Below are 67903 nucleotides of genomic sequence, written 5' to 3' on the forward strand. Positions count from 1 at the left end.
TTGCTTCGTCTTCGATCTTTAGCCTAGTCCTATCATCTCGGCAAACCAGAGTATACCCTATCGCCATGGTCAACACAACTTCCTCTATCGGAATCAACCTCGACGGTTGTTCATCTGGCCCGTGAGTTCAATCCTCCCCAGTAACGCTAGCAATCTCACCACTAACTCTAAACTCTCTTAGGCATGGACCGATCACCGGATCTCCTCAGGAGAGAGATAGCATGCGGGACCAACGTCTCGCCATGGCACAGCAACCAGGAACAGACAGCTTTACCGAACGCCACCTCAGCGGTAGAGCTGGTTCTCACGACCACAAAGCAACTATGAAAGAAAAGCTTGCGGACCTAACAACCCGACTCCCTTCGACTTCGACCACGACGAAGGGATCGATCAACGGCAGTGGCAGTTCCACGTAGCCACCTTTATGCTGCAATGCTACAATACAACTTGACGACTATTATGTACAATACCGCTCATCTGGCAGACGCGTGCCAGAAGCGGATGTGATACCATTTACTACTGCATGAATACTTGGGCGGCAAGGAGTGATTGACTGGTTATCCCTTATAATGTATTCTCTTTACTTACCTAGGCTTTAATTACTAGAGGTGGAGTGGAGGTCTCTTATCTATCTCTTTACTTTTCTACTCGCGAACGAAGGATTTCGGGTTTCTTGTTAGCAAGCAGGGTGGTGGGGTTTAAACGACTTCATGTACAACACGAAAAATTCCCTTTATAATGTACACCTGGGAGGTAGATTTCGAGCATGGGATATTCCACGTCTTGGCTTTTTTTTAATTTATCTTTTTTATTTTCTATGTAACATATACCCCTTTATCTTATTTCCTAGACACCATGTACTAGTAGGATGTTCTAGTAGGATGTCGTGTTTTCCTATTCCAGAAGATTCATCAAAAGAATTCATCAATAAAAGTTTTGCTTTTTGTCCCTTTTCTACGGATTATCTAGTGCAACATAACGCAAGGTGCAGTATATGGCGCAGTCATCGGTCCACATGTTGTAACAACAGTATTGTACCATGGCACTGCCCTGAGAATCGTCCCCATAAGTGTAATCCTTAGACCCTGTCTCCCACGTGCGGCAATAAATAAAGTTAATCTACCTTTCTCCCCATACATAGATCAGCGATCCGCGGTCCTGCCCTGAAGCTCAGGTCAGGGGTTTGCGGCTCAACCCCGACTTGGCAGTACCCAGTTGTACAATACACATGTACATACACATACACATGGTATCGTCCAATCGGGCAGTCCGTCGACCGGTACAACGGCAAGCAGGCTAGCTTGGGTACCTCTTAGGAGGTAACTAGGTACAATACCTGTTAATCTACCAGAAGCTTAGCTCTCTGTTATTATTGATACACAGCTTCATAACGTCTTTAGAGGTGCACGACTTCACTTATGCTATTAACTAATTAAAGGATAGTAAAGACAGACATGTTTCCTGCGAAACTCAACCCGAGGGTTAAAAATACTGCCGTCGCTACTACTACCACTACCACTCTAGCTATTCGCTTTGGATTACGAATAACTATCCTATGAATTCTTGTATAGTCCTAATTATTATAAATGTTACCTAGGGAACCAAGAGATGGCATTTGTCGACCTTCCTATTTTGTCCTGTTCTGTAAGTACCTATGTATAGTGGTTGGTATAGTGGTTGCTGTTTCATCGCGCACACATCACTGCCGCGTCCGAGTTGAGCTGTTTTATGAAGTACATTCTCTACGTCTATTGGACTAGACCAAGGGAGCTGGGGAGTTTCAGCGCACTTCGGTTGCGCAATAAGTGCTACCCTACAACACGACGGTGCCTGGCTACCATGTGTTAACCACACCAACCGCCTCTTTGCCAAGTCTCATGTCCCTGGCAGCTTTGAGATGTGACGGATTGGCAACCTGCCAGATGGGACCTCCCCCTGCTACCTTGCATCATTCCGGCACGTTTATGCACGACTTACTGGGATATTTGACTGGGTTTAGCACGTGGCTTAGAAGATCGTCTAGGGTGTGTCAGGTACATATAGGGTGTGCCAATGGTGGTGCGTTATTCGAGTTTCTCTTAAATCCCATCCTATGTAGAGCTGATACAACCCACACCGCACCTCTGTTACATTATCTAGGTACCTACATACCTCCTACAGGTATATACACTACATACACATACGTAGCATGGCCACGCGCCCACCCCTCGTGCAGCAGCGATCAATCCCATTCTTTTTTCAGAAGCATTCAAGGCGTGTCGTAATACAGGTAACTATCGAATTTATACTGTCTTCTTTTTCCAGAAGGTGTCACCAAGGCCAACCAACCCCTCGGCGCCTAACTGTGCCTTTAATACCTACCTACATAAAGAACAGTCTGAACAGGGGTTCGTCTGACAGGAACGTGTCACTGTATAACACGCTCATGTCTTCCCGGGCCACCGTAAGGCCAGCTCCAATTGCCGTACGGAAGGCATCCTTGCTAATGTACAATACCTAGTGCTGGTATGCCGAAAGGTAATCTGGCAATATACGGTGCGTGTTATTCAAACCAAACTAAGCAGCATACTAGAAATAGTATTTATAATACCCCACGATTGTTATTCGTATAACTATGGGTATTACGTTTTCGACACCGGGGTCTCGCATTAACCACCCGCTCATTTTCATTAGGTACGTATTTCATATTTATACCCACGTTTTTTTTTATAGATCCGAGTCCCGATTAACGGCCAGGTCCCAGGGGGCCTGGCCATGTACCCAATGTATTCGATCCCTGCGCCACGTGGTGACGGTGAAAACATCCGAACTGATAACATGGAACAAGGATAGCCTAGTTCATCGCGTCGCCCTACGAGATAGAGGCATATATGCGGTTCAATATTTACACGCATACGACAATGCACGGTTATCAAGCGAGTCCAAGACATTTACATACATATGATTAGCCAATATTTCACGGCTTATTACGAAATACCAAGAAGTTTCGAAATATCTTGATCTTGACTGGTGGCATACATATTATCAGCGTCGGCACAACATATGGCCAGGCCACTTGCTTGCATAATTGGAATATTCCAACGCTCGCAATAGACACCGCCTCCCCCACCAACCTATGAAATACCACGCACCCCAAGACTTTGCCGTTTTCGATACCGATGCCGATAAAGGATGATTACGGTATTACCTGCAGGTTGCTCCTGCCGCCCGGTGGCGCTGAATCTTTTATTCTACTTACATCCCGTACCTTCCCCGGCCCCATCCATTTCCCCGGCCGCTTATCGGAGCCCCGGGGAAGACGAAGATGACTACCTGTTAAACAAATCTAAACCAAATTTATGTATTCCTTTCCCTTCTTCTTTTCTCTCTTTCCATCAACTTCTTGCATCCCCATTTAAATCTCTTCGGCTGTCTACCTATCCATCGGCACGTCCGGCCCAGAAAGATGTTGAACTCGGATCCTGGAATGCATACCTACCAGGTACCTACATATGCATTACATTAGGTACCTAATCTAATGCATGGAGCCATGGCAACCTGCTGCATCACAAACCGTAGCGCCATATTATCTATCTTACATACATATCACCCAAGTTACTTAAGGACGCCCCTCCCGTGCGGCCCATGTCCTTAACGTTACATACCGAGATGCTTACCACCGCATCTCCTCGCAACTTTCGTAACTTACGTATGTTTCCAGAATAGCGTATTATCCCCCACAATACATACGTACCCTGCCGCAAGCATCCTCCGTTCCCATCACAGCGGGCAGCTTAATACATAATCCTACGCGGCATTGCGCACGGGGAAACCTAGGTAGTAGCCCCTGAAGATACCAAAGTACCAGTGGGTCCTGGCGCTGACTATTTTCCTGGAGCACCTGGAGTAAGACTTGTCTCTCCGGAGCCGCGTCAGTCTTACGGCCTCTCGGGGTTACTCATCCCGCTACTTCACGGGATGTACCGAGCGTGTTCACATCGCGGGGATGGGGAGGGGGGAGGGGGGTTCGACTATGAATAACGGCTAAATTTACGACTGGCCATATAATACGAACGGATAGACTAAGCACCTTCTTGATATGTCCAAACTCTTGTCCCGAGACAACCTAACCTAGCCGTCTTACCATAGACTTAGAGAACGTTTATGAGGTGAGAAGTAAGACGTTTATAGTGTGGACTCGACGATATTTACTCGAGTAGATAAGTTGAGTACCTAATGACTAGATCTAGTCCGAAGACGATGGAAGCATACTTTAAGATTCCAATCAACGTTACAATACATTATCGTATCTCTGATGGAATAATATACTATATTCGGTACGTACTCGTCCGATCTATTCCGAAATATAGACGAACCAAGTCTTGATTACTAGCTACCTAAGCATGCCATGTAACTTGTAGGACTTATGATAGCAAGTAAGCCCATAGAAGAAACCCAAAAACGCCTAACGCCTATCGCCTACTATAAGCAGGGGCACTGTGTCACGATCATTCTCTATTCGCATTTATCGATTTGTTACTAGGTACCTAGCCTATATAGGTTACCTCGATTCTACCAAAGGACTCGGGCATATATCTCCTATATTTGCTGGTCATGGCTCCTTTTTTAGCAATACGGTAGTATATTGAATATTAAGATTAGATATCGACTTTTAATCACTGGTATCTTTACATGAAACTATCACATTTAGGCCATAGCTCTTTAGGTATAATATATATCTAGCTCGGGGTATACCACTTTCATTTTACGAAAATATGTATGTAGTAAAGCTACGGGGTTCCCCTTATTCGAAAGCCAAACAGGATATCTAATATCTAAGCCTTGTAATTATGATAATAACGAGACTTATCAGACACTTCTAGCTGAGAGATAGTTAATTCGGTCGTTACACGGTGTTTTCAACATACGTTTTTTTTTAAAACTTCATAGGTAACCACCTGACTTCAGCCACTCATCACTTGGCGATGCATCGAAGAAAGTAAGAAATTTACCTAGTTCGTACCATAATAATCATCCAGGCACCACCTTTAGAGTAGGTATAGAAGAGCCTCAGCTTATCAATCCCCCGCACCACGGCCATATTTAGTTTCTTAAACCTCTACCCAATAACTAAATTCGCAGCGTTGATCATACGTTTTAATATACTGCGAACTAGTCATAGGTATTAATACGAGCCTCACAAAGTGAATTCCTCGAAATAGAAAAAGGGCTCCCTTGAAGAATATGTACCTAATGTATTGTATATTTACCGGGTTTTAATTGGTTAATATTCTAGACTCTTGCGTCGGGAGTCTCGTTACCGTACCTATTATATCTAACCTATATCAGGGCTCCCTATACCTAACCCAATCTACCCGAGACACCAATCAGTATATCTAGGTAGGTACCAATCTCACCCGGTCCTGAAACCACCTGTCTGGATCGCAGATTACCATGCCAGTACCCATTCCCGTACCCTGCTTCCTACCTTACTATACCGAGGTATCTAACTCATAAGGCTGAGTGCAAGATATAATTAGGTCCGTGTTCGTAAGCTGCTACGGCATGCATGTATGTAAGTCATGTAGGTCATGTAAGTCATATAAGTCAAGCATGTATATACGTTAGGTATGTACCTGCATACGAGTCTAGAAGGCCACATAGATCAGATTGATATAGCCCTATGCACACCAGCCGCACGACAATTCCGACGGAATTATTCCGTTGCCTTAGGTATCTGCCACTTACGTACCTAAGCTAGATATCTTAAGAATGCAACTGCAGCCGGAACCCTCGATGTGCCGACATGCCAATACTACCATAGCGGACCGTATATGCCGTGCGCCACGCCACGCTTCTACTTACATACCCACGGGAACGGGTTCGGGAGCGGGTGGGATATAGTTTCATGTTATCTACCTACCAGCTGACCTATTCTTATCCCTACCTACATGCAGAAATGTATAATTGTATGATTCCCCAGGCTTGCCTACCTTAAACCTACCTAACCCTTTGACAAGAGGCGCGGCGGAATTGTTCGCATGAGGGTTACGCTGCGCTGCTACGTTGCTCGGTTAGATAGGTACCTACATACTCGTCCATGCACATCCCCTTCTTCTCTTCCCGCTTCTATTTTACGCCTACATATGAATAGGTACCTAGGCACATAGTAGAACACACTACGGTGGACTGAGTTGCATCTACAGTCCACCGTACACACCCCTCCCCCCCATCCCCTCCTCCAATCACCACAATCGAACATCTCACCTCACTTTACCTCACCTCACATAAGACGTATAACTAGGTACCTACTTACAGTAGCACCGTCCCTCGCGGAGAAACGCAACATAGGTACCTAACTTATACTCTGCGCCCCAATTATCTACCACCTTACCATCCACCTCACCCGACCAAAACGGGGCCGCCGTTAGACCGACCACATAGAAATCTAGGTATTTAGCTTCCGCAATAAATGTGAAACGGCCCCAGCCCTATTTCCTTTCCTTTCCTTCTCGGCTTTTTCTCCGAGCCGCGGCCGCGCCCGGGGCCGACATTTCTATCTATAAGCGAGCAAGCCCCTCCGACTACGCAGAGGTTTATAATATTATAGGTATTCTATAGTATCTATCCACCTCTTATTATAGCATACCGATATATGTGTCCGCGCATATTCTCTGAGAATTGCTCCAAATCATGTCGGGGGTTGTTTCGTAACTGACTGGCCCCCGTATTTAACCCTGTCTACTTCGACGATCAGTTATTTTCTGTCTATTTCACGGAAGCTAAGAGAGATATGGAACTTGAGTGATTGCCAACCCAGTATGCTTGGTGGCTATTAACTACCGTATCTATGTATATACCCTTGCTCGAGGTAGATGGCTGTCTCCTCCCAGATAAAAAGACAGATCTATGTCTAAACGCGGCGCATTTAGACCCCGATGAGGGTTGTCTACCTATGCTCTAAGATTAACGAGGTCATCTGAAGACCGTTACCCAACTCGTCCGGAACTTCCGGAACGTCGAGCCGCCTGCTTTTCTATGCTCTCTTTCTGAAGCTATTCTGCGTGGGAGTGAAAGAGGCGTGCTTTATTTCAAATGTACGAACGAACCCTTCTAGCCTGAGCCAACAACCCAGCGCCACGCTTTTCTACGCCCCCCTACTATTTCTAATATAATCACAACTTCGATCTGCCGAGTCATTCAGGTACTCGGCCCTCGAGTCCGGCAACAGTAGCAAGGTTGACTTGGCTTAGTTGCTCGTGCGCCTCGCCACTCAGTCCGACTCCGGCGAGGAGAGCTATCGACTCTACGACATCCTCCGGCTGCAGCATGTGCCACTTAGCCAATGTGACCTTTGTACTAGCACCGACGGTAACGGTAAAAACGTGGCTCCTATCGACTTGTGTACCGCTGAGACCGTTCAAAGCCCTGAACATGTCTTCGTCGGTGAAATCGTCACCCATACACAAGACGAATTCTAGCTTTCCGTCTTTGCCCTTGTCGATTTGCTGCCCAGAGGCTATGTGTGCAATATCGGAATTATAGTCATTAACCAGGCGTTTAGCGATCTCGCCTTTGTTGATGAAAGTGGGTCGTACTTCAAGGTTAGCCTTGCCTTTCATTACATCGACGTCCCACTTCTGGACCACGGTCGACTCGAGTTCCTTGTGTAGTGCTAGAGACGCATGGACGCCCTGTTCGGGATCAGCCTGGCGATAATGCCAAGTCAACGCGCATCGTTTACGCTCGATGAATGAGCCTAGAAATTATTAGTTAGTGGGATTTATAAACAACGGTCGTACGGAGAGAGCTTACCGGGCACGCGGTCGGTGTACTTTTGGAAGAGTTCGACCACGTCTGCTTGCCAGCCCATGTCCAACTTCTCTGCTAGGTTCTCCCAAGATTTGCTGCCGGGATGTCTGATAAAGCTTCCATGCTCCGCACTGAAACCTAATTCTGAAATATGACCTAGATGCTGCTGCAAGAAATCCTGGTCTCTGCCTGAAATAATCCAGACAGCGTTGCGGTGATCTGCTGCAAGGGCCTTCAAAGTTTGGATAACGCGCTCTGAAGGAACAGCAGACTGGGGATCCCTAACAATTGGAGTCAGCGTACCATCGTAGTCGAACATAAATAGACGCCTATTGGCCTGGCGGTACTGCTTCAGCATTAGTGTGCGGTCCAATAACGGCGTAACATTCTGGTTCTTAGTTGACGCCAGTGTGCCGACGAGCTTGCGTAGGAATTTTGTGATCCAAACTTGAACATTCTGAGTCTTGACGTGCTGGTAAAGGCTCGACTGCATTGCCATGCGCTTTTCGGCGGACATGGTGAGAGCGTGATGAATTTGGTGGGCAACATCGGTAAGATCCCAAGGATTGATATGTATGGCGTCGCGCAGGCTACCTGCAGTACCGCTAAACTCCGATAGTATTAACGGACCATGCGTATCGCGCTGGCAAACGACATATTCCAAACTGGTAGTGTTCATGCCATCCCGGACCGACGTAATCAGGCCGATGTCTGCTGCTCTCATCAACGCGAAATATTCCTCCGGCGACAAGTATTGTGGATAATGTTGCACCGGGGAAAATCCCAGGCTTCCATAAGTGCCGTTGATCCTCATGACCAGCTCGTTGACTCTGCTGGCTATCTTATTCTCCGGCTCCTCTCCTCCCTCCTCGATTGTGTTTGGGGACGTAACCTGGACTAGGACCACCTTCTCTCTCCAATCAGGATAAAGTTCAAGGAATCTTTCGAATGCCATAAGCTTTTGGGCCACACCACGGACACTATCCAGTCGATCACGTCCCACGATGATTTGTTTGTCCTTATAGAGATCCTTTAGAGCTTTGTACATATCCGAAACTTCCTTAGACCACGCCAACTGCTCTACCTTGGTTACGTCGATGCCAATCGGGAAGACGCCGACCTCAACCCTGGACCCGTAAGCATCCACGCCAACAGAATCCGAAGGGAAGTCAAGGATCCGGGTACAACAGCTCGCAAAGTGGCGCGAGTAGCTGTACGACTGGAAACCGACTAGATTGGCACCAAGCATACCTTCGAGAACCTCCTTTCTCCGCGGCAGGCATCTCAAAAACTCGCTACTAGGAAACGGGCAGTGAAGGAAGAATGAGATGTACATGTTCGGTATTCTTTGCCGCAACATGCTAGGAAGCAATAGTAGATAATAGTCATGAATAACGACGATATCCCCGGGTTTATAGGCCTCAATGATCTTATCAGCGAATTTCAAGTTAGTACGGAAGTAGTCGGCCCATTCGATTCGTTCCGAGCGGCCATCGTTAGGTTCGTGTTGCTTGTAGTGAAATAAGGGGTATAGCGTGTGTTCAGCATACCGCCGCCATCGTCCCTGGTTATTTAATGTAATGCCCTCGTCGCTCGTCTCGTTATCATCAGCAAGCCACACGGGAATTGCTTTGATGCGCCTGTCATGGGATAATTGCTGTTCTAGCTTCAATTGGCTTTCGCGCGTAATCCATAAGCCGTCAACCTCGGGGGGTGTTTGTGGCGGCGTTTCTCCATCCAATGGTATAGGAGCAGAAAGATGGCTTATACCCGGAATATTAGCAGTCGTATCGGGGATGGCGTCCGATGTAGACAAGGATTCGGGAGGTGATTCAATCTCGCCCGTCCATGCAACTACGGTATGGTTCCAAGGCGCTTCGTCGGACGACAGATAAGAGAAGGAGTCGAAAAGGGCAGATTGGCCGCGACGATGATCCAATTCCTATCTAGCTGTTAGCTTCGGGACGTGCTTATATTTCGTGGCATATCAAACTAACCCATTCGCCATTCTTACGGTACTTAAGAGAGTAAGGCGTTGTAAAAGTAACCGAGATGATGTTACCACTGAGAGCTAAGTCAGGGGCAGCAGCTCGAATTTCCGAAATAGACTCTCTTCGCCCCTTAGTTGAAATACTCATCCGCCGTAAGACTTCTTCGTCCGAGGTAGCACCTTTTACTAAATTCGTCGGAGAAGACCCGTCTGAATGGGGTTCTGTCGGAGGTGGTTGTGACACATCGCTGCTCTGGTTGGCAGGATCCCGTGTAAAGTAACCTTGGCTCGCGGCCTTGACGGAATCGGTGCTTGTTTTGGCTAAATAGGTCGAGGATTGAATACCTGGGGTTACAGGAACCCTCGTAATAGAATCTCGAAGGTGAGGCGGTAGATCAGGCGATTCTTGTTGAGAACTGCCGCCAGTGAGCGACTCGCGGGGGGAAAGGGACATTTGTTCAGCCTCCGTTATGATGTTGTTGGTAGCAGCGGTCTCAGTTTCTTGCGTACGTTCTGCCATGATTGTTCAGCTTTGTTTTTCTTGAGGAATTAGATGGTAGAGTAACGTCGCGATTCCGAAGTTCTAGTAAACAAAGAAATGTAGCGGTGACGCGAGATAGGGGGGGAGGCACAGGGCTATAGCAAAAATTGATAGATTAGAGGGGTTGTTGGTAGTGAGGGAGAATGTAAGCGGTGGCTGTTATTACTAGACAGACAAAGTACCACACCGACAGGGCAGTCAAGGCTAGAAAGAAGGACGTAGAAAAGAGGATCAGGTAGGCATTGGCAAATTCAAGTTCTAATATGAGTAAGGTAAAGTAGGGGGAAGTAGTGGAAGAACAGAATCTAGAAGGCTAGAAGGCCAGAACGGCATGGACTCATAGCGGGGCAGTCATCGTCGTCGTGATAATTGGTTTATTCTAACTTTAGGTACGATAGTGGGGCAATAGAAGCAAAGTGATGATACCTGATAGTGATTATTGATAGGCGGGAGGTGTGGTAGATGTAACCGGGAGGTTTTGCTCCTAGTGTAGGCGATGTGGGCTGTGGGCTACTTGAAGACTTGGAAGTTTTGAAGTGTGTCAAACAACGCAACCCACTTACACTCAGACTTAGGTACAGCGAGCAAGGCCAGCCTCGAAGTGATCTGATCTCGGTCTTTCTTCGTCCCCAGATTCAAATTTGGCGGTTCTCAGTTCTGCGTAGTGTACGGGGCTCAAAGTGGGCAGATTAAAAATGTAGGTGTATACATCCAAAATACAAAAAAGCATGTGCTTATTACCTATGATAAACCAACCGTAGAGGACTCAATTAAACGAGGAGGATGGTAGAAGAAGTCGAATAAGAGGCACGTTCCACGGGCAATTAGATGGGCTTAACCTATTACAGGTTGCAGAACTCCCCAGACGAGGTAATTTGCGGTGATTGCAGATAATTGCAGATGTATGGTATTTCTATGTATGTGTTCGGTAGTGGGGTAAGACTTTGTGAGCCTGTGACGCTGGCACATGCTGAAAGACAGGTTGGGAAGAATTTGTGGAAGACATCATCATGGACAAGGAAAAAATGGAAAAGCATGGAAAAGCATTGGCCAGCGGGGGGACCCCGGACTAGCTGGCTAGCTAACTCGGGATTGATACGTACCACAGAACAATGACGTATTGGACATGTAACACCTTAGCAAAAAATAGCCTAAATGTAACTTCAAGAAGGAAAGCACCGAGGCTGGACGAGGGTACCTTTTATACTAGGTAGTTGGAAGTTATTCTATGGGGAAGAACGAACACCACTAACACCACTAACGCCAATAGCTACACCAGAAGAAAAAAAAAAAAAGGAGTTATCGGCCATCGGTCGAACGGGTTTATATGAAATAGTTCCACAGCCTAGTTACTAGTTATCTACCTCATATAGGACCTACATAAAGTGCCATAAGCACTATCGAATCGATCACGATTGGACCTTTTCAACCCCTACCTAACATACCTACATATTCAAAACGCAATCATCTCCACAGCAGCAAATAACTCACATGTCACCATAATACAACTTCTCCAGGCAAACCTTTCTTGCTGGTACCGTTCATATGCCTCTATTGGTGCATCCAATATATATATAATCCAAACACCCTGAAAAAGAATACATAACTACCTACCTACCGTAGTATAATGTCGGCTTGCGTGTTCGAGACCGGCCTATGTCTCTAACTGACTGCAGTGAAACGGCCCGTCTTTGGGCCTCTTATTACATAGAGTGTGACCAAGCCGTTAGGCCATCAACTTCAACATAATCTAGGTACCTAGGTTAGTTGTTGTGTAAGTCAACCCGTGAGACCACGATATTGAGAACCCGATAAACTCCGCCGAAAGAAACTCTCTAAGAACAAGCACATTTAACTGATATATAGGTAAATAGGTATTATGTGGCCTTGACTTAATATACATCGTATCGACTCGGCTAGATCAAGCACTGAGCGATTTTGATTTGCGGGATTAGATGCTGTTATTGCTATATGAGGGCATTCACGGCCCGGTTATCCCCGCGATGCTGCCGATATGGAGTGCTTTCAATCCTGCACTCTACATATGGCTCTAATGATCTTAGCCAATATATAACTCAATTTTTTGGATTTTACTATAGAAGATTTGGTAAGGCCATGCGTTAGATTTTGACATTGCCGACCGACATATGTATACCCTTTACAAGGGTGGTGAAGCCTGTTGTTAGGTATTCCCCTGAAAAAAGGGGGTTCGCATCAATAGTTACTTCAGAGGGTCTGTTTATACTAGCGATCCATAATTCTAGTACCGCTCCACGGGGTAGGCGCTTGGACTATGTGTTCCGTACATATTGGTGTCATCTGCCAAGATTTCCAACGACACTACTAACCATCACCGCTACTTCGCGATCCCAACTGCCACTCTTTTCGGTATCTCCTTTAGGGGTCTTCCCCTTGGCAGCCACAACGGTGCTAGGAGGCTGACTGCCTCGGATAACGCATTCTCTGATGGCCTCTCCTACGCTGTTACGATTCGACTTCAACGTACGAGCTGAAACGCCCCCGCGGTTTACAATCTCTTGAACTCGCGTTGCCAAGCTGCTCGCCATAGTCCGCCAAAAGTAAGATGCAAGCGAACCGGTCTCTAAATATGCCAGCAGAGGCTGTAGAAGATTGTGTTTATCTAACGCATGCTTGTGCGCCGGTAAGAGTGGATGCGCGGGCGCACTTGTTGAAGCGAGGATGATCTCTAAGGCGATTATGTTTTGGCATCGCGCAGAAATTTCCGCCAAAGTCCGGTCAAGAGACGGTAGTGTCGCAAGTGACCTAGCTAGCGATGCGACGGAGCTTTGTAATGCGTTGCGCAAATATACTTCGAGGATTTGTAGGAGTAGCTGAGGAGTCCATTTATCAGGCTTCGTGCCGGTGATGGGCGATATGAGGTACAGAGAAATAACGGCTGATATCGTTCGGGCTTTGACCTCCTCGCTCTGTGCGAAGGTGGCTGTCCCTGAAGCGGATCCAATGCTGAATTCCCTTATAATTTGTTCAGAGGTGTTCTTAACAGATCTTTCGATCGGGCCCACGACATTTTCTTGTAAACTCTTGATTGCGTTGACTTTATCGAGCCCATAGCCTTCCTCTCCTAATGCCTTCTTATCGAGTATTTCCCGCAAGGATAAAATAGTATGTGCGCAGCGTACTAGTGCTCTATGATCTTCTTTTTTGCTACTGCTAGTTGTTGTAGTAGCAGACGCTGAACTAGATATTTCGGCATGTTGGATTTCAAGCTGCCGACCCAACTGAAGACAGCGACCAACAGACCTTCCCAGCTTCAGAGTTTCCCATAACCGGGCAGCAACTTGGCGTACTTCGTCGGCTTCGGCATGCTTTTGTATAACCTCCTTTTCCAATTGCTTATAGCTTTCGTTTAAGCTCTTAACCTGATTATCGATTTCGGATATTATCTTCCCACTCGCTTCTGTCTGCTCTTTGGTATACGTTAAAAGAGGGATCGCGGATCGGGTAGTAAGAAGGTCAATATGAGAGTCGACCTCTTGGGCATCGAAAAGCACTTTAGACAACGGTGTTGAGAGGTCTAGGGGAGTATCGTTGGGGTTATTTGTAGCGAGGACGAGGCTGTTAGCAAAAGAAGAGGGGCTAAAATCCGGGTCGAGAAAGGCGTCGTAGTCGACATACGACGCATCTTCATCCTCGTTGGTTGCCATATGAGGCAATTGGCGCGATTGGGACACGTCGAACGGCCCAATTGCTGCTCAATTATGAAGTTGATGTCTAATGTATTATTATCCGAAGCACATGTAAGTTCGCGAATTAGGTACATATTAGGTACCAACGTGTTAGTAACCCCCACTAATCGATAACCAGGTTTGTTAAGTTTAGGTACACTAGGCAGGTTACCTAAGGTAAGTTTTGGGGGACTTCACACAGGACAGTCAAGCCACGGAAAAGCTCCACGTACAACACAATACAGCCACGGGAGCCACAACTATCACCCCTTTTACCTATCACCAAATGGCACAACGCAGTCAAGTTTCTAACCAAGAAAATATTTAAAACGCCAATCCAGTATTATAAGCATCTTCGCTATTCAAGATAACTAGTACCTAGTTATATCTTTAAGTTAAATTTGAGATTTAAAATGTCGTTTTATTAAACGTCCGATATTTCTCTCAAGCCAAAATCCGATTTCCAGGTCTTAGGTTCATCAAATACTCGTTCATCATATCCCATTATGCGCCAACTCTCTCGCCTTTCTAGATGCCGTAACTCTTAAATGCACTGTTGTCGTTCTTCTTAGCGGCTCCGCCCGCGCCGGTGGCACCGCCAACGGTGTTCCCGACAGAGTTTGTCACGCCGCCTACAGTATTGCCAACGCCTTCGGTGGTCTGACCCACGGCGCTTCCAACTCCCCTAGTGGTCGAGTTCAGGCCCTTGCCGAGTCCTTCCGTCGTGTTGCCGACGGCGCCGCCGAGGCCTCCGAGTAGACCGCCTTGTCCGTTAGCCTTCTCACCCCCTGTAAGGACATTGTCGACTCCACCGACTAGACCACCGAGGAGTCCACCGTTCTGGTTGTTAGACATTGTGGGTTGTGTAGTTTGAGGTTTGAGGTTTGTAGGTTGTGATTTGCTAATCAAGTGAAACAAGCGATCGGAGTTTTGGAAGTTTTTAGATCGATTAAGATTATAAATTGAACATAATGAATACTTGTTGAAATAGGTCGGAACTTGCTTCAATTTATATTCTCAAGAGGGCCGTTCCTATTCCTATATTTTCACGAGCCACACTATACGATATGATGTAATGCCTCTAGTAAGATAGTAGTGTATGCTTACCTTGGAAGAAACGCCACATGAACGCATACTTTATGTGGCTTGCGTCAGAGCTATGGGTTGGTGTGGGTAGAAACTTGTTCTCTTTGGCTTGTCAAACCCCAGAACCAGGATCCGAATTCCTCATGAGCCATCCGTAACCTGGTAGGCTAACTTGCGGCTCGGATACTACGTAATCTCAACAATAGGTTGATTTGCTGATCTAGATCTGCAGGTCTCCCGTGACGCTAATAGCCTTAGCGACCGAAAGTCGGGACTGGGTGACGACTGGCGTCATCAGCAGAGAGATCGTCGATGATCGATGGATCGAATGATTTTACCAAGACGAAGATGTCGAACGGATTAACCGCATAGTGAAGAGTACCGTACTTCAGTTTGAAAATTTTACTGTTTTAGTCATAAGTTGCTACTTGGTCAAGTTGCGTCTTTTGCCTAAATTCGTCATGCTTAGAGGACTTAGTAGTAAGTAGGCACCCAGACACCACTATCCTTTGAACTGCAAATTAGGAGACAGGTTGTCACTCCCAACGATGGGAAGCTTAAAATGAAGCAACTTACGGGTAATTTAGCTGTGTATTCCCTGGCTGGCAAGTCAAATACGAAGAGTTAAATGCTTTGGTTATACGAGTCATATACGTTGTGGTCATGAAAGGTTCTAGCAAAATGGAGTGTCCAAGAAACTAATCATACAACCTATTAAGAATAGTCGCCATTAGGAATAGATAAAATAGTAGAGAGTCATGGCTCTAGAGCACCATTGCACCTTGAAATACCCTAAACTCAAAACAAGGCGCATCTGTGCTTCAAATACAACGCATCTAGCTAGTACCCTACGATTAATAATATTTGATTCTTGTCATAGTATAAGTGGATTTATATAGCATCAAAATAAGACTCTGTAGAACACACTTGTTGATATAGTATGACTACAATAGGCTTGAGGTAGACGGTTATTTACACGCGAGCTTAGAGATTTTACGAGTTTAACAACATGGCCAACCGATTCAAAATCTTGAAGATCTACGAGAAGAAAACGACTGCCTGCGTATAATAAATAATTCTGGCGGTAGTCTTAGTAGCTCTATAAGCTTCGTTACACCTATTAGTAGTACAGTACAAGCAAGAAACAGAAATTTAACTATTTTTACGCGAATGTGCTAGGTAGTTACCTTATATAATATTTCCTCGATTTCACCCGGGACATAATAGAACTATTAAACTTGAGTGTACTTTTATTCTGAATAACTATTCGGAATATCATAAAAGCTTTTTCAAGAAAATACTAAAATACCCCAGGCCCTTAGAAGACAAAGACGAACTCCTCATTCTGGAGGTCAGTTAAGTTCTCAAATGCTCTCTCACCGGGCCTTTCCACATCCTCATTAGAAGCGGCAGCGACATCACCTTCCTCGGCGTTCCTAGTGTTCTTATCCACATCATCGCCAGTTTGTTGCGCCGCTGCCACCTCTGCAGAGTCTAGGCTGGTATCAACGATAACAGCACTCTTACCCATAGCAACCCGTCTCTTAGCATGTGCCGCATTCAGAACCCTGAGGTATGTAGTAGTTATCCCGACTAGTGCGATGATTGCAATATAGAGCGCTAGGTTCGAACGCAGGCCCTTGGCGTAGCCTGGCGCTTCTGTCTGTGAGTATAACATCGGACCAACTACGTTTCCCACGGATTGACCGATGAAAAGTATGGCATTGGTACACTTCTTTTTGGTATCTCCAGCCGTGTTTTGCGATGCCCAGGAGTAAACGAGCGGGGCTTTGAAGCGTTTGTTAGCGTTCGACCCGGGGACGTCTCACTATAGTCTATAGTACTCACTAATTCCTGGATAAACAGATATGAGGTAGTACCCAGCTAAAAGGGGTGCTCGGTGAGAAACATCTCTGGGAAGTACCATAAGCATCACACAGCCAGCTATAGGGGGCAGACAAAGCGCGGCGATAACAGGCCCCTTCATCTTGATTTTCTGAGCCACAAAAGCCCCGCCAACAGTCGCGACTAGCTGTACGAACCCAAAAGGGATATTGAAGAGGATAGTCCCGAATGGATCGAATCCAAAAGTCTTCACTATTAACGGTCCGAATGTTGAGATCCCGCCAGACGGGATACTGATCGAGAATAACAGTGCGAACCAGAGCCACGACTTAGGGTCTAGTAAGGCCTCCTTTAAATGGTCATTTCTCCACTCGCGTGATACTACTCCCATTTGGTTCATGCGCAACCGCTCAACGGCTATTAGCTTATCTTCGTCGTTTAGGAACTTTGCCTCTACCGGTGAGTCTGGCATAAAGGCCAACATGACAAAGCTAAATGCAACGGTGATAATTCCGAAAAACAGGAATATGATCTATGTGTTATCGTTAGCCATCGTAGTAGGAAAGATGGCAACATATTAATGATGCTCAATTACCTGGTAGGAACGTAGTTGTGATGATATGTGGCCAAGACCATAGGTGATTAAACTGCCGAACTTCGTTGTCTTTAGTCAACTCCCCCATTCATAAGATGCTGGATCTAACTCACCATATTCGTAAATCCATTCATGGCACTAAAGGGTATAATATTAACATAGTTGATCCTATCTTGCCCGTCCTCAGGGGTCGTCTTCGAAGTCGCAATACACTTATGTATGCAGATGCTTCTAGTACAAGTCTACCAGAAGCGCCTTATACTCCTCAGCGAGAATATGCAGCCTATCAGATAAATTTAGAGTATACTTACTACCAATAACTAGTTCTAACAGTCTGCTCGCGTCTCCTCCACCACATCTGCGTAATAGCAACAAAGCTAGGCGCAACGCTCGCCTCAAACACGCCTAGGAAGAAACGCGTAGCTAGCAGGCCGCCAAAGCTATGCGCAGATGCCATGCAGGTGAGCGAGATACCCCATAGGAGCACCATAGTGCTTGTGAACTTGGCGATAGGTAAGCGCACGAGCAACCATGCCAGCGGTGGCTGCATGACAAGCTGTGCTAGGTATACGATGCTGCCCAGCCAACTGTATTGGTTGCCCGCAAGTCCAGTGTCCTCGATTAGTCCGAATACTGAAGCGTATGCAAGCGTCGTCTTGTCGAGGCCTTGCAGGAAGTATACTGTCAGCATGATAGGGAGTATGACAGTGTCGATGCGTCGTAGGACACGCGCCGACTCGGCAGGAGTTATGGATATCCTCTGCCCGGCAACATTTTTGGCGAGAAACGAGGCTGCGATGTCTTTGCTGCCATTGCCATCACGTCCTTCCTGATTGGGGTCTGGCAATGGGGTTGCATATTCGGCTTCTGTTGCCGATGCTTTGGTCACACCCATTGTGATGCTTCCTGTAGTATGGTAAGATACCCTTTTCTAACCCGCAACTTGACGACGGCTTGTGATATAAGCGAAGCATATGATGTAAAGGTGTGTTACCGAGAGCCAGGTCCGGCGATGAGGAGTAAGTGGGAAGGACCAGGATGCTCCCTCATTCTATACCAGAATGGTGGTTTCTACTCCGCACGCCGCCGCGTGTTTGTCAAGGATTAAAGGTCACACGCAGGACTTATCTTACTTTGGTAGACATAGATCGGTCTGGACCAATTGCCATGCTTGTGATCATGACCGCCGGTTTTGACGCCCGGCGTACTCGGTCTTTGACGGTAAATAGTCGAGCATCATTGACCCGATAACCGAAACAATGAACTTCGCCGGCGTAGACATTCCTCCGGATACGGAGATGCTGAGCTTAGGTATTTTTTCCCCTTTTCTTTATCTTTCTCTTCACGTATATAAATAATAACAGTCTCAAAGTTGTGATTTTGCTTAAAATACGAAGTAGATGGGAATTTGTTAACCTGTTCGTATACATGATGCTACCGTGGTCTAAGCCTTTCGCGACGATACCATAGTGGAGGTCGATGGTAGAGCTCAACAAGTTTCATCGGAAGTTATCAGAAATGCCAAGCATATGGGGTATGTTATTCCTCGTATCAACAGTAGCATAAGATTTGGTCCCTAAACTATGACGTACGTCCATAATGAGACCCGAGGATAACTCAGAATAAAGACATTTTGAAATATAGTCTTAAGGGTGTATTGTTTGAATTACGGAGTTGTTGGTGTCATAGGGCTATTATTAAAGAGTCTCTGGTTTGCCGTACGATCTTGAAGACCAAGAAGAACAATGGAGTTATCATAACCGTAACTTTGGGTGTAAATTCGATGTTATCGTATAAGTATGTCTTGTAAATTTGTTGCTTAATTCGACTGAGGATAGCATATATATTTATCGTTATTACTAATATAAGCCCGAACATGTGCATGTGTTTGAGAAAACCAGCCGCATTTACATATTGGACTCTTATGTGTGTGTTGGCTATGGTGTGCGGATACGACAACGTGATATAATAGCATGATAAAGCGTGTATGAGACAGCCCATGAACTGTAATGCAATGATAACCGTATTCAAAAAAGCATTAGGAGCTTTGACAATTGTTTACGACTGCTGCGCCTTCGGGACGAACGGAGAGCTTACAAGTACCTAAAGCCCGAAGCTACCCAATTGGGCGTTATAAGTCTTCGTTAAAAGTAAACAATTAGTGATATAGTTGTAGAAACATTCGTAAAGACATATACAGTCATTAGGTAATTCACTACGACTATAAACTGACATTTGTAATATATGGTGAATCTTTATTGTTTGGCTTGAATTTAATCATCTGTAACATACCATAGCTAAGCTATGAGATGAAAAATCACCGATAAATGCTACGCGGAATAAAATTACTGGGAGGGTTTAGAAAGATGGTTGCATAGGCGAGGTTATACGAGCTGCAACGTTCGGGATGTACACAGCCTTAGTAGATTACCAAGATAGGTATTTATAGGATTAGAACAGGGAATCAATTATGTTGTCGTCGGTAATCTGCATCGTCCAGGGGCTATCGTATAGTTGTATACGGAATACGTGTATGTTAGGTACCTGACACCACATCAACTAAAAGAGCAAGTAGGTAGTCAAGTTTGGGCCTCATTTCCACCGACTCAGGCTGCATTTTTAATACACTTAGGTGTTTTAGCCGAGCTTCACAGGAAAATGCGTTTTTACAAGTTTCAGACGATCCGACGAGAAATTGATGCGAGACAGCGGCTCTGATTTCTGATACTCTATACTTAGCTGGGTACCTACCTCATTCCAACTTGAGAAGACTTGATAGGCTTGAAGATCCGATCTATAAGACGTTGCCAAGAGATACTACAGTATGTATAAAACACGAACTGTCCAAGCTCAAAAACAACGGTGTAGTCTCATACATACTTAGGTCCCTAGTACGTTTGCATAATCACGTCGCGTATAAGTCAAGGTAAGGGCCTTAGGTAATTATTATTAAAAATACTTGGCAGGGTGGCATCGAGTAATTTGCTGAAGGGTCAATGATTATGTGCTTTATGTGTTTTATGTGTAAGAACTTACGCGGCTATTGCTGGATATCTTGGTCATCCCCTGGTATTGTACCTAAGGTAAGTAAATAATTGATTTTGGTAGCTTACAATATTGCAACATCCGAACGAAAAAGAACAATACCTTAGGTTAGGTAGGTACCTAGGTAGGTAAACAGTAAACAATAACTTACCCCAAATGTTTACCAATCTCTCGTATTAACGTATTAAAGACAATCCCGCTATCGATATATGCAAGCCATCTGCAAGGGGAGCCAAGATTTAACTGTTTTCATACGTTAGGTGCATGTACGTTGCGCCTTGTACCACCATCGGAACCCATTTGGTTCGTTAGCTTAGCAGCCCTAAGTGCCGATTGGGCCAACGATAGATAAAACTTTGTTCTGGGGTTCCCCAATAAGAGTCCCACATTTTGATGAATCGCCGGATTGAGTTTACGGTTCGCAAGGGCCATCACCTATCTATCATCCGTCACAGCACATCACAATGCTAAAAAGTTTAATCAATCCCCTGTTCCCCCACAAACCAGCAAACATACCTCCTAAAAGGCTAAGGGTACCTACTAAGATAGGTATAGGTAATCCGATGCTAACATATGGATCTGTACTTAGAGGTAGTTAGTACTTCTTTACTTTCAACTTCTCCAACTTTTGCATCTCTCGTCTAGAGTCAGGGTCTAGAGTCAACATGCCGTTGTGCGTGGCGTTCCGCGACCCGCACAACGGCGGCGCTTAATGTTACCATCCTGCCATCTAGCACCTGAATTCCTACAGTCTATAAGTCACGCGGCCATACTGTTGATTGCTCACGCTACTCGCGCTCTTTGGTCTAGGCTCGAGAGACTATGCACCGGCTGTCCAACAACATAGAATGCCGTCAGCTTGCAGGGTCACGCAGCCTCGGACCTCAAAAAAGGGAGACATGGGAGACATGGGAGGCATGAAAGGCATGGGAGACAAAGAAAGAGTTCAGGGAGGTGAGAACAGACCTCGGAGCTAGAGGGCGTAAGGCGGAGTGGAATCCCGTCAGATGATGTCGTGGAATGCTTGTTAGCCCGCCCTCTGGTCTCCATTCACTACCCTATCTCAAGTATGCAAGTATGCTCTCCCCTTCTTATATCAAGTATATGAAGTCCGCGATATCTATACCCTAGATAATGCAGCTTTCTTACATTCCCTCCCTAATCCACGCTACACATCGTCCAGTTCTCGCTCGGAGCTTTCCGAGGCCCGTGGAACTTCAATGACCACGATAAAGGTAGCTATTCTCGTGCTGTGCCACTTGTGCTGCCTTGTAGTCGCTGTTGATACTGCTGTCGATTTGACATGCAATAAGTATGTCGGCGTAGCTACCCCGAACGGCATCACGCAATGGCTTGGCATACGGTACGCCGCGCCCCCCGTCGGTAACCTGAGGTTTATGCCTCCGCAGGATCCGCCATGCAATAAGACGACACAAGTAGCCGATCAGGTGCGTGTTTCCTAACTCGAATTTATTTATAGGCACCTACCTAGTAGCTACGAATTCATATTGAGAATCCCTTGCTAAGACCTCGCCTTTATAATAGCATGGGAAGCTTTGCCTATCAACAGGCACTTCCCCACCGGACAGTAGCCACGATGAAGATTGCTTATTTCTCGATGTATATGCGCCGACCAACGCGACTCGGCACTCCAATTTACCTGTATACTTCTTTATCCAGGGCGGAGGATTCAATGTTCTCAGCAATCCGAATCTTAATGGATCCGGTCTAATTGAAGCCAGTGGGAACTCCATTGTCGTTGTTACCTTTAATTACCGTGTAGGTCTTTACGGATTTATCACTAATGGGGATAAAATTACGCCTAATAATGGGCTGCGCGATCAGCGGAAAGCACTTCAATGGGTACAAGACCACATCTCCCAGTTTGGTGGTGATCCGGGGCACGTGGTTCTAGGCGGCGACTCGGCGGGCGCTGCTAGTGTCAGTCTTCAAATGGTAGCATACGATGGCAAGAATACCGGCTTGTTCCACGCCGCTGCGGCCGAGTCGGTATCATTCGCCACGGTACTTACCGTCAATGAAAGCCAGTACCTTTATAATAATTTCTCGGCCCTTGTCGGATGCTCGGGTTCTTATTCTCTCGACTGTTTGAGAAATAAGACTGCTACGGAACTCCAGAGCCAAAATACAGGCTTGCCTTATCCAGGTGAGATGTCGAAGCCATTGTATTCTTGGAACCCGGTACTCGACAACGACTTTCTCACGGACTACACGTACAACTCATTCGCCAAAGGCAAGTTTGTCAAGATCCCCGTTATCTACGGCGATGATACCAATGGAGGGACAGTCTTCACGCCAAGTAGCACGTCGACGCTTGCCGAAAGTGAGGCGTTTCTGCGTGCTCAGTTTCCCTACCTAACTCAAGATCAACTAGACAAGATCAGCTCTATGTATCCAAATAAGAATGACAGCTGCCCTAGCACCGGCTGCTACTGGCGCCAGGTCAGCGACGTTTATGGCGATATGAGGTATATGTGCCCGGGGCTATACATATCTTCAGCAATGAGGAAATACGGAGTTGGCCGCTCATACAACTACCGCTACAATGTCGAGGATCCGGACCAAGTCGCCCAGGGGCTAGGGGTGCCTCATACTGTAGAGCTGGCAGCAATATGGGGCCCGGATAATGCTGGGGGTGCACCGGCGAGTTATGAGAATGGCGGCATTAACGTTCCGGTCATCCCTGTCATCCAGGCGTATTGGACGAGTTTCATCCGTACATTTGATCCGAATACGCACCGACACCCCGGCTCAGCAGTTTGGAGGAAATGGGATGAGGAAAAACAGAACCGGCTCTTATTTCAGACAGGCGGCAATACGACCATGGAAACCGTGGACTCAGACACCCAAACCCATTGTACATATTTTGCGAGCATCGGTGTCGATATCCGGCAATAAGGGGAATTAGAGCCGCACGGGGCTCCATCTCGGTGTCGAAAAACGCCAGGGTGACCTCTACCAAGGCTTCCAATATGCTTCTTGGGACGTTTGGGAATAGATAGATCCAATACCCCGCATGATAGAGGCGTAGGATTAATTTGGGTTGGCTTAAAGATAGATAGGTTTAGGCTAGTGATACCCTTTCAGATAGTTAAATTATTCATTTTCTTAACCAACGGAAGCCGAAGCTTCCCCTTTTCAAATGATACGGGGGAAGCGTTCCCGAGGGTATCCTGCATTCGCAGTAACGATGTGATAACTTATAAATCCCAGTGGGCTTTTCCGCAATATCACTTTCCATAGCGCCCTTTGTATCTTACCTTCGAACTGAAGTATTTTATAGCATAATTACCTACCTAAACAGTGACAAGATTAAGCTCCTTCATGATGATACATCCGCCGCGTGGCCCTACCTACATATTAGAAGATATTCAACGGAACGCTCACTTTATAACTCACATTTCCAAAGACCAAATATTCATAATTAGCACCATCTTCACATTTCAGAGCCTTTAACAGCTACCTTCGCCGTCAGTGTACCATTCTCCTTTCTCAACTCTGCCACCTCCTTTCTCAGCGCGATGACCTCAGTACTCATAGTCAAGTTCTCATCAAACATGCTCTTGATCGTCTCCCGAGACTCTCTATTAGCGTCGACGAGAGCATCCACGGATTTCTGCATATCGTCGTACAGAATCTTGTTGGCCTTGATCTTCCACGCTTCTTTGGAGTCCTTGCAGTACCGGTTGAACTCTGCAACGAGTTGGGCGTGCTCGGCTTGCAGCCGTTGATACTTGCCAGTTAGACGATCACTATGCTCTTCCGCCGAGTAGGCTCTCATGTAGAGCTGTCTCACGAGGGCGCGCACTATAGGGGGGATGTCGACGCCTTGATAGCGCATCTCGGCCATGATGTCCAGTATGGAATCGTAGCCGTTTTCTGCCCGGGTACCTAGGCCGGGGGATAAGGATAATTTTGGTTCTTTATCCATTGTAGTTTCTCTGTGTATATGATCAGCATATTGAAGCGTAAGGTAAGGGGCGAATAGATTTGCGGTCTCACGGATATTAAAGATAGCGAAGGCTCCTTACGGACGGCGCTGGAAGAGACGTGTTGAAATTAATTATGCTCTTGGAGCTTAGCTTGTTATTGTGTGATGAGATGTGTATTTACGAGTCGACCATATGTTCGAGACTAAGTGATGTCGGCGGACCGCTATAGCCTTATGAAAAGGGGCGAGAATGTAAATCTGCGGTGAAACATACATGCATCGACGATACAATTGGGGGTAGATAATTTAATTTCAAAGGAGGAATGTGTTATATTTATTGAAACGAATATAAAGCAAATGTGTAATCTATACCTAAGGTACGATAGGAGGTAGTGACGTGTTTGCTTATTTGACGTGATGGTTGTTAGGTACGTAGGTCACTACCTTTCCCCTACCCCCCGGACGTTTACAGCTGGTTCGTAGATGACACTTGTTTTTTCTTCGTGAGTCCCTTCAGACTCAGCTTTGGCCTAAGGTCTCACATGATTAGTTGGTGACATAACTACCTACCTTCCAGAGCCAATACGACTTCTAAGAGAGTCCCTAACATGTCGGGCGTGGCAGCTGGCGAGCTATCTCAGTAGTAATGCGTACATTACGAGCTAGCGGCTCAGTATAGTAGGTATTCAAAGGGGTCGGATCCATATTTCTTTCACATATTGGCCTATCCAAGCGGACTATTTCGGAGCCTCCAGTTGGTAGTCTGGATTACGAAAGCCCAGGCGAGCTAATCCAGACCTAACATCAATATGTTGAAGTTTATAAGACATCGTCTAGACTACCTGATAGAGGCATATCAAGTCCAGATGAATTTATAATAAGCATCTTCCGTTAGAAAATATGCATTTTATATCCCTTTGGCTTGTCTCGTTACTACCTATCTTCTAAAATAAACAAAACAGGTATATATGCCACAAAGATTCTATGCCATACGGGAATATTTACATAGGTACCTACCTAGGTATCAGGTCCTTCCAAAGGTTCTCTTCACGAATCACGCTCATTCTCCCTATAAGTCATACATCAGTTAGCCCCTTATATTGTACTCAAGTGACCAATATAGAGCTGCGTAGTAATTGATAAAACGCCTGATTCTAACGACATCAAATCGACGTTTTAAAGTAGAATGACAGCATCTAATTTTGGATAAGTCTAACTAGGGATTAAGTCATACTTAGCTCTATGCGGACACTTCAGGCAGTATCTATAACCTCACACAGATAGTTTGACAGCTACCTGGATGTGTATTTCTAACCAATCGGGGCCAAGGCAGCCAGGCTGTGCTGTAACCGAATAGCGGTTAGGGGTGATAACCACAGCCAATTATTAGGTTTCATTCTCTTTTTTCAGCTGGCCACTCTCAATGATACGTAGTAAGCCTTCTCCTTTTTATTCTGGTTAAGCATGGCTTAAACCCCCGAAACCGCGCAATCCTCATGCCTTAAATTCCATCTAAGCTTTTCGACCTCGAATCTTCATTCACATTCGCATCGTCTATCATGGCTCCATCCTCGAAACATAGGATTTTTCGGAAGATTTTTCGAAGAGAATTTCCAAGCTTACGTGAGACGAGTAGTGAGGGTGAGAGCTCACGCAGCCGCCCTTTTACGCCGTACAAAAATCAACCGCCTACCGTAACTCGAGATAGCCACTCCCTGCCTGTTACTTTAGCCTCTCATGATCAAATTATAGGAGATAGGCTTGGGGAGGACGTCTCGGCTTCAATACCGTCGCTAGGTTATCCTACCTTGAACTTTGATATTCATATAGCCACAGTATTTATACCTCGACAGGGAATATCGGGCTCCAGCTTTTCAGTACCGAACATTTGAGCCAAGACAAAGTCAAGGCGATTAAATCAAAGTTAGAGGATGCCACAGAAAGGCTCAATAACACAATCATCGAGCACGAAAGACGTAATCAAAGCCGGGGAGTTGAGTTTACTACCGAGGGTATGATAAGCGCTATGCGGGAAGCTGGCACTTCACCACAATCCGGGATGATATTCGGGGAGTACGTTGAAAGTGTGGTAACTAAACAACGGTTCCTACGAGACGAGACGATACGCGGAAAGATAACACGCTATGCAGCAAAACTATACCCCGTCGCTAGAATGGTTCTTGGGATCGTTTCCTTTGGTGCGGATGCTGCATCCTTTTCACCCGTGAAAATCGCCGCCAACGGCTTACAGCTAGTTCTTTCGGCTGCCATGGACGTGCACGAGCGGGGAGAAGATGTTATACAACAATTAGAAGCGTTGAATGACCATGGGCCATTTCTCGAGAATCTCCGCGAACTCGATAACAGTTCCCAACTAGTAGAAAGAGCATGCGAATTCCTAATAGAGACCACCAACTTCCTAAATGCGAGCTTGGAGAATTTAGACAAATCAATACTTCGTAAAACAGTCAGCGAGTCATGGGTTATGAGTAAGGAATCATTTGAAGGTGCTCGCAAGAGGTTAGACAAGCAAGTTGAAAGAGACATGCAAATCGACCTCTTCAAATGGATCAAGCAGAACAAAGATGATAAGATTCTGTCCTCTATATCAGTGGATACGTCCTATAGAGAAAAACAGCAACAATATTCAGTCAGGCGAATGCCCAATATAGGGCAATGGGTATTTGACAATGAGAAGTTCAGGGAGTGGGAGGAACGGGGAAGAGAACAGCCAACTGACAACGCCAGAGTCTTGTATTGTACCGGATTGCGTAAGTCAAACCCCTAAGCCCCCTATATGATGCCGAACTAACAGTGCCTGTTTAGCTGGGGTGATCGAAATACTTATTACCGAAGCAAACGTCGACATTAACGCAAAAGATGGAGATGGATCGACACCTTTGCATTATGCGGCAGAGGCAGGCCTTGAAGCTGCGGTGGAAAAGTTGTTGGATCATAACGCCGATCCAAAACTAAAGAACAAATGGGGATGGACGCCACTTGACTCGGCGGCCCCATCAGGCTATCATGGAATAGCAACTAAGCTGTTAGATAGCGGAGCCGATATCGATTCGACCGATGAGGACGGATATACTGCTCTATATTGGACCGCACCAAGTGAATATAAGGACACAGTGAAGTTACTTCTAAGTCGGGGAGCGAAGCCTGATTTAGGCAATCGAGATGGTATAACTCCACTTCACGCCACAGCTTACGATGGAGGTGAAGATGTCATGAAGCTCCTACTTGATAAAACTACTGAAGTTGATCCTGAGGACAATTCACGGTGGACGCCGCTTCACGCTGCTGCATTGAATGGACGGGATGATATGGTACGACTGCTCCTTGAGCGAGGTGCTAAGGCTGATGTGGTCGATAAAGACGGGTGGACCCCTTTAGAAGCAGCATGTTTAATGGACCAGGAGTCGGTAAAACAAATGCTAATAGGGAAAACCGATGGCGGGGACGCAATAGTTGAGAGGGCGAAGCAGGATAAAAAAGACCAATCTCGCGAGACAAGGAAAGAAATTCAGGCAGGGGAGAAAACGAACTATGAATTCGCAGCTACCCGTGCTCTAGACCTTATTTCTCGAGGACGTATCGACAAAGTCCAGGCTCTTCTTTCCGACGGTTTGGATGTTAATGGGTACCAAAAGGGAAATATGACTCCCCTCTACGTAGCAGCTGGCTGGTATCAAAAGGAAATCTGCAGGTTACTTCTCGATAATGGCGCCGACGTCAATAAACCTGGAGGCACGAAGGGCAAGACCGTACTCCATGTAGCATCATATTTCGGCGAATGCGATATGGTCAGAATGTTTCTTGCAGAAGGAGCCGATATCAACGCAACTGATAGGCTAGGGAACACTCCGCTCTGCCTTGCTGCTGATTATGGAGAAGGAAATACAGCCGAGATACTAATCGAGGAGGGGGCTGATATAAACATTGAGACGCGCGAAGGGCTGGTACCTCTCCATCTTGCTGTTTTTGGCGGCGACGAAGGAATCGTACGGATGCTACTCGAAGCAGGGGCTGATACCGAAAGGCCGGACAATGACGGGTTTACGCCATTGCTAACTGCAGTCTACCAGGGGAAATATAGGATAGCCAAGTTGCTACTAGAGGGAGGAGCAAACCCAGATGCGGTAAATGCGGACGGGTTATCAGCGTTTCCATTGGCAATAGAGCTTGGCCGTCATGAGATTTGCTGTCTCCTAAGACCTGGTTATGAGTTCGAGGCTGGAGGAGATGGCTACGAGGCCGGGTTTGAGTCTGAAAGACAAGGTAGCGGATCGGGACTGGAAGAAGAGGACGAAGAAGAAGGTATACCTAGTGCCAGTTTATAGAGAAGAAGCACCAGACTGTCTATAAGGTAAGTTATAAGTAAATACTAACTAGATGATAAATAGTTGTTTATTATTGAGTTGGTAAAAAAAATTGAGTACCTCCTAGGTAATGTGCCTAAGATATTTGACTTGAACCTATATTTGGTTGTTCACAACACAATAACTCAAAATAGACAGGGATTCTTCCATCGAAACATTCAGCGCCGGGGGCTACGGCGATGTACCAAGCTTAAACCAGTATCGCCGGCCTATCTCTGTCCGAGAAAGGCCAACCTGGTCAATTCTCGACCGTGATTGGTTAACCCGGCTACGTGACAACTTCAAAATGCCGTGCTTGGGTAGCCTGGGTGATCGGGGCCCCGCATATAATGTCTTGCGGAGTAAGAGGCATAAACAAGGTAGGTATGCATCAGGTATAGTCATGATCAGACATAGTCATGTGGGATAATAATAGTATGATTTTCAGACTTCGCGGTGGCACTGCCTACCTATATTTACTCGGAATCCTAGGAGGAACTTGCGATGAGCATATTCGAGACTCTATTCCATGCTTAGCCCCTGCCTTAACTCTACTACAGGTGACTCTTATTAAAAGTCATATGGCTTCTCGAAAATAACCTTCTCGGATACCTTTTCCCCATTGTTCGCTTGCCATCTTTTTCATTGCTCGCTTACCATCTTTTTCATATAAACCCCCCAAAGATGTTTAAGCAGTGTGAATATATACCATCCAACTATGTGTTGGACACTTCACACGAGACCAGCTCGGAGAAGACTCCCTCGCTAACACTCCTCTCTGATGGGAAAAATGGCCACGAAACATGCAATTTCACATTCGAAGCGTTGCGTCCAAATGTGTTTCGCACCACTTTCACAACCGCTCAACACCTATTACCACCACATCCCAGCGCAGAGCGGCCGGAACCTATCCTTGGAAGTGTTACTCCCGAGATACATGTTAACGCGGATAAACGTTCCCAAACCATGATGCTTGGATACATCAAAGTTGATATTAATTGGTCAAACACACCAATTGTCTCTCTCTTCTTAGATGACCAGCAGAAGCCGATCCATCGTGACCTGGACTTCCGATCATACGCTGTGGATGGCTCCGGCATTGCTCATTACACGACTTACAAGACGGATAGCCTGCATGTCGGGCTCGGAGAGAAGGCTGCACCAATGGATCTAAGTGGTCGGGGGTTTAACATAACAGCAAGTGATACCTTTGGATACGATGCTTACAGAACGGACCCCTTGTACAAGCATATCCCTCTACTAATTAATGCCACTCCCAATGGCTGCGTGGGCATTTTCTCGACTTCTCATGCCCGAGCGACTTGGGCTGTTGGATCCGAATTAGACGGAATGTGGGGTCATTACAAGGTCTATCGGCAGGCTCACGGCGGGCTCGAAGAGTATCTCATCGTTGGGAGGACTGTGGCGGACGTTGTTCGATCTTATGCCGAACTAGTAGGCTTTCCATTGCTTGTGCCCCGGTACATGATGGGCTACATCGGTGGCGGCATGAAATATAGCATGGAAGACTCGCCGCGCGCTTGTGACTCGATCCTCAACTTTTTCAAGAACTGTGAAAAACATGGCATGCCGTGTTCGGCTTTCCAGATGAGCTCGGGATATACAGTAGCCGAAACGGAGCCCAAGACCAGGAATGTTTTCACTTGGAACCATCACCGTTTCCCGGATCCGCGGGAATTCACACGCGAGTGCCACAAGCATGGTGTTCGTCTTCTGGCGAATGTTAAGCCGTATGTCCTCGCAAACCATCCGGCGTATGCAGAACTTTCGCAGTCCGGCGCTTTCTTCAAGGACCCGAATACCTCGACTACTGCAGTCACGCGGCTTTGGAGCGCCGGAGGAGGAGAGAGCGGAGAAGGTAGTCATCTCGACTTCACTTCTAAGGCGGGATATGACTGGTGGTACAATGGGGTGAAGGCCCTTAAGGAGGTTGGGATCGACGCTATGTGGAATGATAATAACGAATACAATCTCCCTAACGATGACTGGCAATGCGCTCTCGAGACCGTCGCCGTACCTCCCGGTGAATCTCGGAAACATGTTGGACTCTGGGGTAGAGCGCTACATACCGAGCTCGTGGGAAAGAGTTCCCACGATGCGACAATTGAAGCCGAACCCGAGGTCCGTCCATTTGTTCTCACTCGTAGCGCGACAGCCGGTACCATGCGTTATTGCGCCAGTTCGTGGAGCGGCGACAACGTAACAAGCTGGGAAGGGATGAAAGGTGCAAATGCGTTGGCGTTAAACGCAGGTTTCTCTCTACTTCAGGTAAGCATCAAGCCAGTCTTGCCACACCTAAAAGTTCTGTATCTCATTTATCAAGTGCTACGGCCATGACATTGGCGGTTTCGAAGGTCCTCAGCCGACGCCAGAGCATCTCGTTCGTTGGATACAACTTGGCATCCACTCACCACGGTTCGCCATCAACTGCTACAAGACCAATCCTGACGATAACTTGATTGGCGAGGTCATTGAGCCGTGGCAATATCCATCCGTAGCGCCAATTATTCGAGACGCGATACAGCGCAGATACGAATTGGTGCCGTATACGTATTCCCTCACGCTGAAGTCCCATCGGGAGGCAATTCCGCCTCAACGATGGACCGGCTGGGGTTATGAGTCTGACCCTATAGTTTGGACCAAGGAGCTACTCAAGGGGGACTCGCAATACTGGTTCGGGGATGCTCTACTCATCGCGGGTATCTACGAACCTGGAGTCTCGAGTGCAAAGGTCTACCTCCCAGATCAAAGCGGGAGCGATCTGGGATTTTTAAACCTTTCGGCGCCATATCAACACCTCGAAGCCGGCAGGTGGCACGAGATTTCTTCGACTTGGCATAGCTCGATCCCCGTGCTTGCGCGCATCGGGTCTGTTGTCCCGATAGGAAAACCTAGGCCAACTACATGTCTCGCCGAGGAGGACTCGGAATTCCCAGGTATGGAGAAGGATGATTACCGGGCGGTTGAGATATTCCCTCCGCCGCTAGCTCAATATCCTCATTGGCCTAAAGGTGATGAGCTTTCAACACCCGTTAACACGCTTGCGGAGACGAAATGGTTCCATAACACATGGCTCGAGGACAACGGCGTAAGTCCCGTGGAAAAGCCAACTCTCTGCGAGGTTGATATTTCCTACGGCGTGTCAAGCAACGAGATCCGCGCCAAGGTAAAATTGCAAAAACACAGCCAATTCGAGCCGTTGTGGATTAAGAACGGTATCACTTTGGTGCTGCCCGTTGGCGAAGAACGCGCTGTTAAATCGGAAACCGGCGGGGATCTTCAGGACTTGGGACGCGACGAGAAAGGTCGGCGCATCTGGAAAATTGGCATTGACGTGAAGGGCTTTGAGAGAAAAGGCTGAAGGAAGTAAAGAGAGGCGGGCTTATTTTGGGACTTATAGTAGCTACTTAATTCGTAGCAAGGTGAAAAACACCCAAATAAATACTCAGTTGACTTAAAAGATGGGCACTGGGAGTTATTCCCGCGTATTTTCAGCGGCATGGAATAGTATTGTACATTGCTACAAGTATAGAAAAGTCCCGCAAATTTAATATGTACAATACCTAAGGCATCAGTGGTTTAGTGGTAAAATCCATCGTTGCCATCGATGGGCCCCGCGTTCGATTCGCGGCTGATGCATTTATTTTTCTACATTAATTTTAATGTGTCGATTATATATTTTATTTTTTCTCTCCTTTTTGTGAGGTATACCTAGTCGGCATGTCCTACATCGCCAGACATTACCACCGTTCTACTCTTAAGACTATTATTTCTTTTTAACGCATTTTGGAGATGTAAGAGCACCCCTCAGTGTCGGTTCCCTCACCGGACCTTAACACCATTGAGCACAATGTGCTACTGTACACGAGAACATGAAGGTGGAGATGTGCTGGGATCGGGAGGAGACATCGCGGCTGAGTTGCATCCGTTTCAGCCCCCGCTGCTACTCATCCTTCCGGAGACAGGATCTCTCGTGAGGTAACCGAGCGGCTAATAAGTAATTTCCTAATTGTTCTTGTGCTTCATTCTCATTATATTCTATCGTAGTAGCAACTAAGAAAAAGAAAGGAAAAAAAAGAGTATATATGTTGCTGTCGTGTTCACTCAAACTATGATATAGGTAATACAGGTTAAATCTCCGGGTCTCCTATGCTACCAGTATGGAAGAGTTCGCTCAGCTGGCCCGTGAGAACTTTGAAGTCTTCCAGCGGTATGGCGACACGGCGCTCGGTCCCGATCCCAAGCTCCGTGCCATCGCCGTGTATTCCTCGCCCCCGGAGCCGACGACCTACGTCGAGAAGGATTTGAAGCTCGGCCACTTGCCCACGTTCTTTAGAGAACGACCTACGAGTGGCGACTCTCGCAAGAGCGCAACAGCTACGACGCCGCCGCCTGCCTCGCTCAAGCTAGTCGTAATCGACAGCCGGCTGGAGTCGTGGTCCACCCCTTTTCCTTCGCTATGGGTAACCAAGGATATCTTCCTAGGGCTCGTCGATGCGATGCACATGAGCCCGGCGGCACTGTGGCTCCTGCGCAGCGAGTATGATGGTTTTCATTACTTCCCTTCTTCCTCCTCCGTAGATTACGACGGGGATCAGGGAGAGGAGGAGGGGGGGACGGCAGATGTCGACACGTACTACGTCGGAACGTCCAACTTTGTATTGGTATGGACGTTCAATCAACGGACCCTACAGACGCGCGCTCTGTGGATCCTCCGGCAGCAACATAGCTTCGGCAGCAGCGCGCCCGCGGCCTGGTTCGTCAACGTGCTGCGGCGGCACCAGGAACACTTGCGCTCGCCGTTCCTGCTGGCATACGTAACGGCTCTAAGCGTGTGCTGCATGTTCGACGGCGAGATATCGTACCGCGCGCACATGGTGCGGCTCACGGAGCGCGAGACGGGGTATAGTCGGCACTCGAGCGGGATCGAGGAGCGCCTAGGGATGGAGTCGATTACGGTGTATATCAAAGACGTTGGCGAGGTGCTGAACCACATCGCCAATAACGAGCGGCATTTCCGCCTCGTGGACGTCGTCCTCGACTTTGTGCTCGACAGCAGCGTACTACTTCCGGACGCTGGATACGGAACCGCGGTCCAAGACGAAAACACACGCCGCCTGATCGCGGCGATACCCCTGTTGAGGAGGCGCATGCATGCCTCGCAGGAATATCTCAAGTATCTCAAGGAGCGCGCCGAGCGTCTATCAACGGTGGTAAGGCTCTTCCCAGAATTGTTATTCCTATCTTTACCCCCCTAACCTATCTTCCGTTACCCCCAATGCATGGGTAGAGCATATATATATACCTGTATATCCATGATGGACAAAAAGAAAAAAGAAAAAAGAAAGAAAAAACACAGCTAACGACAGCCGCAAAAGCTCTTCGCGCTCCTAACGCACGAAGACTCGGCAACCCACGCAGACCTCGCAGACGCGAGCCGGCGGATCGCGGAGGCGACGCGGCACGACAGTTCGAGCATGCGGACCGTAGCGATAATGACGATGGCATTCCTGCCCGCGACATTCTTCGCGGCGCTGTTCGCGCTGCCGTCGCTAGACTGGCACGCCGAGTCCGTTGCCGGCGTCGTCCAGAACCCCGGGTTCTGGGTTTACTGGGCGTTTACGCTGCCGTCTACCGCGGTTGTCTTTGGTTTGTGGCTGTTGCTTGATCGCCGGAAAGGGGGGGATGGTAAGGATAGGGATAGGGGTGGTGGAGTGGTGATAGATGGCCAGCTTACTGATGATGACGATGGGCGACGGAGCGGGAGGAGTAAGTTGGAATAGAAGTTAGCATAGCTTCCCTTGTGCTGAACAATTCCTGTGCTCGAAAACTGTGGACTGTGAAATGTTGGGAATATGATAGGTTCTTAATATACATAGGTAGCTATATCTTTTTGATTGCTTTAAAGCTGAGTATAGCAGCCTTCATATGAAGACTACTAAGACGAGAGTTGGACAGGGCTTGTATAATGAAGCGCTGAGCGTAAATTTTAGGGGTAGTGTACCCGGTGTCCCATAACCCAGCGCATTCTTAAGGTCTCACCAAATCGTATCAGACAATATGCCGTCCATGATGATTTGCATTATTGCGCCTTAAATTCAACGCATACTCCAAGCTTGGAGATTGAATTATCGGTGTTAACTGATAGGCATCAATCCTTAATGTGCCCAAATGGTAAAGAGTCTCAACCCGAATCCAGGACGCTTATGCCCCCAGGCCTGTTAAATCATCCGAGACTCCATACAATGTACATGCTATCCTTATAAACGCAAGAGGTCCGCTAACGAGTGCCTAGATAAATCCGGATTATAGGTAGTCGAGTAGAATCAACGCCGCTCTAAAGCCCATCGCCGCCGTATACTAGAATGAAAACCAGCGTCTTCATACTCCGTACCAATATATGGCACGTAGTCAACCCATTACCATCCATCTTCATCATCTTCATCGCCCTCGGAACGCTCTTCAGACATATCCACCCCTATTCCACCGTTCTCCAATAAGTCGTGCTCGTCTTCGGTCTCATCGTCCGGGAAATTGATGTTGTTGCCTGCATCCAAACCTTCACTGCCCATCGATGCTTCAACATCCGAGCTAGCCTCTGAGTCCGGAGGGAGAGGGTTTTCTTGGCGATACTGCTTCAATTTCTCAAACAGAGACATTGACTTGGTCTTTACGGGTTCTTCATCCTCATCCTCGGGCTCGTCAGATTCTTCCGATTCGTATGAAATATTGTGGCCTTGCTTCGTGTCTTCGTCTCCATCCTCATCGTCCTCATCTTCGGTATCGGAAAGGACGATACGGCTCCGCTTAGCAGGCCGCGACGGCATTTTAACTTCTTCGTCACGCTCACCATTAATATCATCTTCATCGTCCGAAGATACAATACGACGTTTGCGTCGGGCGGTCTTCTGAACGGGCTCCTCGTCAGAATCATCCTGCTCTGAAGCGTTATCATAATGATTGGGTGACTCAGGCACAACAAAGCTAGAGAAATTGGCGATGCCGATTTCTATTTCGCCGTCCAAATGAAGCTCAGGATTCTCGTCCTGAATAGGAGAAAATCCGTCAAAGGTAGACGAATTATCTTCGTCAGAGCCAGATTGTACGACCAAATCGTCTTCATCCTCATTTGAGCCACCGTCGCTGTGTATTGTCGCATCATCTATTCCCTCGCTTTCGTACTCATCCTCACTTGCAGAATTAGAGTCATACCCGCTCTCCGTATCGGAGGACCATTCTTCGGTCCGCCCGCCCGAGGCTTCGAGTCTTTCGTAGCGTTTAAACCCCTGCTCAAATGCAAATTCGACCATGGTCCAAATTTTCAAGGGTTTGGCATGTCCAAAGGTGGCTTGGGCATGCTCTTCAGCGAACTTTCGATGGTTCTCAAGGTCCGGCCAGCAATACATAGATTCCAAAGGTTGCGGGCCCAACACTGTGTCATATTCTATCTGCTGAATGTAGAAGCGCTGGATTGAATCGGAAATACACCACGTTAAATCGCGGGGAGGTAGCTCGTAACAGTCATAGCAGTAAAATATTCCTTTCAGCGTTGGATGAGTCGCCAGCCTCGGATAGAGAATCTCCTCATTAACCGCTCGAAGGTGGTTGAAGGCAAGGTATTTGGTATTCCCAAGAGATGAAAAGAACTCTTCTAGGTCGGTAGGGGCGAGGATAGAGCTAATAGAGAGGAGTACGACATCTCTCTCGCTGTTGTAACGAATAACACCTCTTCCTCGATGCACATCAAGGGTATCGGGATATGATTTCAATGCTAGCGCACGACTCTCGTGATGTGTAGCCAACATTGCTCTCGCCGGCGCAGTCTGTTCTATCAGAGGTGCGCTTCTCCAGAACTCCATAGGGTTTATCCTGAGAAGCATGTGAAACACTCGGGCCTTTGCTCTAAGACTCGGGTCAAAGAACTCCCAGATGCGAGCGCGAAGTTCGGGGGGTAGTGATCTGAATTGGGGAAAAAAGAACTGTTCCGTGATTGGGGATGCATCTTCCGAATTATCTGATTCGTCATCGGATTCAGCAGCCTCCATATCTAGAAAAGGGTTGGCACCATCAAAGCCAGACTCGTCGGAATCATATTCGTCAAGATCATATTCGTCAAGATCCTCATCGTGCTCATACGCGACGCGATCCTCAATATCAGATTCCTCCTCCATGGTGAGATGATAAGTAGTGAGATTGATTAAGAGCGTAAAATTTCGGAGGATAAAATTGAAGGCGCGGTGCCTTAAATAGAAATACGCTCGGATAAGGATTAAACGATGTACGGAAAGAAGGTTGGAGGATAAGATGTAGGGAAGTTGCGAAGTTTACCTAAAATAATGACGAGAGAATGTACAAACGTTAACAACGAACTGAGACAATGACAATGGTAAGTAAGCGCGATTGGAAGTAGCGCTCGAGGTTGCTTTTGTTCAATAGGTACAGTACGAAGTACGTGCAGTACATTCCGCGTCAGGATGTACATGTACATAGGACCTCTTTAATTACATAGAAGTACCTACATACATGCATACCTAACCTAAAACAACATACTATATCCTCCCTCACCTCTTAATGTTTTCAGTCAATTCTCCAACAATCTTTCCCACTTCCATCTTATTGAAGAATTCAATTATTGTATTAATTCGTGCCATTGGCCCTTGTTTCAATAAAAATATAATGTATTTTTTTCACCTCTTATACCTAGTATCAGTCATTCCCCTTATCCGTTTTCCTTATGCACCTTCGACAAAGCGTCCGTCTCCCCAACATAGTTTTTGTTCCTTGTCCCAATAAGATGTGTTCTCAAAGTTGCTAAGTGTTCCTACAATTCGAGCTAGAATTACTTACTAATGTGAGTCTACGCATGTCAGAAAGATCATCAATAGCATTGCTATATTGCCTAGCTTGGTATGAACTTATTGTTCGTCTCGAAGACAGCACATGTATCCCTGGCCAAATGTACTTGTTCGCTGGTCAACTTCACTAGAGTCACGATGTCACTGGCGTCCTTGCGCTTTTGGTACTTAGCCGAGCACTTCCTCCTCTTCCATATCTCACTATGGATCCAATAGCACACATAATCCACCGGCAGTCATTTGCTCTGGCGAGATAGTTTGCTATTACCGCTGTTGCCACTGCTGTGGGAACTTCTTTTCGTCAAGGATTTCGTGTCTCGATCTCGCGCAGCCTCTCGCGCAGCCTGTCTCTGCTCGGCATCTCTGACTGTGAAGCATCGCAAGATGCATAGGTAGAAGGACACTTTTCTCACGAAACCATTGCTCCATGCGTTCCAGTCCTGACGGTCCGCCCGACTACGGAAGCTGTCTGCCAATAGTACGAAACGCGTGAGATGGTCCACTAGATCCCATCCTACTCTCTTCTCCGGTCGCGCACGTGTCCACCGGTCAGCCACTACGTCGCCCTGCTTCACAGACTGAAGATCAAAGAATAGGTCCTCAGCCACCCAGTATGACTTCTCCATAGCATGGCTACTTTCGCGGTAGTAGCGTACGAAGTCAGCTCCTAGCTCTAAGATCTCTCGCGCGCTGATGAACTCCTGGATCGCGGTTGGATTCACGTCCGGTAACTCGGCCGCGACTTCCCGAAGTGTGTTACTGATGTTATTCCAAAGCGTTCCCTGGGGTGACTCGGCCCATTCTTTCCTCACACTTTTGTGATGTCGTTTTGACGAACTTTTGCGCGATCCATCTGCAGAGCCGCTGGATCCCTGGCGGCTAACCGTGGACGGCGAATAGCTGAGGAGATCAACGTTGTTGTGCGGCCGGGAGATATCAGGCCGTAGCCGGTTGATGTAGTCGGCGAACAACGCGACCGAATTCTTGGCGTCGCGCATATCACCCATCGGGTTGTCTTGAGATATTTGCGGCCCGGCTTGGTGATGTTTATATTGTGTAGTAGACGCTTGCCAAGGCCGCATGATTATCGAGGTACCTAACGTATGCGAAAAGTAAGTGCGCTGCACAGAACCGAAGGGGTGGATATAGGTCGAAAAGAGAGACGAAGAAATTTGAGTCTGTCCTGTTTGAGCGGACTCAATATGAGCTTTGCTAATAAAAACTTAAAATGGTAAGAAACACCCTTCCTGAGGATGCTAGGTAAGAAGAAAATCTAAATTGCGTAAATTGCGCAATGGCCAGCCAATATCTAAGGATGGTGAGGTGAATGAAGTGTGATGGTTACTTCGGTACCCTAAACACGTGTGATTTCTGGTTTTAAACCACGTCACTTGTAAGCGGATGCCTATAAGACAGAACAATTGCTTTGTGATACTAGATGAAGACATTTATTTGCGTATTAAAAAAAAACAATGGTAGAATAACACGTGAATCCCGCTTTTGTATCCAAGAGAAGTTTGCGCTCGCTCCCCTCCCCGCCTTCTTACGGGCTTTGTCCCACTATCGGACGAAAGACAGTGCACGAAACAACATTTTCTTTGACAAGCTCCTTCTAGAGGAAGGCAGAAGAATAGAAAAAAAAATTAGACTCTTTTGGACTGTCTTTTTCTTTTTCCTTTATTTTCTTTCTTTTTGTCTTCCCCTTAGCAGTATTAGCGTTCCATGCCCGAAACAATAGCCCCCTATCCAACAGGAGAACCAGTAAGCTGGCAGCAACACGTTTAACAGCCAACGTAGATGGCGTTGGCGAAGAGCGCATAGGTGTCGGCGTGGTTCAAGTTCTGGGAGGCCGAAAGACCGCGGACACCCGAGTATCCGTAGGTGCCGTAGTCATCGGTGCCGTAGAGATGGGTCGACTCGTGAAGGGTTGTGGTCGCCTGGTCCTGGGCGTGGCAAGTCCTGGTCAAGGCCGGCAGTGCGGTGAAGTACAGGTTACAGTTAACCTCGTATTGGGCTGATGGCAGGGTGTAAGCCAGGACACCGCTCGAGCATGCGCCGTACACATCGGAGCAGTAGAGGCGGGCGCCTGATGTAGTGCTGCTACATTGGCTGGCTACCCTCGAGAAGAAGCTGGCGACTGTGCTACGAGTAGAGCTAGAGCTCGACTTGAAGTACTCAGTCACCTTGGCGGCATCGCCCGAGGTCGCAGCAGTCTGGGCGGCTGAGGCCAAAGCGCGGCAGTTGCTGATGGCCGTGTTGGTAGCGCTAAGCTTGCTTCCGGTGCAGTCGGACTGAACGGCGAGACGCTTAGCGTGGAAGCGACGGCGGACTTCCTTGGCGGCGGCGCCATCGATCTCGGCGGTGATAGTGCTTCCAGCAACCGAGTAGATGCCAGCAATGTCGGTAGTGTTGAGCTCGGCATAGGACACGGCTCCCAGAGAGACAACGTCATACTTACCGCCAGCGCTGAGGTCATAAACCTGAGCGACGTCGAAGGTGGCCTCGACAGTCTCGCCGGCAGCGATAGTCTTGAACGCTTCCTCGTCGAGTCCAGTGGTCATGACGCGCAGGCGAATGCCGTCGAATTGAACCTTGTTACCTAGCAGGCCTTGTCAGTCCCCCCTAACAGTCCATAATGCATTTGCAGAAAACTTACCACCCTGGTAGATAGCAACCTTCTCGGTGGCAGCATTTTCATCCAGGAAAGTACCGGTCTTAAAGACCTTCAGGTCAGAAGCACCACTAAGAATTCATGTCAGCTCTAGTTCTCATGCCAAATCCGTTTAGACTTCTCGTGGGGGAGAGTGAAATTCCTAGGAAATCAGCTCCTACGTACGTGTTGGTGATGCTAGCCTTGACGGCTGTGTTGCCAACCATCTCAAGCTTGACATCGAGAGGAGAGTCACGCTTGTTCAGGTCGACCGAAAGAGCGCTGGCCGCAGCGGCGAAAAGGGCGATGCCGGTGGTGAACTTCATCTTGAAGATATTCAGATTATGCCGAATTGGTCGTGAGCTGCCGAGGATCTTGTTCGAGCTGCTTGCTGGCTAGGAATTTCTCACAACTTGGAAGAGAGGAAAGGGGTCTTTTATAGCCGGCGGGTGCACGATGTCGAACTCGGAGATTCTAGCTGAAGTATGTTTCTAGAAGGATGTCTTCTTTCTAGGCGCATTCAGGAAGCTGCAAAGTAGGGTAGGAGGACGCTATATCCTTCAAGCATTAAAACTAGACGCCAAGCCGATGGAATCATACTCTCGACGGCAATATGACCTGTCATAGTTGTATCAACACGGTAGTCGAAGTAACCTCATGACGGGTCGCCAGCATTGACAATCTAACCAATGACCAGCATCCTGATTCAGTCAGAGACACGGTAGTGTGTCAATCTTACTCGTCCGTCGCAGAAACGATGCTGCAGGAACACGTCTGGGGAGAACCGTACCTATGGGCGATATCAAGCCGTCTTCCAACTTCGGAAGGAGATCGTTACAGGTCCGATGGGAGGAAGATAACATTCTCGCTTCACCTCGTCAACGCGGTCATCCCGTCGGAGGACATGGCGGAGTCACGGAATTAGCAGCCATATTCGTTAGCTGTAACCCCTATTAATCATGATAACGACCTCTCCCAGGAACGCAGTTACAATTGTCCCCCTCAGCGCATCGCATTATCAGTCGATTCGCGAGGATATGGCGAAGAAAGAAGTCATCTCCATGCGGTAGGTATCCAAGACAATTTCCAAGACAATTTACCCGGCAGCGAGGGGACGGTCGCGGTTGGGATCTTGGGTATGATCGGGTTTCTGCAACTTGGTAAATCTGAAAACCGCGTCGCAGGGGTCTAGAATATCCGGATTCTTGGCGCTCGAAAAAATGCAAATCAGCTCGGGAGGTGGCCGGATCTTCGACGAGCTGAATTGCAAATCTGGAAGCTAAGATTCGATGACATGCGACTGGCTAACTATGATCTTCGAGTGTTATAGATGTCGGGTTTTCGGCGCATAACTACCAGACCTTCCCGATCTTGCTAAGATCGCTCTTTTAACTATTGTCGAGTTATGCGGGCCTGTCGGATTACCGTCTATAGGTAGGTAGGTAGTTACCCACATCATCTTGACCTTCTTCCTTGGCCGTCGGCTCCTTTGGCTTGGCGCATATATTAAAGCTTATATGTAAGTGTAGGAGCCGTTGGGGTGGCGGGGAAGATACTATAAAATGCTTCTTTTGGGCTCGAGGGGCGGCTGTAAGGCAATTCATATGTATCCTTGTCCCCCTTCAGGTCCCGGCGTTAGCTTCGAGCCTCAAGTTTAATACAACATCGGTTGGTACTACCACCTGCTCTATTGGATTAGTTTCTCCGTCCTGTCGGTGCGCGTTGTCACCATCGCCGGGCCACTTAAACTCTCTCGGTAATACCCCGTACTTCCGAACGGCATAAGTCAATATAAACGAGTTATCATGCCACCTATTAGAACGTTCGTGTTGACATATGTTAGGTAGGTAGTGAAAAGACAACAATCGACCATCCAGCATCCAGCATCCTCGATCGGCAGGTACGAGAAGGCCTCGCCCTCTTGATCTACACTTAGCATTTCCTCCTCTTACCTATCGCCTGGAAACCATCGGATACCGCCGCTTAGCTCTAAGGGGGCACCGGCCGAGGTCCTTCATATCGACGGTCACGGTCTCACAAATCAGCCGAGAGACTCCATTGCCTCTCGGGGCGTATTAAATCGCCGTAGAGACTTGACTTCCTATTCCAGCAGTTAAATACAGAACATCAAAGTAAATGTAAGAGTTAAAAAGACATCTCACCATGATAACGCAGTATCTTCGTTGCCAAGCCAAGATAGTGTCACCTACTGAACGGAGGACTCAACACTAGGTGTTATAGTTCATCGAGCTATTGGTGAGATACCGCCTTGATATCCTAGCAGTAATTGATATAGGTAAGAGAATATATACTAAACGACCGGCAAGCAACGGCTAACGGATGCATGGTATTTGACGTATAAAGGTCTTAGAAAGCATTGGTCTTTCCAGGAACTAAAGCAGTGTGAAGGGACAACTTATGAAAGGGGAGGAGAGGTTAAACCAAGAGGACAGCAGCTCGATAATCATTCTACTCATATACTACCGTGTAATGAGAACCTTGGTGGAGGGGTTACATAGAGTAGAAAATAGCTAGCTACCAGGTTTGTTGATTCTAACGCATTCTCCACAATTCCTCGTAGACTCAACTGATTCACTCCGCCAAATCCATTGTTTTATACTACTAATATACTTCTTATATAGGTAGTTTTTTAAACGCCCGACGTAAGTTGTCGTAAAGGCTAAATTATCCACGGTAGAATCTCTCAGAGGTGTCAAATGGGACATGTTGTGTACTATATCTCCCCACCGAGATACTAGGCATAAAATACCCAACCACTCCCCCTTAAAACCCACGTTTGAAAGGATTCATTAGTAAACCATATCTTTACACCAGGTAGTAGATGAATAATCTCATGTTAAATATGGCCCAGATGCCATGGCTTGTGGCAACACGGGATATTGGGACGATATAAGCCATATCTCAATCTTCTTGGTATGCCGGGGAGTATCTACTTAGGTACCTACGTATAAAAAGACGTAAAGTCCAAAATTACCTGGGGCCTGTACAGAATCAGGACAGGCTGTCTGGAAATATACTAACCTAGCCTAATGTAAAGGTGATGCCCTTTTTCGATGAAAGCAACTTAGAAGTATAAAGATAGATCCAGACAGCTACTAATTATACCTACCTAGTGTATATGCCAATATCAAGGGCTGACTTATAACCCAGTACCACATTACGTACCTAGGTAGCTAGCTTAGGAAGTGGTCTTCTAAATACTGCCGCTAAGTTCCCCAGTAAGCTTAGGAAAGTTCCTCCAAACCCTCCATGAGAAATCTGCGATTTTCTCCCTCGTAGCCCTATTTTATAATCCATACTACCTACCCATCAGCCCCATGCGGCCAACTACGCCTCTAAGTTTACTTCCGCTTCGTCCCTACATCCCCAACGCTAAAATGTAAATATAAATACTAAATCACCAGCACACATTTAAATCTGCAAGCTACCACGGGCCTACGACTACAGACAAGTAGTACATAGGTACCTATGGACAAGTGGCACCAACCATACTTACACACTTACGCGCTGCGGCGGAACAAAAAAGGAAGGTATCAAACTTTACGCTTCATTCTCTCTCTCTCTCGGTCTGGAATAACTGCGCTGCACTATAATCTCCGGCCGAGGGCCAGTGTGTCCGGACATCCGTCGGCCCCAGCATTAACAATTACCTGCTGTACAAGGATCCTTATATAACGTTCATAATTTGTGACGCATAGTTCATATCTCATATCCAGTCGCGGAAGAACCGGTCTAGGCCATGCTAACCTTCCGATCTTCTCTCTTTTGAAAGGTCCTCGTACACTCCCATGAGTGCCTGTTAGTTCGCACTACGGGAACCTCCTAGTTTTAAATTTTATTTCGGAAATGCTAGAAGGTAAGTACTCCTTAGCTCCCGCCGACATTTCCGTATCTTCCCATTAGAGCATCGACCTCCCTCTGCAATGCGTCGAGGTCCGCCAATATCTCCGCCCCTTGCTTGGTATCTATCGCAGCCTCAGCAGTAGTTTGAGTGGGGATTGTGGCCTCCTTCTGGGTGTCACTGCTCGTATTCTCCGCGTTCTCTGCAAGCACAGCTGAATTTTCCACGCTCGCACGGCTACTACCACGCTGTCTCGGGGGAGGTGGTGGAGGGGGTGGCACTGTTCCATCTTTCTCCCTACTAACTCGCCTTATTATACCAGGCCCGCTGCTAAGATCTATACTCCTGACACTTGGTGGGCGTCTCGTGCTGGCTTGTCTAGTAGGTGGCGGGGGCGGCGGGGATAGTTTGGGCAGGCCTTCCTTGTTTGTGGCTATAGTCGCTGGACTACTCAGAGCTTCTGTCTGCCCAATTTTACTCACGGGTCCAAGACCCGTTCCTATTGGGCTCCGGTTGTCTTCGACTGGCCCTATAGTAGAGGCCGGAGTAAAATTCCCTTGGGTTGGGCTCGTAAACGAACTTCCCTGTCTGGCATGATTCGGCCGGCGAGGAGGTGGTGGAGCGGGTACGTTTGGATTATTACCCAGGTTAGTATTCGCGCGTAAACTATCAGCTCGCGACCGGTTCGACTCTAGTGATGATCTTGGTGGGGTATCTTCATCTACATTCGTAGTATTAATAGAAGGCGCTCTACTATCGCTTCTTCCGTGTCGGCGTGGCGGAGGGGCTGCGGGTTTGCGGGATTGCGTGATGCCGTTCGACTCAGAGTAAGTTTGAGCAGCTGGGGATGATATTGGCGGTTCGGGATTCGCCTGCGGATCAGTGAAGGGTTCGGGAACCTTTCCTATAGCCTCGCGATCGAATGGGGAATCAACTGCCTCTTCCACAGAGGGGCGGAATGGTGTTAGCGGGAGTGGTTTGTTCACATCAGTTGATAAAAGCGGAGATTGTGACGGGGTGCCCGCCTGGGAATTGGGTCTACGTGACGGTCCGGTAGAAGGTAGGGTGGTGACATTTATAGATACAGGAGGTGTTGAATTTCCGGTGGTAGGGGATTCTATACCTGCTCCCAACTCGATCTTTATGAGTTTTCCATGTCGTGAGCTAGGGGGAGGTGGCTTTTTCTTCGTTGAGGAGGGAGGGGCCGAGGAAAGGGGAGACGGGGACAGGGCGCCTCTTCGCTCCCCTGGATCTTCCGATCGGGGATTCTTTTGTGAAATTCGAGAGTTTTCTTTTGACGCAGTATCAAATATAGACTGGCTTGCTCTAAAACGTGCGTCCGTGCTAGTCTCGCCGCCATATAAGGAGGATTGAACGCTCGGATACCCTCCTAATTCGGGTGCTGACGCGGATGGGCGGCTTGGGATATTTGCGTGTCCTGTCAATAAAAGTCTCTTGAACGAGTCAACATCAAGGCCTCCTTTTGTCAGTGCCTTAGTACTTTGCTCTTGCCCGGACTGTTCCAAATCCTGTAGCGTCTTTGTGAAGGGATTCGCTGGAGGTTCTGATCGGCCAAACTCAGAGCTATCCCGATCTCGTATAGCAAAGGAGTCCGCGCCGGTTGGATCAATGTGGTCAATATACTCTGGTAGGTCGCTATTGTCACTATCGTATCCGTCGTCATCGTCATCGCTTACGGAAGGAAAACGGCTGACGGGTACGGAATCCTCGGGTGACGATGGGGGTGGTGATTGGACTCGAACTCTTTTGATGACCTTTTTCGGCTTCGGTTGTACCGGCGCCGCCTCTTCCTCTCTCCCCTCGTGCGCCTTGTGCTCGTTGTGCTCGTTGTGCTGAGCATATTCAGGCGGGGCTGACTTGAAAGTCGTAAATGGTGTTCGTGGGATAGGATCGGAGGGTTTATTGAAACTCGAGGCGGGCGCCGGGGCGAGGCCGTCGGTTGAGAGAGAAGGATAGCCTAACTTCCGACGAAAGGGGTTATTAGAGCTGAGGGACTGATCTCGCGAAGACATGATGCGATGATGCGATGATGGAGCGCCTAACAAAGCACAGTTTAGACGGATTGTGCAGAGAAAGCAATAGAAGCTATGTTAGGCTGGCCATGATATATTAGCGATACGTGAGTCGGGTCGACGTCGGTATTGGCGTGGTATTGTAGTTGTAGTCGTAGTTGTAGTGTAGTTGTTGTAGTGTAGTTGTAGATCCCCCTCCAGACTACGACATACAGTAGAAAAGAACAACTTGAGAGCGATGTACTGTATTGATTAGATATGTACATAGAGGTATAATGCGAAGTCAGCCTAGGCTAGAGATAAAAGTGGATAGAGTCTTCGGAAGTTTCGGTACCTAGTGTAAGCGGGCTATCGGATTGCGACACCGTTTTATTTGATAACGATAGAGTTCCATCATACCTTAAACCTCCAAATAGTGTACTAGACTCCAAAATTGCTGGATTGAAGAGGCAATAGCCATAGTATATAGATTAATACGAGGCTAATCTAAAAAGGGGTTATCAGCTGGATAAACATAACGTAGATCTACACTACTATATACCCTAACCTACATAGTAAGATATAGTGTAGCAAGCTATGTAGAGTGGAGAGGGAAGATCGTGGTACTAAAATCTGTAAGTCATGAGTCTGCAAGTCTAAGTTTAAGGTGTGGAGAGTTATACATATTATGCAATATTATTTACCAACCAACTCTATACTCCGTTATTAATAGGACATTCCTAGACAACTTAAACTCTAAACTATTAGACTTTGTAGTAGAACAATGCTCTGGCTACCTATACTTGGGCAGTTAACGCTTCAAGCTATTTTGCTATTTATATTACATAATTTAAGACGTACAATAACTACTAGGTTAACTACCTAATGCACTGTGCATAAGTAGTTGGCATAATCTCGTCACTCGTCTTACATCTTCCGCGTCCGATTCAGACGAAATATACGTTTCAAGGCTCCTCCCATGTATATGGTTATTCAAACCGAATTTATTGACATAGCCACACACGCTTGTTTACGCTTACGGTCGCGCCATGTAGGTGATAATCGGCATTTACCGGGGTATGACTACTTACAACCAATCAGAATCATGGGGATGCACCACGATAGGAATAGTATATTAATATAAGAGCCCCTCTCACCACACGTGATAGCCACTATCAACACCAGTAGGAGCCCCGCAATCCTGCCTAACCAGGTCGTAAACAAATCCATGGTGAGCAAACGCGTTAACCAGTGTTACATAAAAACTTCACAACCGCGACGAGACTTAAACAAGGTAAACATAGGTCGGAAGCCGTGCGAAGGCCTTCATTTTCATTGGTATAATTACAAGTATACTCATGATGTCGTCAGTTCCATACCCATCCTCTAACAGATGCCATGACTGGGGAATATGTGCAATCCAACCGAAACAACCATGATCCCGCTAAGGGAAGGACAATATGCACACGAGCCGCTGGCACCGCTGAAGGTATGTCGGACACATCTGCAACGCTTCGGAGCTATTATCGCCCCCCTTCACTGAAATCCTTACCGACCCTTCCAAAAACACGCCGAATTCCATGGCGCAGTAAAGACGCACACGTAACTTTGTACCCTGTTCCCCGAACGCCATTAAACCGCCGAACCCCAACACACAATTCGAATGACACAAATCAAGATGCGAATGTTCATGCTGCAGCTTCAGCCTTTGCCTCTTTCTTAGGTGCCTTTTCCTTCTTGGGTGCGGCAGCCTTTTTGGGCGCGGCCTTCTTAGCAGCTGGCTTAGCCGTCGTCGCAGTCTTCGTAACTCTGCCAGCCTTGGTCTTCGTCAAAGCAGCAGGCTTGTCCTCGGCAGCAGCGGGAGCAGCCTAAATCCATTAGATAATGTAGAAGCCAACAAGATCATGCGTAAACTTACATCCTTCTTGGGCGCCGCCTTCTTAGCAGCAGGGGCCTTCTTGGGGGCGGGGGCGGCAGCGGCAGCCTTCTTCGCTGCAGGCTTCTTCTCAGTAGCTTCCTTCTTGGGAGCTGCTGCTTTCTTTGGTGCGGCAGCCTTCTTAGTAGCTGTCTCCTTCTTCGGGGCAGCCTTCTTGGGAGCATCCTTCTCGGTCTCCTTCTTGGCAGCCGGCTTAGCCGCGGCAGGCTTAGACTTCTTTGATAGCTTAGTGCCACCAGAAGGTCCTATAACAAGTCAATACCCAAGCATAGGTACGATAGGCAACAAATGTTTAAGACATACCCTTAGGCTGCTCGAAAATACCCTTATCAACACCAGCCTTCAAGGCCTTGTTGAATAGAGAGTCGAACATTTTGTCTGTAGCAATGATGGTGTTGTTTGCCCTGACATATTTCTTGAGTTGTTGACGACTATGATATAGTTAGCACAGATTGATCGAGGGTAAACGCGACCACTGAAATAGTGGGTATTAGGACAGGAGTGCTCAAATTTCCTTACCTAGAACCATTTCTCTCTTTAAGCTAAAGTCAAAAAGACGCGTCAGCATGCTCACTCAATAAAATCTGAATACGATGGTACTAGTCATGTAAGGTTGAGTGGCAGCGCTGGATGATGACCACCTGGCATGCAACCCAACCACAAACACCAACTAGACAATACACGATGCGCCGGAGGCAAAGGAATGGGGATAAGTACATGAACAATGGCATCAGTAATCATGTCCTATAACATGTTAGTACTCAAGGTGGTCCAGTAAAATGCCGGTCGAGTTGTCTGTACATACCTGATAGGAAGCATGAGTGCTCTTGGGCTTGGGAGCTCCGTCTGCCTTCTTGGGACCCATTTCGAATGTGGTGGTTATTGGTTTGACGCGTGATTGGAATGGATGCGAGTAATCAGTTCGGTTGAAATGATCAATTGGATCTGAGAATGACTTTCTAGTAAATAGATGCAAACGGGAATGTTTCTACTGTACGGAAGGAATATAGTCGAGAGGAAACGGAAGGGAGGGAGGCATTCGATCGGGACGCGACAGCGAGAAAGGTGAGCTTGCTTATATATTAGGCGGGGGGTCGTGTACAATCAGTAAGTACGTTAGGTAGTCTAGTACAATCAGCTACAGTGGGAGAAATTGGTGCTTCCTCCTCTCCTCCCCCTCCATAAAAATGGATTCACTTTAAAATTCGCTACACTAGCACTAAAATAAATACTTACATATGTACCTAATAAATTGCCAACAAGTCAGGGCAGGTAATATAGGCAACACGCACCTTTCACCCATTATATTTGGACCCGATCGCACTCTATCTACCCTGCCTACCCTGTCTACCTTGCCTACCTTGCCTATTTTAACATTTAAGGTTGCATTATCTCACTGAAACATCTAAACTACTTCCTAGTCGGGTTTAGATCTAAATAGCGCGCAGCCCGATGGGTATCCTGCATAGCCTCCACCAGCCAGTCAAATGCTTGGACGGAATGATTCGATGCTGATTTGGACCTCTCACAGCGCCTAGAATCTTTCCCCAGTTCGATAAAGCTGATCCGTGTTCGTCGAATTTTTTGATTGGCCGAAGCTCAAGCAACAGCTCACGCTTCAAAGTACCTATTTTTTATTTTTTATTTTTTTTCTTGTCACTTCTTAACTCACATCGATCAAATCATGCGCCTACGAAACTCGAGCCCTCACACACCCAACTCTCCCACCGTCCCCCCCCTTTCCCCGTCGTCTTTCTGTTCTCCCCTTCTCCCTCTTCTTCTTCTACGTTGCCTCCCACACATTTTTAATCAGGCGATCTGTTGAGTCATTTATTGACGTTCTATAGAATAGTCCGATTTTTTTGAAAAGAATGATTTAGTATAATGCCCAACTGTATCTTGGTCCATCTTTAGAGCCTCTAGTTTGTTTTCAGCCGATTTGGTTTTCGATGTCATCGGTCGCATTCGAGATGGTGGCTTCATAACCCATGCATTGGCTTCCAAGCCTCAATTCAAGTGATTCTTCAGTTGTTTAGCTATCTTCAAGCTATAATTGATATTCCATTGCTATTCTTGCAATTCCGGAAAGGCGGGTATTGTTTAGCTATGGTTTTATTTTATTTTGCTGCTAACCCACCTGCATCCGCCCACGACATGAAGCTATCCGCATATCTCGCACCACCTCAACTACCCAACACATAAATCTTATCTCCTACTGATCTTTCTAGCCCTAACGTACTTTGGCGACTTAAGGAGGTAATGTCTACTATTTTCAACATCTAACCCGCGAAGCTTTGGTATTGAAACGCGTCTCGGTGTACACATGGGATGCATTTCATGTCGTGTTCCAAACTGCAAGTTTATCGCGGCGCATATCACAACAGCGGTAATCCAAGGCTCTTTGGGTGGTTTCGTACCTATTCTGTCAAACGAGGGGTCAATGTTCTTCGTTTCGTCTATTCATCTGGAAAAGAGTTCAGTAACTAGGACTCAATTCCGGACTCAATTCCCTAGGACACATGTACACATTCGCGGCGCGTGTCATAACGAGCCACATTCACGGAGATGCTTCAAGGCTGCAAGCGAAAAGCAACTCTGTGTACTCTTCACCAATAGGTTTCTACGCCCTTTTTAACCATCATCCTGGTTCACTGAGAATCTGGTAACCTGGCCGTCATTATCTCGATTCGTGCCTGATGGATTAAATGCAAAAGATCGCTGTGTGGGGTCATGATTCGCGATTGAGATGTCCACGTCACCCATATGATCTGCCAGCATTTCAGCTACCGAGCATGACCACGACATCCTGTCAAATTTACGGCTGACTTGCGGACATTCTATCACAAAGGCCTACCAGCACAAGTGTTACATCAACAAGAAAGGACTTGCTCGGTGCAAATTTCCAGTATCGATCCATCTTAGGGGCTAATCAACAGAGGCATAACCACGTTAAAGACATTGCGACAACGTTCTTGACAAGTTTCGGGTATGAAGCAGCAAATTCTATGGACTTTTTTAGGAAGGTCTGAACTATTGACGATGACTATAAAACGGTCCCATGCCTTCAACCTCCTATTGTGGTTATCATCTCATCTCTGGCATCATTGGACGAACCATATTGGATAAGCATCAAGTACCAGGTGCTACCAGGTGCTAATACTTCAAGCAGCCACAGAAACGGAGATGGTGCAAATTGATATACTGGACTTAAATACAGATGCGCCCGTCACAATACGGAAGTACGACTAACTAGGACGGCCTCGTGCGGTTTCAAGCCCTACAGTAAACGAATTATCATTCTCGCAACCAACTATCGGCATATCTGATTGATATTTTAATCTTTCAGCAACTCCGGGTTGGGACCGAGATATTACCTACACATAGTTCCCTTCACGGAAATGGATGGCGGATCGAGGAAGCTCTTTTTAAAGCCAAGGAAATGGGCAGTGCTCAGCCTTTAGCAATCTTCCGATGCCCACCTACAACTCCAAATAGCAGATATCGAACTGGAATTATAGTTGAATTCTCAGCAAATCATTCAGAAACTACGCTACATTTATGCGTACTGCTCATACCGACGGCACTGCTATCTCAAAATGTGATTCAGTTCGAGCAATCTGCCACTTGATCTAGGCCTAGCGACAAGGAATTTCATGACAGCCAGAGATATTTTTCAAGGTATGTTGAGTACGGATTTTTTGCATTGCGGCAATTATACCCAACTCATTCAAATTTTATTTTTTTATTCAGTCTCTTTTGAGCAACAGTCTTGTTGAATTGTCGTTCCATTAACAGCAGAAGGGCTCTAGTGAGCTTGTGTCGTGTTTCTGCTAATGTAATCAGTCAAGGACTTGACCATCTTTTAGATGGCTAACATGGAGAACTCATACATTTATTGATGTCTTCAATTATAATTTTGGGTATAGCTTCACTTATGTTGCGCGTCGTTACTTCAATTTCTATCAGGATATCCCGATGTTTTCGGTGGGTTATAGCCTATAGCCAGCAAAGAAGCCTATCAGGTGTAAACGATGCCGAGAAATTCTGGGTTGCTCTCCTCGTCTCGTATCCATCCGAGGTCTTCGGAAATTCAACAAGCGTTGTGATGCCCCACACTAGATCAAAAAAGGGGTTCGTTCTCCTTCATATGATGATGTCATTGCTGTTAATACATAATACCGTACTTATTGACAATTTGAGGCATTTTGGCATCCTGGCATCCTAATGGAATTTCTGGTTCCAGGTCCCCCGGTATTTCGGTGATCTAGCTCTCGACAGAAGCTGGCAAATTACAAGCAATAGGACAAGATCGTCGACCCCGCCCTTTTACTCCGCACATGCAAATCAAGCGATTTGGGATTTGGGAATATCTCCCCTAAAATATTTTGAAATACAATACGAAGAAGGGATAGGGGAAGACGCTCTTTTCTATGTTTATTATGCCGCATGTTCAAGGACGAGCAGGTCATGATGCCGCCGCTATCAGAAGAGGTCAACATTACGCCAAATTGGTCTAATTGGTCCGCTACTACATCTTCAGACGAGAAGCAGCAACCGAACTGTGACAGCGCAGATGTTTCGACGAGGAGTTCCCAAAGCGAGACACGGCAGGATAAACACAGCCATCCCTTAGCCCTATACGATGAAATCCCAGACTGGTACCAGGACAACCCATATGTCCGACGAGGCTACCGACCCGTCTCTCACTCGGCGAGAGTCTGCTTCGGAAGTTGGCTATACCTACACAATGAGACAGTGAACATCTTTACGCACCTAGTGCCAGCAATAGCTCTCCTCATAAGTGGCCTAGCTTATCTAGTCTCGCGCCTACAGCACCGCAGTAGCGACGATGCCGGTGTCGTCGCAGTACTATTACTTTCCGCAACGGCATGCCTCGGTCTCTCTAGCGCTTACCATACGCTAATGTGCCATTCTCGAGAAGTAGAAGCTCTGTGGTTGCGTCTTGACTTTGTCGGCATCATTTTGCTAATACTAGGGTCTCTCATCTCGGGCGTCTACGTTGGTTTCTGGTGCGAGACGTTGGAAAGAAAGATTTATTGGTCTATGGCAAGTAACAATCATTTTCAGTCCGCTGCTCTGATCAAACCTTCGACCGTTAGTGGACCAATGGAAACGACCAAATACCAAGCACCTAATATGACACAGCTTTATTTGGAATTAAACTAACGAGTTATCTCTGTACTGGTTTGCAGATAGGGTCTCTTGCCTCAATATCCATAATTATCGTGTTAGCACCCACGTTTCAGGGCCCAAAGTGGCGCACCTTACGCCTGCTCACATTCGTATGCACGGGGCTATCTGGATTGGCCCCTATTATCCACGGGATCGTCATGTTCGGCTTCACACAGATGATGAAGCAATCTGGCCTACCTTACTACCTAGCTGAAGGGGGATTGTTTCTCATCGGAGCCATTATATATGCCGTAGGTCAATTACTAGCCCTCCTATGTCTATTTATTAATACTATTCTGTTTCGGAATACCCCCCTCCACTTTAGGTATTCTCACAATAGATAGGAACAAGAGGATCTATGTCACTAACTAGACCGTGATGGACCGTACAGACGAGGTTCCCTGAGAGTATCAGCCCGGGATTATTCGATATATATGGATCATCACACCAGATATTTCACGTCCTGGTCGTCCTGGCCACTGGAGTTCATTTAGCCGGTGTCCTTAACGCCCTTGACTACAATTACTATAACCGGCAATGCTTTGGGTAGACCTTATAGTTTGCCATCCTCCAGTAGGTGGCAGGTGTCATGTTGGTATAGCGCTAGCTAACATGCGCTGTTTTCCTTGTCCTTGAGATCCGCTCTAGCGTCTGAAACATCACCATACAGAATAAACTCGAGTATAACATATAAAAGTTAAACAGTACAATAAATGATTCTCGGTCTATTACCATGAACTTCGTCGTTCTAGACTAACTATTTATTGCGAAATGGGACAGTGTTGACAGTCAGCCCACCCCTATCGAAGACCACAAAAATTCCCTAGGTGAAGAAGAAATCTAGTAGTAAAAATAGTTACCCAGCTATCATATACTTCAAGACTTTTATAAATCGGTTCCCGAGACTATCCCAGTATACTTCACGTTAAACTTAATTAAGTCGCTAGCATATATTATCATATACATAAGATAGGCATTACAGTAGCAAATTAAAATATTAGCACACTTAAGTATGTCACCAAATCTAGAGTTATAGCCAGAATCGATTCATTCCAACATCTAAGTCATCTCTATAGTTAAGGTATCGTATCCCTAACCCAGATAGCTATTATTTCCATTAGCCCATCCGTTGGTTCAAGAAGTTCCCATATCACCAGCAACAGAAACAAGTGTCCACTTATATCACTAGGGGCCCGTCTTACTACTAACCCTAACCCTTCTATCCGCCTATTCACAGACGAACATAGGGCCCCAGATGGGCGTATATTGGTCCCTGACACGCATCGATGAATTATATGCCAAGGGGCTAGGGTAAAGCCAGTTCCTAAGTTCTAGCAGGTCATACGCCTTAGGTACCTAGGTAGGGAACAATCGCAAGACTTTGGAGTAAAGTACCTACGCCTTGTTAGGAGGGATCCCAGATGGGCGTTTAGGTACTCTGCCTGCACTCAGTCACGCTTTATATGCATTCCTTCGCGGCTCTGTTTAAACTTCGCAGGAAGAAAGCGGGGACATCCCTGAGATGGATCCGGGTCCGGATCCTTTCAACGGCGTCTGTGATGTGTGCTGTGCCCACCTACAGTATAGTTGATCCCTGTTCTCGCAAAATTTCCTAAAATAGAGAAAGTAGGTAAAGGGACATCAAAAGAAAGAAAATCATCTATCGGGTTTGCTTGGTGCTGTAACCGCATGTGTGAATTATACGATGCTGGGGACTATTTGCGGCCTCGTATAGAGCAATATACGCCGAGTGGGACATCTATCTTCTGGTTTAGTTCTTCTTTAACAGGCTGCTTTTGAAGTACACCATATGTCAACCACGGCTGGTTTTGTTTATCGTCTGGTGCAATAACTACAGTAGTTACTCTGTTACGAGGGTGTCGTACAGTCTAAATTAGATATTTAGCCCCTATTCATGACATATACCCCCATAGGATACGAGGGGTTCCAATGGGAAGAAGGCGGGATAATACAAATATGGCAAAGTCATAAATGAAAAGAGGAAAGGCTGTGTCTAACTTCTCTGGTATTGAAGCTAGGACGGGAGTTGCAGTATATACTAGATTTTAGACTGAGATCTTAAATATTCTCTTTTCTCTTTCACACCTTGGTTTAATCTCTCTCTCTCTCTCTCTCCCTCTTTATATATATATATATATATGTGTGTGTGTGTGTGATGAGTGGCAACCCCGTCGAGTATTGGGTTTTGAAAGGAGCGAGTAGTTTAGAATAGAGAATGTGAATAAAAATACCACAGTTAGGCTTAATATACTTCAAGCACATACTACATTGAGACTTTTACGCACGACTTTTAGTACGTAGTTGAACGTTAGTGTTCTCGGGGCGAAATCTGGAGTAGTTGTCGATGTCGGTTCAAAGAAACAAGCCTAATAAGCCACAACTTTTGCTAAAGAAAGACAGAACCGTAAACTACTTTAATATCAGTAGGGGTTTTTAGCCCGTAAACCAAAACATAGAAAACGCATCAAGGTAGTTATTTAGATAGCCGTATATAACCCGCAGACCTTGGTAATATACACTTATATCGCGGGAGCTTGTACAGACGGGGGGTTTTTTTCTAATTCGAATTCGTATGCTACCATCGGAGTAGCATATCAGAGTTCCCCTACTTTGCGATTTTTAAAAACTATCACACGTATTAAGCTGTGAAAATTCCCGGTGCTCTAACTCCGTCCTAGCTAGCTGGGTCGGTATGTACATCCCGCCTCGTTGGCTCTACGCGCATTAGGAGTGAACGCCTCCATAGAATACCTACTTGTTTCCGGTCCAACAGTAATATCGTTCGTTTCTTCAAAGGCTATATGGGTATGATCTCATTAAAACGCAAGTATTTACCTCGCCTAGTTATATTATATTATATATTAACGTTTCCCACATAACACATTAACTATTTCACTAAATGAGCGAAAACCGCGCTGAGCCTCAGATTCGATAGAAGTTATAAGTCTAAACCTTTTAAACTTAGGCCTCATACGAGGCAGTGAGGCGTAGTGGAACTTATATTGTCATATTTTTCATATATACGTACAAGATCTGCGTGCGCCGTGTACTGAGCACGGGATATATCAAGGTTTGTATAATTTATACATGCGCACGCTGCACTGCGCTGATCCGGCACATTTAAGTCGATTAGGGGGACGATGTGTTGAATCCACAACGCGATGCATCGTCAACCCTTGTCGATATACGTACATATTTGCCGTACATATGTCCCGTCTTCACTTCCAACCTCCTTTTTTTTCTCGTTACTCGGCAGTTCCCAGCATTTACTTAATAATAGGTTACGTATTTCGAAACTAAGTTACCTAATTCGAGCAAGATCGTAGATATATATTAGGTACCTAGGTACCTGGTTATCTGTAATAAATAATACCTAGGTAGGTACCTACATATTATTTACTTATCTAGCTCACGTGTAAGTACATAGGTAAAGGTAGCTAGACGACGCGATCCGTTTGCTTCCTTCGCGTCACGTCACGTGGAATGTCATTATCTGCGCGGTGTACTGCATGTAATCGCACGTGGGAGAAGGCTTAGCCAACGGCCCCCATGATTCCAAATATCCTTAACCTGGGTGGTCCCCGGAATGCCTATCGGAGATTGTTATTACACGTGTTGTACGATACGAGATTATGTATCAAATAAAGGACCGTGCCAATTACAATTCCAAAATAAGATAAACTAAAACAAAAGGCATATGCCGTTACTAGCTTATTCGCAGTAAAGTTTCTAGCTTTAAGGGGGCGGCGGAGCTAAACTTAATTGCTACTTCCGTTGGCTACTTCCGTTGGCTAGGTACTGTGTATATTGCAGTGTACCTAGCATATGTACCTCTTAGGTCACACGAAGCCCTAACGTCATCGCCGTTGATCGGCAGCGCTAAGCTTAACCTTCTCGAAATCTAATGTTAAGGGGTGGGAAATCCATTACCCGAATCCCTGTCGCTCTTAGTCACTAGTGACGGGGAAGATGACCCTATTGAGATAGAAATGCGAAATAACCTTACATAAGATAAGGTATTCTGGAACGCTTTTAGATCCGTTACATGGTTACATCCAACCGTCTTTTTACCCACATTGTTGGTTTTAAGTTCTGTCTCGATTGTGGGACGAACCACATATCCCGAAGTACCTATCCCAAGTACAATCTACACTAGTCCTGCCAGCCAAAATGGAACATACGAAGAAGAAGAAGAAAATGAAACAAAACTTCAAGCTCCCCCACCGTCGTCCCGCCGTCCGTGCTAAAAAAGGACCCCAGTGCCACGGGAACTACGAGAGTATCAGACAATTACAGCACGAGTATGGTCCGATGACTGCTCCAGATAAGTAATAGAAACACGCATATTTTCCCAAGTCAAGCTGGTGGCCGAAAACATCCACATAGCCAGGTACCTAAGCTAGCCCATTGCTTGTTGTCATAAACAGACGAGTTTAAGTTTAAATTGATTAACCTTATTTAACCTCATAGCCAACCAACATGGATTATCGTATACTAAATATGTAGGCTTTGGATAGAATTAGTATTGATCTGGTATAGGCGGGCTATCTAACCTATTTTAGCGGTACCTGACAGTGTCGTTTTACTTTGGCCTGCAACCATACATGTAGTATACAAGGTAAGCATATATGTACATAGTATGTATGTACATAGGTAGAACCAGGCAAGAATAAACAGGATGCGTTACAGGGGGATATCGTGTCTACCATGCCGATCTCCAATCCCTGCAATTCTCCCCCCTGGCCTCGGCGAGGACCAGATTTCAAACGGCACTTACGTACGAAGTCTACGAAGTGGATGAGAAACCAGCGGTAAACAATGCAAAACTAAACTACCCTGGTATAATAGTTGAGCCGTTTTAAAGGGCCTTGCTCTATTCACAATTAGAAGCCTTATTTTGTATCGTGCACGTCTGAAAAGGTAACATTATTTCAGGGGGCGTACTGTACAAAGTGCTGAATTAATATCGAGACAGTACTTGAGCTCTGTCATGACCGTCGTGAAGCTGAACCCTAACTCCGACCTGCTAAGGATGCCTAGTTAGCAGATATGTAGTAGAAAAACACTCATGCCACCAAAGAAAACACTAGGCCCTCCCTGCCCCTCTCATTGAATGCAACCTTTGAACGCCTGACCGATGCCAGCCAGATTCCCATCATAGGGTCCCCCTAAGAGTCCTCAAAGGTAAAATTTGCGATTAAGTGATTGTATTGCCCTATTATCCTCCTTAAACATATCCGCGGGTGCTGGTACCCCAGATGCACCCGCTGGGAGAGCTCGGGGTGAACTGTTCGCGCTATTATTGCTACCTGGGTTTGCGCTATTTGGTTCCGAGTTAGCTGGTGTCCGGTTGAGAAGCGCTGATAAGCTAGCTTTATTTGCATTGCCGTTAACGCCCTCCGAAGTCATTTGCCTTGGCGGTGAAACAGAACGATTTCTTGGGGGTGTCAACCCTCGAGATGCTGTAGGTATCGCGGGGAGTGGACCCTGTGGATTGCGTGCGCTTGTTGCTGCTAGGCGGGGATCTATAACGGCCTGCACGGCTTGCGCAGCTTTCGCGGCTTGCGCGGCCTGGGCGGCTTGCGCGGCCTGGGCAGCTTGAATTTGAAGGTGTCGGGATTGCGGAGAGAGGCTCGGGGGACGTCCGAGTACTGGGTAGTGTCTGGCTAGAGTAGGCCGAGGTAGTCGATCACTCTCGTAGGTAAGACCTTTGGAATAAATCGGAGGCTGGACGGAAGGTGCTGACATTGGCGGTGGCGGGGGTAGTTGATGTGGTAGTTGATGTGGCCTTGAAGGAGGAGGCTGCGGTTGAGGCCGAATCTGGGCCCGCATCTCTGGTGTCAGCTTTCCTGACATAAAGGGAGGAGTCTGATTGGGTGAGGGTGGCCATTGGCTTTGCCACGGATGTGTGTTCCAAGCACCGGGATAGTTATAGGGTGGCTGCTCAAGACTGCTATTGTGAGTAGTGTACGGCTGCATAGGTGTCCTTGTTAAAGCAGGTGGGTTTGTCTCGTGAATGCTTGATTCAGGATACATGCCCTTTACAGGGATAATATGTCGAAGTTGGGGGTCCGTAGTTGGCTGAAGCAAATCGCCGGCTCCTGCGTGTGGTCGGGAATAATATGAGATCAAGTGGAGGTGCTGGCCCGCCGACGTCGTTATGCTGAAGGACTGCTTCATCAGACCATCCGCCTTGTATCTATAACCATCCGGCTCGCCATCCTGGTCGTCTTCACTGACTCGGCCGCTATCAGGTGTCCTTCCGTTACTTCGTCGTGTTGTACCAAATGTAGTGCCTCTTTTACCCTCCATCTCTCTGTATGTGAGAAAACTGCCAGACACCCTACTCGCACTCCAAGATTTCCCATCGGTCCACCTGCGCATACCGGCTTCCCTCTCATCCCATACAAAAACTGAGCCAGATGTGATGGATTGTCGTTCTTTCTCCGACAATCGTCTCTGTACTCGAGGCAGTAAGCCCAGCCTGCAAGCTTCAAAGAGTTTGATTGCGTCTGCGGGCGTTCGTACGTATCCGCGATATGTCTCCATCTTTTCCCTGCTTGCCTAATACGGAAAAACAAAAATAAGAAAAAAATAGAGGTGGTAGAAGTTTGCTGGATGTAAAATCGAAGGGAGAAGAGGTGGCATGTACTCGATTCCTTGCCAGGTAATTAAGTCTTGTAATCCTACCCACCATATCAGATCCACGCACTGGCTAAACGCACTGGCGTTAATCGAGGTGGGTTATCAGATAATGAGTGGCTGAAGACTATCGTGAATGGTCGATTAATCAATCGACTTGGAGTAGCATGTTGGGAAATAAGTGAATTATTGGGAGGTATTAAGAACAGATAAAGTGGTCGGAAAGTAGATGAAGTAGATAAAGGTAGTTGATGGAATTTTGAAGCAAGGGAAAGTGCGGGAGAGGAAAACGCATATATATAAAATAGATATTACCACAATAATGTGAATGTGAATGTGAATGTGAATAAAAGGTAGGTACAGGTAAGCTTGCCAATTAATTCAAGGTTATTAACCTTATTTTGCAACCTCTTTCCGATTTGATTTGATTTTTTTTTTTTTCGGCGAGGTTGCGGTCCCGCGGTCCCACGGTTACACGGGTCTAAGCATCTCGCAGCGGCTCAAGTACTTTGTACCCACTTTACAGGGGACAATTAGCGCCCGTCGCCAAGACCTTCAAAGGCTCCAGTCCCCGGTACCAACGGCGGTATCCAATATTCCCCTTCAGCAGCTAATCGGCCAAGGATTCCAGGGATGGAGTACCAGGCTTTACCAGGCATTGCGCTGCTTAGGTGGGCTAGGCGTTAGTAGTGCAGTGTATACGTACCTATGCGTCTAGGGTGTCACCACACAAGGACTCGTGATACGATATCACAATGATGATATGTATCCGATGAGTCTCGTAGTGTGTATGATTGATTACATAAGTAAAGGAGAGGGATCTATCTAGGAAGCTATTTACAAGTTGTATGCGTTCCCAATTCGTGGACTAGTGGGTCCTTACGAACACATAGTGGTCCGTGTCCAGTGGTGACGGACCCACACTTACCTACCTACATATGTATGTACCTACGTACTTCGTACTTGGTGTACAATTCATCCTTCCCGTGATATGTCAGGTACTTATATCAAGATACTTAAATATGCAACTTAATATTGCATATGCAAGATAATGTACATGTACATATGTATGTATTAAGATAAAGTTTTAAAATAAAAGGTACCTTGAATACTCCACAGAAATATAAGCTCGCAGGTTAACCTACCTCATCACCTACCGAAAGATCCTTCCGAGGTCCAATCCGTAATCCAAGTCAAAGTTTCCTAGCTTATAAGCCAAGCCCAACATTCATTTTCCGCCTTATTATAAAGTATAAGTGTTCCATCTGGGGAAATGCGAAAGTCCGTATTCGTTAGATATTCGTGTATATATATCCTTTTAACTTTCTTCTGTTAATCAGCACAGACTGGCGAAAGGTTATTTATCCGTCAATTTTAATAAGTTAAGTTAAGTTTAAAGCATAGTTATTGATATTCTTGTTTTCACAGTTTCTAGCTTTTAAACCTAGAAGAGTCCACGGAAGAGACTTTCGATGTCCAAATTCGTTGAAATACGATTCACAATCTCCTAAATACCTAGACAAGAGATCGTACCAGGTCGGCCTGGGCTCCCCGATGGTTAGACGAGGCATAGGACGTACGGAGAGGCAAGAGGACGTCGGTGCTATCAATGTCCGACTCACCTGTCATAAGTTGTCTAAGTTCTAAACGGTACTTTTTAGTATTTAGTATAGTTAACTAGCTATTATTAAGTTACCTGCTTGTTGTGCGTAACTTGATAGCTGGAGAGCCTGGGTAGCTATGACGGGTCAGGTCAAAACATAGTACGTCTCGACTGTTGAACCACAAACCTTACCGTCATCGAGGGAAACCCGTCTCGCCAACCCTGAGACACATCACGACAAGCCTTTGTGTTTCCGTAGTTTAATCACGTCCTCTGTCTTACCGTTTGAGTCCCAGAATGGGATCCCGTGTACCGCAGTGTTGTCATTCTCGGACAGGACGTCACCGCTTTCGGGGTTTCCTTGCCTCTTTCGTCGTTGCTGAGGTGATCACGGCATTCTGTATGACATGAATGAAGCTTCTACTCATGTCCGTCTCACTTGTCATCTCCGAACAACATTGCCTCGAGGGTTTAGGATACACGGGCACAACCACAGGCCTCACATCATCAATACCCATCGTGCAAGTCTTAGGTGGCTATTACAATCCCTCGCGGATAAACGAGCGATCTTAGAAAGCTCTACGGCAAGTCGCACCCGTCGGCATGATGAAGAACTGATCTTAGTTGATGCCACCTATCTGTACCAATATCTGAATGATCTGGTAGTGACCAGATATATTACCTGGGAGGTTCAATATTGCTTTAAGCCGAAAAGCGCTGCCGAGTTTTATGCAAGGACCGGTGATCCTGCAGCTTGTAAGTCATGAATTCGGTGTGCCGAAAACGACTACGGTAATAGGTACATAATAATTATATTGCTTGCCGTAGTCAGACGAAATAACAAAAAAAAAAATTTTCTTATGGAAATAAAAATTAGCACAAAGGGCAAACTTTTTTAACCCTGCTGACGAAGCCGAGGCAAACCTCTTTTTTTCATATCTGATGCATGGAACAAGCGAAGAACACCGTTGCCATATGTACGTATCTGCATCCGATACAAATGGCTATTCGTCCTTGTGCCGGCGGCAACTTGGTTGATCATTGGCACACGGCACAGTAGTGAGTCCCGCTATTGGTGATCCAGCTACCATTCACCCGTTGAAGAGACCGACATGAGCCCATATGAATACTGAAGATCGCCGACTTCCCCTTCTTACGTTTCATTGCAATGCATCAGATCGTGAAACTGCCGACATACGGCTCTTCGTTAAGTCATAACGTTGGGGTTTGGAGAACGAAGATCGCTAGACAGCTAGACTCACGGACTAGGTATGTAGATAGGTAGCTACATAAACAAAGGTCGCGGTAGCTTGATATCGCACAGCCATAATTAGTAGCCCGCTGGAATTTCCCAAGGAAGGGATCTGGACCGTAGTATTCGATCGCCCGGATGGAGTAATCCCTCGAACCCGCAGCTAGCACTAAGCACATGACATTAATAGTGTCTATAGTGTAGGTAAATAATTCTACTATTTACTAACTGAGAATATACGAACGATACTTAGATATGACGATATTCTAGGCTCTAACCATCTAGTTAGCGTAAAGGGTCTAGGATCTCTAAAGGATTCAAGCTTCTTTTGTGTTGGCCCTGGGGTGCATATGGCACCCATAATACGGATTGCCTATGTAGACAATCCAGATAATTGTTGTAATAAGGGGAGATGCATAAAGGAGTGAATGTAATTGTCGGTGAGCCGGATAACTCGTATCATAGTCTAAGCAACCACCCACGAAGCAAACAAGTGTTTTTTGCGTTGATGCATATTACGGTAGGCCTGACTCTTCTTTGTTAGGCTATAACCGGAGACGAGGCGGCCGCCCAGGCCGACCAACCCATGAAAGCGAATGTTTTCTCTCTTGTCATCATCTTAAGCGTCCTTCGCCCAAGTCTTTGCTGGGAATGGATTGGTCTACTGCGGGCAAGTGTCGGTCACGCTGATGTCCATGACAAGCAGCTCAACTCTGGTACTTGTTGGAAGCTAAGGGAGAAACCCCTGCTATCGATTCCACTTTAACATTGGCTGATGCTGACTAGGGGCTGGCCACGCGCTTGGCAGCTTGGCGACCACGAGGGATCTGGCCCCAGATCATCTACATATTCTAAAGGCCTGGTCCGTTCACTTTTAAGCATGAATTTAAGCGTGCTAGATAGCCAAGCAGGGCCAAGCAGGGCCAAGCTCATGTACTTGCGTAAATGATAAATTAGTAAGATAACTTTTTTTTTTAGTACTTATTCGAAAACCCTATCATATATACTATACATAGCGGGTCGAGTGGCCGAGAACCGGATCGATTTCTCCTTGTTATCCTATCTGTATGGGAAAACTATTTTCTAGCATTAGCACACTGGCTCGTCTGGCTTGTCGAAGGACCGCGATGAAGACAGCTATGATAAAAGCAGGTCGAATGTGCAAATAAAAGCAACTACCAAGCCATATAATCCTGAATATACTAGCGAAACGGAATCCTTTCCACTTGGCGTTCACGCGTTACCGTCATCTCCGCAATGGGAATAAAGAAAATACATGGCTCTCTCTTATGCGTCCGCCCTATCACCTTTACGGGAGGATCTGCGATCTTTCGGTGCTCTGATGACGTTTCACGGCGCACTTTATTTTAAAGGCACATAGGGCTAAAGATGTCAACTCCAAGCTAGGTACGGAAGTCCCCATCAAAAGTTTTGTCCATAGGCCAGCCCCTGTTAGCTTTTGACCAGCTTTGACAGGGCTTGGCAACAGCTGTAGGCCATCGAGCGCATGTACTATCCATATTACACTACTTTTGCTTAAACATAATAACTCGAAATCTTCTCCTTAAACAATAAAGGTTATATAGGCGTATAGAGCAGCTTTTATTATTATAATAGATCTAATTTTAATATTTTAATTGGCATATTGAAGCTAAAATTGGATATGTTGTAAAAGGTAAACTTTTGTATACGTTCATAATCTTGGCTGCCGCATGGTGTCAGGTCCTAGACAGCTGCATCAAAAGCTATCAGGTGGCACGTATAGACAAAACTTTTGATGGGGACTTCCGTAAGTGGGAAACAAATCCCACACCCACGATTAGGCTACTGACAAAAATGCCCTGCAGATCTGCAGTGAGCACCCTATGTATCCGTACCCCGATACGATGCGCGAAATTCGCCGTGGTATTCCCTGCTACAGTACGGGATTATACTTCGTAGGCATGAAGACACAAAGACTTGAACGATGATAGCCCTCAGATACGACGATGCCATATAGTGTACACGAAGGATATAGCACGGGTTCGTCACCCATAATAATATGCGTAATAATAAGGTTGGTTGTATATCTGGCCCGGGGGTTGCTGAATACCAGTCCTTGCCGACCCCCTATCCTAAAATACAATGATGGGGTCGTAGCACAAGCATAAGCTTCTGACGCAGCGACAATCCTTCGACACATCATCCTGGGAACTTTGCTTTGCTTATTGCATTTCACTTGCTGCGGTGGTCACTTTTCTAATCTTCTAATATGGGTTTAACCTCCAACCTCCAACCTCCAAGCTATATATCTGGCACGTGTACGGCTTCGATGCCCGCAACGTCAGCTTCCCCCTGTATGTAGAACTCGAAAAATGACACCTATTCCGTTCGAGGGTGTCGCCTACGCTTATCTGCTATTGGTTATTTTGGCAAAGTGCTATCTATTATTCTACCTACTATGGTAGTGACCGCGAGTGAGTTGGCTAGTAGCCACATTATTAGTCTGTACATTATTGTTGGTTAGAACTTTAGCTACCTATTAGGATTCATCAATAAGTCTCGACTCTTCGTCGTTCTAACTAGGTTCATACGAATCAGGTTGTATATCAGCTGGGTGTATATGGTCATGCTGCCGGGGACGCCCTCGAAAGCGATAAGCTTAGACGGCCGAGTGACCCTATTAAGGTGTATACATACACGGAGCCGCGGTGCCGGGCTCCTTTTTTGCACTTTGTGAATTTTCCCTAGCACGCACGCAAGCCCCAGGCATGCATTATCTTCCCGGTCCCCAGCCCACGGTAGCGGAACCCAATGGGGTGTCTTCGCTTATCCGAAAAAAGAGTAGAATGCCCACCATCAAGTTAGCAACCCCTCCCTTCATCGTGCCGGGGTCACCCTCTTACGCTATGTAGTTCAGCCCTTCTACGCCACGCGCAATCAATGAAGGACCCTGACTTAGTAATATAACGCGAAACCGTGCGCCATCAAGTGTGTCGGCCGCCTCTAACAACGGTACCGACGGAAGGCTGAATGAAGAAGACTTGCTTCTTTTTCTTTCTACCCAGCCATGGCGTATTAAATCTGTCACGTCAAACGTGGCGTTAAGACCGGCTTCTGACGGGTAACGCAGCTTACTACGTACTACTACTGACTACCGTGGGGGTGCCATCTTTCGACAGGATGGCGCTGAGAAAGCACAAGCGAGGCTAGATCTGATCACGAAAGTTCCCAACCCCGCTCGGTATAGTCCATTCCGCGTTTCTCAGCAAAAAAGACTACAGAAGATGGCTGCATATCGGCGCTTGAAGCTCTTGGAGGTGACGAAAGACCATTATGCAATGCTCGACCAACGGAGACGCTAGGAATACGATCGCAGTCTAGTTCTAACCCGAGGCCAGGGTATCGAGACGATTAAGTTTCATCATATACATTAGGTACTTACGCTATACTCTATTCTGTAGCCTTATCATCTATAACTATGCTGGTGGTTGAAATAAAGCCACACTTGCATGGGATGCTTCAGCTTCAACTGGCTGGAGATTCTGGATGATCCTACGGACTTAAACTAACTGGACTTGGTGGATTAGACTCGTTTCTACCTTCCACCGATACGAGCTTCGCCAACACTGGTGGTTGGTCACATCGCTCAGTTGCCATTATTCCATACTCTTGCTCGCATAGTACGTTACTAAAGGAGGTAGGTCGCACGAACGGGGCACCGGTAGATATATGATGATAAATAGAGTAGTTAGCCGTTTAAAGTACATCAAGCTTTCCTACCACGCCCGAAGCGCCGTTACAAGGGGGCGGAGAGACAATAAAATAAAATAAAAATAAATGAACTACCCACCCTCCTCCGGCATGCCAACGCGACAAAGCGAGCGCAGTTACACCAAAGTGAGCAGCCTGCAGCTACAGCAAGCAAGATATATTACAGTCAAACGAAGCTTAAAAGTCAAAAGAAACCTCCGATCTCTCCATACTCCATACTCCATCCTACCCTACCTTATTTTCTCTCCCACCTTCTCGATTCGGGTTCGAATGATTATTCCTTTTATTTATTTTTACATATAACCTTTTTCATTATTTTATTCCCGCAACGGGTAGAGTAAGACGCTGGTTGCTTTTTAGCCAGTACCTTTCCCTCGGGTTCCGGATCGAATTCCAATCTAAGTCAAGTCGCCAAGTTTCGCCCACCCGCATTACCACAGAGCTACATAGGCTTTTAAGGAACTATTTTTCTAATTTAGGCAACTAATCCGATTGATTTCACATCGCGTATGTAGATGAGTTAAATCTTATTAGCAGTGACAATAAGCCCCGCTTGCTCGTACACTACATATTGTAAACCGCATAATAAGAGAACTCTTACAATATCCTTTCTGGGCTAGTCACCTCACCGCATCTACATACGTAGCTTGTCTGCTAGTCGATACATACCTACATATGTCAGTCAGCTTACTGGCGTCGAAACGGAGAGCTCAACGTTCTGGAAGTATTATTCCCTTTTCTTATGCTCTGAGAGCCGCTTTAGCAGAACTGCACGCATGGGATAGGTATTCCATGCTCACGTCCGGTCAAAAGGCGGGGAGGGGATATAACACGGAGTAAATCAACCAAGTATCATATGTTGCCTACAATAAGTAATTATCATTTAAGAGATAGTTGACCTGTTAGTTGGTGTAACCCAGGTTAGGAGATCTCTCGGTGACAGAGCAATAAATATGCAAGTTGTGCATATACTCGTCGTGATCTGATTCACCCAACATACACGAGCGCGCACATCATGATGACAATGGCACCTGCAAGTGGCCAGATGCAACAATTTGCGTCTGGAGTGCATTAGCTTCGAGGCGTATAAAACGAATTGGATACCACCTTGTATGTATGAATACGTATGAGCGTATAAAAGACGATAGCAGATAGCGAAAAAAAAGAAACATGCAAGTTGTGACACC

At 46.6% G+C, this 67903-nt stretch overlaps 16 protein-coding genes and 1 non-coding gene across 17 annotated transcripts in view; 6 read left to right on the forward strand and 11 right to left on the reverse strand.

Annotated features, from left to right (window-relative positions):
- Nucleotides 1–563, forward strand: part of F5Y00DRAFT_212071 (uncharacterized protein) — a 612-nt gene extending 49 nt beyond the window's left edge. Inside the window, exons 1-2 of the mRNA XM_048005524.1 lie at nucleotides 1–121; nucleotides 182–563. The exon at nucleotides 1–121 is cut by the window's left edge and continues 49 nt beyond it. Coding sequence (XP_047859984.1) covers nucleotides 66–121; nucleotides 182–416 — 291 coding nt within the window. The 5' untranslated portion in view covers nucleotides 1–65 and the 3' untranslated portion in view covers nucleotides 417–563. The remainder of the gene's footprint in view (nucleotides 122–181) is intronic.
- A 6215-nt stretch (nucleotides 564–6778) lies between these two features.
- F5Y00DRAFT_212167 (glycosyltransferase family 20 protein) lies at nucleotides 6779–10761 on the reverse strand. The gene is made up of 3 exons (XM_048005525.1): nucleotides 9789–10761; nucleotides 7795–9733; nucleotides 6779–7738 (listed from the first exon to the last, which is right to left on the reverse strand). Exons 1-3 carry the CDS (start codon nucleotides 10299–10301, stop codon nucleotides 7176–7178), a joined length of 3015 nt encoding a protein of 1004 aa, XP_047859985.1. The 5' UTR covers nucleotides 10302–10761; the 3' UTR covers nucleotides 6779–7175.
- A 1876-nt stretch (nucleotides 10762–12637) lies between these two features.
- Nucleotides 12638–14008, reverse strand: F5Y00DRAFT_266933 (oligomeric Golgi complex subunit 5; the record flags this gene model as incomplete). The annotated part of the gene is made up of 1 exon (XM_048012001.1): nucleotides 12638–14008. The coding sequence occupies one exon, from the start codon at nucleotides 14006–14008 to the stop codon at nucleotides 12638–12640; it is 1371 nt and encodes a 456-aa protein (XP_047859986.1).
- A 163-nt stretch (nucleotides 14009–14171) lies between these two features.
- On the reverse strand, nucleotides 14172–14955 carry F5Y00DRAFT_249582 (uncharacterized protein). The gene has a single exon (XM_048009618.1). It carries the CDS (start codon nucleotides 14882–14884, stop codon nucleotides 14558–14560), a length of 327 nt encoding a protein of 108 aa, XP_047859987.1. The 5' UTR covers nucleotides 14885–14955; the 3' UTR covers nucleotides 14172–14557.
- Nucleotides 14956–16433: 1478 nt separating this feature from the next.
- F5Y00DRAFT_274501 (MFS general substrate transporter) lies at nucleotides 16434–18557 on the reverse strand (the record flags this gene model as incomplete). Its single annotated transcript, XM_048013368.1, has 5 exons — nucleotides 17867–18557; nucleotides 17669–17693; nucleotides 17556–17615; nucleotides 16964–17492; nucleotides 16434–16903 (listed from the first exon to the last, which is right to left on the reverse strand). Exons 1-5 carry the CDS (start codon nucleotides 18448–18450, stop codon nucleotides 16434–16436), a joined length of 1668 nt encoding a protein of 555 aa, XP_047859988.1. The 5' UTR covers nucleotides 18451–18557.
- Nucleotides 18558–21820: 3263 nt separating this feature from the next.
- Nucleotides 21821–23519, forward strand: F5Y00DRAFT_256318 (alpha/beta-hydrolase; the record flags this gene model as incomplete). Its single annotated transcript, XM_048010391.1, has 2 exons — nucleotides 21821–22048; nucleotides 22146–23519. 2 exons carry the CDS (start codon nucleotides 21821–21823, stop codon nucleotides 23517–23519), a joined length of 1602 nt encoding a protein of 533 aa, XP_047859989.1.
- Nucleotides 23520–24057: 538 nt separating this feature from the next.
- On the reverse strand, nucleotides 24058–24552 carry F5Y00DRAFT_256319 (uncharacterized protein; the record flags this gene model as incomplete). The annotated part of the gene is made up of 1 exon (XM_048010392.1): nucleotides 24058–24552. The coding sequence occupies one exon, from the start codon at nucleotides 24550–24552 to the stop codon at nucleotides 24058–24060; it is 495 nt and encodes a 164-aa protein (XP_047859990.1).
- Nucleotides 24553–29600: 5048 nt separating this feature from the next.
- Nucleotides 29601–34869, forward strand: F5Y00DRAFT_256320 (glycoside hydrolase family 31 protein; the record flags this gene model as incomplete). Its single annotated transcript, XM_048010393.1, has 5 exons — nucleotides 29601–31205; nucleotides 31261–32271; nucleotides 33107–34150; nucleotides 34316–34706; nucleotides 34817–34869. 5 exons carry the CDS (start codon nucleotides 29601–29603, stop codon nucleotides 34867–34869), a joined length of 4104 nt encoding a protein of 1367 aa, XP_047859991.1.
- On the forward strand, nucleotides 32506–32576 carry F5Y00DRAFT_t154. The gene has a single exon. It is a non-coding gene; the product is annotated as a tRNA-Gly (tRNA).
- Nucleotides 34870–35038: 169 nt separating the features above from the next.
- F5Y00DRAFT_212219 (uncharacterized protein) lies at nucleotides 35039–37343 on the reverse strand. The gene has a single exon (XM_048005526.1). The coding sequence runs from the start codon at nucleotides 37106–37108 to the stop codon at nucleotides 35357–35359; it is 1752 nt and encodes a 583-aa protein (XP_047859992.1). The 5' UTR covers nucleotides 37109–37343; the 3' UTR covers nucleotides 35039–35356.
- Nucleotides 37344–37548: 205 nt separating this feature from the next.
- F5Y00DRAFT_249591 (uncharacterized protein) lies at nucleotides 37549–38957 on the reverse strand. Its single transcript, XM_048009619.1, has one exon. The coding sequence runs from the start codon at nucleotides 38872–38874 to the stop codon at nucleotides 38029–38031; it is 846 nt and encodes a 281-aa protein (XP_047859993.1). The 5' UTR covers nucleotides 38875–38957; the 3' UTR covers nucleotides 37549–38028.
- Nucleotides 38958–39573: 616 nt separating this feature from the next.
- On the reverse strand, nucleotides 39574–40768 carry F5Y00DRAFT_266943 (metallo proteinase; the record flags this gene model as incomplete). The annotated part of the gene is made up of 3 exons (XM_048012002.1): nucleotides 39574–40391; nucleotides 40449–40534; nucleotides 40629–40768. The coding sequence occupies 3 exons, from the start codon at nucleotides 40766–40768 to the stop codon at nucleotides 39574–39576; spliced, it is 1044 nt and encodes a 347-aa protein (XP_047859994.1).
- Nucleotides 40769–43988: 3220 nt separating this feature from the next.
- On the reverse strand, nucleotides 43989–46919 carry F5Y00DRAFT_249595 (uncharacterized protein). Its single transcript, XM_048009620.1, has 2 exons — nucleotides 46889–46919; nucleotides 43989–46823 (listed from the first exon to the last, which is right to left on the reverse strand). Exon 2 carries the CDS (start codon nucleotides 46335–46337, stop codon nucleotides 44331–44333), a length of 2007 nt encoding a protein of 668 aa, XP_047859995.1. The 5' UTR covers nucleotides 46338–46823; nucleotides 46889–46919; the 3' UTR covers nucleotides 43989–44330.
- Nucleotides 46920–47617: 698 nt separating this feature from the next.
- Nucleotides 47618–49377, reverse strand: F5Y00DRAFT_249599 (uncharacterized protein). Its single transcript, XM_048009621.1, has 6 exons — nucleotides 49058–49377; nucleotides 48970–48996; nucleotides 48772–48794; nucleotides 48556–48683; nucleotides 48235–48497; nucleotides 47618–48184 (listed from the first exon to the last, which is right to left on the reverse strand). Exons 1-6 carry the CDS (start codon nucleotides 49115–49117, stop codon nucleotides 48005–48007), a joined length of 681 nt encoding a protein of 226 aa, XP_047859996.1. The 5' UTR covers nucleotides 49118–49377; the 3' UTR covers nucleotides 47618–48004.
- Nucleotides 49378–52028: 2651 nt separating this feature from the next.
- On the forward strand, nucleotides 52029–52588 carry F5Y00DRAFT_212293 (uncharacterized protein). The gene has a single exon (XM_048005527.1). The coding sequence runs from the start codon at nucleotides 52151–52153 to the stop codon at nucleotides 52475–52477; it is 327 nt and encodes a 108-aa protein (XP_047859997.1). The 5' UTR covers nucleotides 52029–52150; the 3' UTR covers nucleotides 52478–52588.
- F5Y00DRAFT_249602 (HlyIII-domain-containing protein) lies at nucleotides 52029–54223 on the forward strand. Its single transcript, XM_048009622.1, has 3 exons — nucleotides 52029–53319; nucleotides 53466–53696; nucleotides 53837–54223. The coding sequence occupies exons 1-3, from the start codon at nucleotides 52699–52701 to the stop codon at nucleotides 53993–53995; spliced, it is 1011 nt and encodes a 336-aa protein (XP_047859998.1). The 5' UTR covers nucleotides 52029–52698; the 3' UTR covers nucleotides 53996–54223.
- A 3777-nt stretch (nucleotides 54224–58000) lies between these two features.
- F5Y00DRAFT_249604 (Gti1/Pac2 family-domain-containing protein) lies at nucleotides 58001–60523 on the reverse strand. The gene is made up of 2 exons (XM_048009623.1): nucleotides 58411–60523; nucleotides 58001–58339 (listed from the first exon to the last, which is right to left on the reverse strand). The coding sequence occupies exon 1, from the start codon at nucleotides 60013–60015 to the stop codon at nucleotides 58645–58647; it is 1371 nt and encodes a 456-aa protein (XP_047859999.1). The 5' UTR covers nucleotides 60016–60523; the 3' UTR covers nucleotides 58001–58339; nucleotides 58411–58644.
- Nucleotides 60524–67903: the final 7380 nt, after the last annotated feature.

This window comes from Daldinia vernicosa, assembly GCF_022497035.1.
Source record: "Daldinia vernicosa strain CBS 139.73 unplaced genomic scaffold F5Y00scaffold_86, whole genome shotgun sequence".
NCBI lineage: Eukaryota > Fungi > Ascomycota > Sordariomycetes > Xylariales > Hypoxylaceae > Daldinia > Daldinia vernicosa.

What these genes read in the sequence shown, in the direction of transcription:
- F5Y00DRAFT_212167 (XM_048005525.1), bottom strand. Translation starts at nt 10,301, where the DNA reads ATGGCAGAACGTACGCAAGAAACTGAGACCGCTGCTACCAACAACATC. An exon ending in ACCGTAAGAATGGCGAATGG is followed by an intron (nt 9,734 to 9,788) that starts GTTAGTTTGATA and finishes ACAGCTAGATAG; the next exon opens with GAATTGGATCATCGTCGCGG. An exon ending in GTACACCGACCGCGTGCCCG is followed by an intron (nt 7,739 to 7,794) that starts GTAAGCTCTCTC and finishes AATAATTTCTAG; the next exon opens with GCTCATTCATCGAGCGTAAA.
- F5Y00DRAFT_249582 (XM_048009618.1), bottom strand. Translation starts at nt 14,884, where the DNA reads ATGTCTAACAACCAGAACGGTGGACTCCTCGGTGGTCTAGTCGGTGGA.
- F5Y00DRAFT_212219 (XM_048005526.1), bottom strand. Translation starts at nt 37,108, where the DNA reads ATGGAGGAGGAATCTGATATTGAGGATCGCGTCGCGTATGAGCACGAT.
- F5Y00DRAFT_249591 (XM_048009619.1), bottom strand. Translation starts at nt 38,874, where the DNA reads ATGCGGCCTTGGCAAGCGTCTACTACACAATATAAACATCACCAAGCC.
- F5Y00DRAFT_249595 (XM_048009620.1), bottom strand. Translation starts at nt 46,337, where the DNA reads ATGTCTTCGCGAGATCAGTCCCTCAGCTCTAATAACCCCTTTCGTCGG.
- F5Y00DRAFT_249599 (XM_048009621.1), bottom strand. Translation starts at nt 49,117, where the DNA reads ATGGGTCCCAAGAAGGCAGACGGAGCTCCCAAGCCCAAGAGCACTCAT. An exon ending in GCACTCATGCTTCCTATCAG is followed by an intron (nt 48,997 to 49,057) that starts GTATGTACAGAC and finishes AACATGTTATAG; the next exon opens with GACATGATTACTGATGCCAT. An exon ending in AGGCGGCGCCCAAGAAGGAT is followed by an intron (nt 48,185 to 48,234) that starts GTAAGTTTACGC and finishes TAATGGATTTAG; the next exon opens with GCTGCTCCCGCTGCTGCCGA.
- F5Y00DRAFT_212293 (XM_048005527.1), top strand. Translation starts at nt 52,151, where the DNA reads ATGTCTTCAATTATAATTTTGGGTATAGCTTCACTTATGTTGCGCGTC.
- F5Y00DRAFT_249602 (XM_048009622.1), top strand. Translation starts at nt 52,699, where the DNA reads ATGTTCAAGGACGAGCAGGTCATGATGCCGCCGCTATCAGAAGAGGTC. An exon ending in GAAAGATTTATTGGTCTATG is followed by an intron (nt 53,320 to 53,465) that starts GCAAGTAACAAT and finishes ACTGGTTTGCAG; the next exon opens with ATAGGGTCTCTTGCCTCAAT. An exon ending in TCGGAGCCATTATATATGCC is followed by an intron (nt 53,697 to 53,836) that starts GTAGGTCAATTA and finishes TGGACCGTACAG; the next exon opens with ACGAGGTTCCCTGAGAGTAT.
- F5Y00DRAFT_249604 (XM_048009623.1), bottom strand. Translation starts at nt 60,015, where the DNA reads ATGGAGACATATCGCGGATACGTACGAACGCCCGCAGACGCAATCAAA.